The sequence below is a fragment of the Telmatherina bonti genome (assembly GCF_933228915.1).
Source record: "Telmatherina bonti genome assembly, chromosome: 8".
Taxonomy (NCBI): Eukaryota; Metazoa; Chordata; class Actinopteri; order Atheriniformes; family Telmatherinidae; genus Telmatherina; species Telmatherina bonti.
The window spans coordinates 23,273,260-23,345,348 of NC_136626.1; the positions used below are offsets into that span (position 1 = coordinate 23,273,260).

At 36.8% G+C, this 72,089-nt stretch overlaps 3 protein-coding genes across 5 annotated transcripts; all 3 read left to right on the top strand.

The window, feature by feature from the left end:
* Positions 1–206: 206 nt before the first annotated feature.
* On the top strand, positions 207–17,856 carry ttc39a (tetratricopeptide repeat domain 39A; the record flags this gene model as incomplete). The annotated part of the gene is made up of 17 exons (XM_079244846.1): positions 207–304; positions 9,870–10,001; positions 10,602–10,642; positions 10,849–10,916; positions 11,010–11,074; positions 11,172–11,271; positions 11,896–11,961; positions 12,590–12,698; positions 12,784–12,851; positions 12,942–13,001; positions 13,132–13,293; positions 13,453–13,544; positions 15,410–15,530; positions 16,298–16,409; positions 16,558–16,672; positions 17,341–17,457; positions 17,742–17,856. The coding sequence occupies exons 1-17, from the start codon at positions 240–242 to the stop codon at positions 17,854–17,856; spliced, it is 1,608 nt and encodes a 535-aa protein (XP_079100972.1). The 5' UTR covers positions 207–239.
* Positions 17,857–20,599: 2,743 nt separating this feature from the next.
* On the top strand, positions 20,600–33,316 carry rnf11b (ring finger protein 11b; the record flags this gene model as incomplete). The annotated part of the gene is made up of 3 exons (XM_079245399.1): positions 20,600–20,722; positions 32,151–32,320; positions 33,062–33,316. The coding sequence occupies 3 exons, from the start codon at positions 20,600–20,602 to the stop codon at positions 33,231–33,233; spliced, it is 465 nt and encodes a 154-aa protein (XP_079101525.1). The 3' UTR covers positions 33,234–33,316.
* A 14,194-nt stretch (positions 33,317–47,510) lies between these two features.
* On the top strand, positions 47,511–59,133 carry LOC306759112 (FAS-associated factor 1-like). Of its 3 annotated transcripts, XM_079244619.1 has the most exons (7): positions 47,511–47,793; positions 49,788–49,856; positions 52,399–52,445; positions 55,037–55,302; positions 56,363–56,452; positions 56,906–56,997; positions 59,083–59,133. In XM_079244619.1, exons 1-5 carry the CDS (start codon positions 47,734–47,736, stop codon positions 56,449–56,451), a joined length of 531 nt encoding a protein of 176 aa, XP_079100745.1. In that variant the 5' UTR covers positions 47,511–47,733; the 3' UTR covers position 56,452; positions 56,906–56,997; positions 59,083–59,133. The 3 variants fall into 3 exon arrangements, with proteins under 3 accessions (XP_079100745.1, XP_079100746.1, XP_079100747.1); XM_079244620.1 differs by lacking the exon at positions 59,083–59,133 and having other exon boundaries at positions 55,037–55,315; positions 56,906–56,984; XM_079244621.1 differs by lacking the exons at positions 47,511–47,793; positions 49,788–49,856 and adding an exon at positions 50,289–50,406.
* Positions 59,134–72,089: the final 12,956 nt, after the last annotated feature.

The window sequence follows — 72,089 nt, forward strand, 5'->3', positions numbered from 1 at the left end:
TAAGGGGGGGTTATATTAGTCAAAAATCTAATTCAGCCCTTTTCTACCCAGAAACAAACCATATATTTGTGAGATGGAGTCCAATTTCATGTATATAAAAATGCATAATTTGAATTAAACTGCTCTGTCAACCAACGGTATTTGTTTGGATATTTCATCTGCATTTTATGTAAATGTTGTGTTTATTTATTTTCTCCAGATGCTCTCGGTCAGACCTGTCTCTGGCTCTGGAGGACTGCATGGGCGCCCTGGATCTGTTCCTCAGGAATGACTTTGAAGAGGCGCTGGCCCGCCTCCAATCCAGGTAAGAGCACACAGCCTGCATTAATACACACCTTGTTCTTACCTGGCTTTGGATTTCTTCAGCATGCTAACTGAATCAAAGTTTTCTCCACCTCCCTACTTATAAGTTAATTTGCTTGGTTGAGTTTTTGGTCTTTGTAAAGCTATTCTGCACAATCCAGCACATGATCTGGCATGTTCGGTATTGTGAGCTGGTGGGAGTGTCTCAAAACCAGCACTGGAAAAAGTGTTTTATCCTCCTGCTTTCTTTTCTGATTATTATTAAACTATGTGAGTTGTTTAGACTAAACTTAATAAATCCAATATAAAAACAAAATGCAATTTTTTAAGAACGTCCGATTTAATACTAAAATGACTCTTGCCCCATTGCCCAACATTTAAAGGGAACTACCTTTAATAACCGAAGATCAGGCTCAGTGTAAAGGAACGTCCCATTCGTTTTAGCAGAACTGCTTTAATGCAGCCACAATGAACCAGAAAGAAGCATTGTCAAAAGGATAAATCCCCTATATGAGACAAATAAACATTGTAGGTTTGTAAGTTTCATGTTTCAATTTTAAAGTTTAGTTTTTGTTTGGATTTTTTTCATCAAATTTCCTGTTTTCATTTTCTAATTCAGCTGCTTTCATTTCTCTAATTTGTCCTGTCTCTTCCATCCTCTTTCCTGTGACATGAAAATCAATCTCAGGAAAAGATCTCTAAAGATGCCACATTTATGTCTGCTAAGCCAGAGCCCATGATGGTATTGGTTTGTCTGACTCTATCTGTTTGCAACATAACTCAAAAAGTTATGAAAAGATTTTGATTAAATCTTCAGGATTAGATTTTGGGGATTATCCGTATCGCCACCTGGATCCAGGAATTTTTTTTTAAAGAATTCCTTATTATGGGGAGATAAGGATAATTAATTGGACCTTCGCATTCAAAACTAAGGCCCACAATAATTGGCAAAAAAAAACAAAACAAAAACAAAACAAAACAACAATGGCTTAGTGGAGGCCTATGCTCTCCAAGTACTTCTAGTCTAAATGCATGTGCAGGATGCAGAAGAGGAGAGACATGCCACTGGAGCAGTGAATGAGAATGCAGATGTTTGTCCTTTGCAGGGGTATATTTGTCACTTGTTTTATTCAATCAGGGTGGGACATATTATTCTAGCTGTATATTAAATTTAAACAGATGAACACAGTTAATGGTCATCTGATTTTAATAAAACAATGAGCAGATGTAGCAAATGTAAAAACTGTGAATTAACCGTTTAAAGTGATGTTTCCGAAGCTATTATGTCTCATTTTGTCAATCTAAACAGTACAGACATAGAGAGGAGTCAAGAAGAGGAATTAAGAGGGTGAAAACTGATAAAAGAGAAGGGGGGGGGTTAGTTTTTATCCACCTGAGCATTGTCAGACCCTGTGTGTTTGTTTTTATAGTCCTATTCAACCTGTTGTCATTAGAAGACACAGCACAGTCATTGCACACCCGCATGGGTCCTGATTTGCGTAGTATTTGTGTAGAGTTATGGGATGTCATCTTCCCTGATGCCAGCCATTTGCCATGTTGTTTTAAGAAAAATGTTTTAAGAAAAACAAATAAAATGCATTTAAATTATAAGCATAAAGTTTCCTTAGTGGGGTGCTAATTATACATATTGCCATGAGATTATGTTGTTGTGTTCCCTTATTGCAGTCTGTCTGTTCGTTGACTCATTATACGTGGGCTGCATGTATACTTTTTTGTGTTCCTTTGCAGGAGTTTCTTATTCATTATCATTTTCAAATGAGCCCCCTTTTGGTTTGTTTACCAACCTTCCTCCCCTGTTTGTGTTCTTAATTTCTTCTGAAGTCCCGCCTAATGCTTTACTGACAGTAGTTCTATCACCAGGACAGAAAACGTGTCCAAGTCAGGGAAACAAATCTGAAAGGACCCAGAGAAGCTCTGCAGATGCTGGTACAAGAATTATGTGCACAACAGTAATGTTTACCTCAGTTCTGCATGAAAAGCACTTACCAACATGATAAAAATAACTTACATTGCAGCAGGAGTCCCTTTTATGAAAATAGCAACTTAGCAAGTAAACTCCAGGATTATAAACTAACTTCAAAGCTGTAAAGTGAGGCATCTAAAACATTTCCACCCCTATGTTTCTTCTTTGTGTGACTCATTGTACTCAGTTAGCTCAGCCTAGATGGTCTGGTTAAATGAGTATAAAGACAACTAAAGCAACAATACTGACAAGAAGATATTCTTTTCTTCCTATTGTCATTTCTCCTGGCTGGGCTTGTGCGTTGTTTATTGTGTCTTAAATTTATAATTTATTGTTGCTGAACACATGCATTCAAAATAATTTAAAGAGATTATAATCTCATATTTTTATGTGATAGAAAAACATTTTGTTTGTCTATTGCCATGTTTAAAAACTATTTTTATGAACAGTCCAACGTTACACTTTCTTCCAGCTCTTTTCATTGTTCTTCTTAATAAGCTCTCAGTTACTTTTTGTATCAATCAGCAGAGTCAGAGTGAACAGTGAGAGATTGAGTGTTTATTCAGATGACTCTTCTTATTTGTCTGAGCTAGCATCCTCATCACAGTCCTTCACTGTGTTGGAGTTTTACAATCAGTTCCAAGAAATTTTATCTGATCAAATAAAAGCAAACTTTATCTAACTGAAAATGGTACTTTACGTTATTTAGTCTTCCACTGAACGTGAAGATGAAAACAATTAAACAATCTTGGGATTTGTGTAACTGGCAGAATTAAAAACGTATTCAAATCCAATTTCCTTGGTATATTTGATCAGGCAAAAACAACATTTGACTATGTTCTGAAATTTCTGTCTTTAATTGGCAAATTAAATTGAATAAAAATGAATCTACTAGAAAAATGTTTTTTTTGTTCAGCATCCCTGTTTTCCTCCTTAAACCTGCACCAGCCACTTGGCCTTGAGGATCGCGCTTTGTCCTGTGATTTTTCAAATTTTATGCTATATTTGCAGTAATGAGCTCCAAGCAGGTGGTGAAAATGAAGCTGTGTTATGTGTAATGTATTGTTACTTAACTGCAGATAACTGATGCGTGTTGCATTTACAACATTTACACCTTGAACGCTCCAACTGATAATGGAGGTCTGTGTTGGTGGCCCAGTTTCTCTGTACATCCTGTTTTGCTTTCTCCTCCAGTAACCGAGTTGTAAAACAATCCTTGTAAATCTGAGCCCAATTCTGGAAAAAGAGTGGATTTAAAGCTTTCTTCTGTAATTGCATCTAATCATCTGTTTGTTCCCTCAATGACTAATGACGTCTTTCAGATTTGGAACAAATAAAACTTGAAATGCCCTATTTACTGGTAATCAATTTGCCAGTTTCTCATAATTAAATGAACACTGAAATACAGTCAGCAAACAGTTGTTTCCATTTGTACCACTTAGGCAGTTTTTGTTATTTGTATTGTATAATATACATTTTTTCCTCATAAAACTCAAGTTATAATGTACTCTTGCACAGTATATCTCTGCATAGCTGTTGTCCTGTGTTTGACTGATGTCAGTGCCAGCTCCAACAACTGCTCTTAACAGGACCTAGATGAGAGGTGACAAATGGGATTCAGTTGGTAATTACACACTCTGATTCAATGTATTTATAGCATTCAGTTTTGCTGTCAAAGGTCGACCATTGGCTTTCATATTCAGAGATTAACATACCAAATTAGCTTTCATGGCCCTAATATGAACCTAATGTGGTTCTGTGATAAAGCTTCACTCTTTCACCTGGTATAGACGTGTCCTTTGATTCAGTTTCTATCATCACTTTTTTCAAACTACTCAAGAAACTTCTCTATCATACAGAGAAAAATCCTTCTACTGACACCTTTGGCATAAAACTGAATATTTGAGTTGACAGTTTTCCAAAGAGTGGGTGACTTTGCAAGATGACCCCATGGTCTGACTGTGAAATGTTCATAGAAATTGTAAAGAAACCCAAAGCTACATCTCAGCCTCTGCAGGCCTCACATAAAACTTGTCAAGGTAATATAAACTAGTTTGGCACTAATGACATCCAAGGCACCTTGGAGCTGTAGAGTCAACTATGAAGTCCTCTGTACGCCAGAATTGTTTACATGGCCAGTTCTGGTGTACAACAACTGCAACCTGGCTAAAACAGAGTCCTGCTACTGGACAGGGCTTGCAAGCAGAGCAGAAAATCAGTGGCACCACCTAATTGTAAGACCCAGTACAGACTAGATGATTAATTGATTGATAGCTTTGTTGGTTGTTTGATTTTTCTTTTGTTTTTGTATTGTCTTTGGTCATGCGTGATAAGGACGCCAAAGACTTGAAAGAAGCTGTGCTTTATATTCTGTACATGACTCCATAGGAGGGTTGGGAAACATTTTTACCTCCTACTGCTTTGTGTTACGGTCACATATCAGTCTCACACCCTGTCTCAGGTTTTGTATTCCATCACTGTCATCAAGTTACTCTATTGTTCACTTCTTATTCTTTACCGTATTATCAGAACCTGTATCACACTGTTGCTATTATTTTTCCTCCACCTCACTTCTTGAAGGACGTGGGACACTCCTTAGACCCAATTTCTTTTCAGCACTAGTTTACAGTAATAATAGCTTCCTGTTAGCCTGTGTTTTGTGTAATTTTCTAGAGAGGTTGGTTTTACGGATTAAATCATTTGAGTTTTTGTGTTGCGCTTTTGTTAAAACGAATCAACATGTTGCACAATTGGTTTAATTTTTCAGCTCAGAAACAGTTTTACGTTTTTGTTGCATTGTATTATGTGGAGCCAACTTAGAAAGCTCTCTGTATAAATCAACTCTGACAACACCTGATTCTGCTCCTTGTGCACTGATTGTTTTTTCTTGATAATCCACCATCTTGTTGCTTCCTTTCTAGTAACATAAAGGATGTCTATGTACATGATTTGCTTGTTGCTGGTTTGTGGAAAACCAGTGTAGACTGAAATAAGACAGCGAGTTCATCTAAATGAACGTGCACATTCTGCCAAGTTAAATTCATTCTGTGTAAATAGTCAAACATTCAAGGTTTTCTTTCCTTTAGTGTATCCCTGCTTTAACAAAACAATAATACAAAACACGTATTGTGTGAGATTAAAATGTTATTTTGCATTTGAAATCAGCACTGAATTGTGGAAATCCTTTGTTTTTCATGGTTTGTGCACAACATAACACCACTCAACTGAACAGAGTTTTTTTTCTAGTTTGCACTTCACTCCAGGGTTTAATTAGGAAGCTGATGGTTTGTTGTCTTACACTTCTCAAATGTAGCTAATTATGTTTAGTGTTGCACATTGTATGAAAGAAGTGCTGAGGAACATATGTGCTGTGTCTTGAGGATGTAAAATATCAGCAAAGCTTTTGTTTTTCCAGTTAATTTTTCTCAATTATGTCCTCTTTGTCCTTTCCACATCTGTTTGTGCCATCTGATGCAGTCTAATTCTTTCTTTTGCTTTTTCTCTCTTCCACCATGGTACCGTGATAGGAGGCTACCTGTGCAACAGGCCCAGTAGTGAATTTTTGTTGCTACTATATACTTTACAGTCAACTGTCAACGGTGTTTTAACAAAGCTGAAGTAACTGAAAACAACAGCAGCTCTGCCATGAAGTAGTAGCTATGTGAAAGGAGAGAGTGGAGTCATCGGATGCTGAGGTGCATGTGCACAGAGGTCGCTAACTTTCAATTGCTAGACCTCCAAACTGTGGTCTTCAGATTAGCTCCACAATAGTGGATTGTGGTTGGGTTTCCATGGCTGAGCTGCTGCATCCAAGCCATACAATGCAAAGCATCAGATGCAATGGTGGTGTGAAACCTGCCGTCACTGGACTCTAGAGCAAAGGAAACATGTTCTCTGGAGTGACAAATAACCCTTCTCCATTTGGCAATCTGACAGACAAGTCTGGGTTTGGCAGTTGCCAGGGCAACAGTACCTGTTTGACTGCATTGTGCCAGGTGTAAAGTTTAGTGGAGGGGGGATTGTGGTTTGGGATTGTTCTTCAGGAGCTGGGCTTGGCCCTTTAGTTCCAGTGAAATGAACTCTGATAGCTTCAGTACACTAAGAGATTTTGGACAATTCTATATTTCTAACTTCATTGGAACAGTTTGGGGATGGTTTCTTTCTATTCCAACATGACTACACACCAGGACACAAAGCAAGGTCCATAAAGGCGTGGATGAGCGAGTTTGGTGTGGAAGAACTTGTCTGGCCTGCACAGGATCCTGACCTAAACAGGACAGAATACCTCTGGGGTGAATTAGTGGAGACTACGAGCCAGATCTTCTGGTTCAACATCAGTGTTTGACCTCAGAAATATGCTTCTCAAAGAATGGTAAAAATTCCCATAAACACACTTCTAAATCTTGTAGAAAGTTTTCCCAGAAAACTTGAAGCTGTTATAACTTCAAAAGGTGGGCCGACATCATATTAAACCCTATAGATCGAGAATGGGATGTCACTTAAGTTCATATGCATGTCAAAGTAGATGAGCGGATACATTTGGCAAAATGGTGTATTTGGTGGATTTCTGTGATAATCTTTTACAAACAGCCACCACCAGGGTCGAGCATTTCTGGAATCTTCCATGTGTGGTTATGTGAACATATATGTGAAGATGCCACTGGTCTGTTCCCAGCATACATAAACAAAATGGTAACTGAGTTATAACTCAAGGTATATACAATACTGTAATGTTAGTCAGACTAACATGTTTGCAGGCATTTTAAAACCCTGTTTTGGTCTCAAGATGCAAACACTTTAGTTTTTGTAGATTGTCATTTAACCCTGCTTGTTAGACTTACCAGAGGGAGCCAGGAAGGTATAAAGTTATGTTTAAGCTATGTTCAAATGTGAAAAACTATCTTTACTAAAAGAAAATACAATATGCAATATGGCTGAACAGACATGGGTTTTTAAAGTTTGATCGGTGTATGATAAAAAAAACTGAAATGAATATGTTCTCCTCCATTGCTGCTAGTTTATATTTAATTCTCAAAGCCAGTGAAAGCTTCTCCCAGCATGCATTGCAAGGAAGGCGTTTACACTTTCCTTGTTGTATGCATACCTAAGGGTGTTATTATTTCAAATACACACCTGTTTTGCAATGAGTTAATCACGCATGATAGTGTGTGAGAGATTATCCTGATTATGTGGATTCATTATATAAATCTGATTTACCAGTATGGTGAGCTGCAGAGTCATTTTTATTATTAACTGAGACATTATATTTTCAATTTTTAATCACTTCATTTATGAGAAAAGAATAAAAAAAAAACTTAAAAGCACTGACTATTCATGACTATAACATTAATTTTGAGTGCAATGAAAAAGATTTCAATGGAATGAACTAAAACAGGTTTCACTGAGCCTTGTTCTGGGAATCATGAGATAAAGCCAGCTGTACAAGGAGCAACCAGACAAAAATAATAATATAACATTACATTCTCATAGGGACTGCCACACATCAATTCATCCTAATGTTAATTGATTTATTAAATGTCAATGTAAATTCACAAATAAGTGAGGGGAAAAACATTTAAATAAAAAAATTTTTCCTTTCAGTAATTTAACAATAAAAAAAAAAGTGATTTAGCTTAATATCTGGGTAAATTATAGCTGGTTTGCTTAATAGTATACAGTATCACTGGCTTTTAATGTGCACCTTCCTGTAAAGCTCCAAATGTGATATGCAATATCACAATAATACAAAGCTATGATATTTAAAACTTAAATAAATGATTTATATAGTATAAGAAATATAATATATGGTGGTAATCACAGTTATATTAACAAGGGTTGTGTTCCACTTCTGTGCCTGTGTGAGCTGGATAACAACAACATACACAAGAACAGCATTTCTGTTTGCAAATTGATCGTATCCATAAGTTATATTTCATCTTTGTCTTTTTCTGATCTTTACCAAAGAGCTGCTGTATCTGCAACACTGTGAGATCATGTAGGATAAGTAACTGGTCAACAGTGTGTTTTTTTTATTTGCATGTTTTTACGGCTTCATCAGCCTTTGATTCCCAAATAGATCTGACAACAGGCTTAAATGTATTTGCTAGCTGTCTGTCCAGACATGCTATGAAGGCATTGTCTCGTCATGCTGTCATGTCCTGTTTCCTTTGATTTTAAATACAAGAAGAGTTTGTTCTTTGCAAAAACTTAAGATGTTTTCTACAACAAATATCGTTGTCCTTTTATGAGTTACAAAACCATGTTTTTTTTGAAAGGTGCCACTGTTTTAGTTAAGTTTTTTTTAATGCCCATTTGATCAAATATAACCATAAAAATACTAAAAGAAAACTAAAAATGGCTGCTGCAAATGTAAATGTTTTTCATGAGGGAAGCTCTCTCCATTGCTGCTCTTCCTGATATGTACTGACATGTGCAGAACTGAATGGGTGTGCCTCCACCCATGCATTATAAGCAAAGACATCACAGTGCCTTCCTTGCGTAATCAAACACTGTAGTGAAAATAAATGGAAGACCCAGGTTCAGAGCTGACAAAGATGATGCTGACTTAAATGCTGTGGTGAAATATTTGAAATTCTTAGCCACCTTTATTACAGCAAACAATTAAATCCACATTACCGATCAATCAGAAGAAGTTTTTTTGACTCAACTTTGGCTGTTTGTCATTGGAAATGTAAAGCAGGCAAATTTTCTGCTGCTCAGCTTGTGCCTTCACCTTCTTTGATTACTTGTATCTTTCTGCTTGTCTATGTTCTTGTAACGCATTTTATATTAATGTTAGAAACACGAATAAACCTATTTTGGTTTACATGAAGCCTTTCAAGTGCTTATTCGCCCCAATGACAGGCTAAAATACACATGGAAAATAACAAAGTTACACCTTTCATTCATGGATAAAATTGAGCAATAATTCTATAATATATAATAATAATTATAATGTTCTGTGTAAAATGAGTTTGTGGTCATTTTGATTATGTAACAGTGAAAAAAAGACTTCCTTAACCTGTAAAATCACAAAGGAGGAGCCACATGTGAATAGAAGTGAAATGTTCAGCAAGAAGACGGACAGCATTCCTGCCTGTATGTTAACAAAACATGCAAAATCGTGCCACATCTTTTTGCATGTAAACACAGGGTGCAGATAAACACTTAAAGCATTAATCATAGCTCTACAAAGGAGTTTTAAAAGAAACTGTTTCCAATAATAATTTAAAATGGAGAAGCAAACTTTTCTGACTAGTTCAACAAGAAAATCTGGTGGAAAAATGTAAATATGACTCACGTAAAAGAGCTAATAGAGCAACTTGTTAAAACAGAGGGTGTAATGCGACTTGTCAGAAGTCACAGATATAAATAGACGCAGCTTTTTCTCACACAGAGTTGTGGGTTTAGTCTGTCAAGTATTCAACAATTACTTTTGTTAGCAGTAACTTGTTATGCCTGGTATCCGTATGACCATTTCACCTCCTATTTTAGCTTAAATGTTTTTCTTCATCCCTGTCAGTCCTTGTAGTGTTTAATCTGTCTGAAACAATATTCAGCACATCTTTTCATTTATTTGCAGAACAAAAGACAGCATGTACCATGCTCTGACTTATGCCACCATCCTAGAAATGCAGGCCATGATGACCTTTGACCCTCAGCACATTCTGGCTGCAGGCAGCACCATGAAGGAGGCGCAGACTATCTGTCAGCGGTGAGACTTTCCCACACATTAATCTGTGACTTGGAAATAAGCTGTGACGGAGGTGGGTTTCTCTGTAGTTTCTCTCTAATTGAATCTCCAGGCAGGAGGGATGCAAGCCAGTGCAGAAACAAACACAAACGTTAGATTTTTGATGATTCAATTTATTTTAAGTTGAAAAAGAAAATGAGGGTGATGAGCGCATTAACAACTGATTTAAATCATCAAATACTGTATTTGGGGCTGTTTTTTATGGATACTGGATCCAATTAGTAACATCATCACACAAAACTAAAGAACAGTCTGAGATCATCCCAACACTCCTGCACAAAGAATCTTGCAATAACCCGTCACAGTTTGTCGTAAAGCCTCTGTGGGAACCCGCCATGCTTTGTACGGGATAACAAGACATCTCATCATCCCCACTCATATTTAAACTAACACTGATTGAATGTGAGAGCTGCAGTTCTCCTTCTGAAAGCTGGGAGTGCTGATAGGAAACTGCAGTAACTTGCCTCTCCTTAAATAAAACTGAGTCACTATTTCACAAGGAAACTTTTATTGATCAGTCAAAATTTTTATAGAATGATGGTTTTGTGATTTGTCTTTCAGGCATAGGAAGAAGTCAAGCTTTTCCAAAACCTTCACGGAAGGTCAGTAAAGTCCTCCTGCCAGCAGTTTAAAATTGAGGGTGTCTGTGATTTGCATGTGTGAAGTCGAGTGTTTCTGTGCAAGCCTGTGTGAAGGTTTGAAGCATGTGCATGTGTCAGTTTGATCATTATGCTACAGCTCATGGGTTCTGTTGAGCCATCGGGCCATCTCACTAAAAATAACTGTGGCGTAATCATTTCAACTCCAGAGGAACTCCATGCTGAAGTTTGCTATGCTGAGTGCCTCCTGCAGAGGGCAGCGCTTACCTTCCTGCAGGTCAGCAGAGACAAGTCTTTTGGCCACATAGACTGGGCTGAAGCTCCCACTGCTGATAATTCTTTCAACATACTTTTTACTTTTATTCCTCAGGATGAAAACATGATCAGTTTCATCAAAGGAGGAATTAAAGTGAGGAACAGCTACCAGACTTACAAGTAAAATTTTATTTTTATATTTATGATCAAGCTTGCATCATTTCCTGTTTCTTGGTAGACTTGATTTTCATCATGCTTCGTATTTCCCCCGTCACAGAGAGCTTCACACTGTCCTCCAGTCTGCTGGATACATTCATGGTGACAATCATGGCCATTTTGAAGGAGGTGTTAAACTGGGAGTTGGAGCCTTCAATCTAGTAAGTAGAAGTCTTTGGTTTAAAGTTTGTTGATCATTGAATATTTCCTTAGTGAAACCTAAAAAGAATAAAAGCTTGTGTGCATTCAGTTTGTGATGCTTATAATTAAACAAATGCAAATAAAAAATCTCAAAAAGAACAAAAATAACCTAATACGCAGACATCTGGTGTCATGTGGTACAGAGGAGGATGGACCCAAATCCAGACTCACAGGCAGTAGTCAGGCTGATGGGACTAAATATCTTTCATGGACAAAAGGATTCAATGGCAAAAAAAAAAACCTTAAATAAACATGATCACAAGAAAACTAGAGAGGGTAGATGAGGATCAATAAACAAAACATACCAAGGAATATTTACACTGACAGAGCAGATGACTTTGATCTGATTACCTAGAAAAAGAAACCAAAGCATATAGTTCAAAACCAAACCCAAAAAGCCACAGACCATGACAGCTTGCATGTTTTGATCTTAATTTGCTTCATATAAAAATGAATTGACAGTTTTGGACATCCAGGATCATGTCAGTGTAAATCATCCCATTTTAATGACAAAAACAAAACAAAAAAAGTGCTGGGATCCGGTGGCTTTCCTTGCAGTTATCCTGCTTGTCTACTTCTTGCAGATGATTTCCATGTTGCCCACCCGGACTCTCAAGCTACTGGAGTTTGTAGGTTTCTCTGGTAATAAGGTGAGTCCTACTTGGAGATGAGGGCTTCATATGTCTAAAAGAAGTATATTTAATTAAATCTTTCTGCTTTTGTTTGAGGTGCAACTTAATAATAGGTTAATAATACATAGAAAATGTATCTGTTACCTGTTACACCTTCCTTCCTTTAAAAGTAAACGTTTGTGTTAAAATTTGTGTACAATTGTAACACATTTAGACTAAGAATGAAAGTAAAGTTGTAAAATTCACACCTGTCTTTTTATGCTTAATTTTTATCACAATGAGTAATAATTAACTCCATTTATTCAGACTGTGACTCAAGGTTTTAGGGTGTTCACAGTTTTGGTCATGTAGTTTAGATATGATTTTTGTAGCTAATTTGCCTTTTCTTTAATTCCCTGAAGGCAAACATACCTTGTACTTTACATTATGTGCCTTCACATTATATACATTAGACTGGCACCCTAAAAGTACTCTGGCAGACAAGCTGACTCTGTCTGTCCCCCAGGACACACTGACTGAGCAGAGAAATGTTCGACAAACTACATTAGTGTGTTTACTGTGTCCTGGTTTTAGCACTTAATGAACAACTGATTGTCCATGAAAAGAGACTTGACTCAACTGTGTGTATTTGTTTGTGTTTTTGCAGGAGTTTGGTCTCCAGCAGCTTCAGGAAGGTTCTGCAGAAAGCACATTCAGATCCTTCCTGTGTAATATGTTGCTACTCTGTTATCACACTTTCATGAGCTTCATATTAGGTAAGCTAATGCACACATGCAGCTGCAAACATCCATAAAAATACACAAGGATCTCAGTTGGTTTAGTTGTGATTGTCCTTCACAGGGACTGGAGAAGGAGATGTTGAGGATGCAGAGAAACTTCTACAGCCTTATCTGCAAAAATATCCTAAGGTTTGCCAGAATTAAACTCTTTTTTATTTAAATACCGACTTTATTAGATGTGTCATGTTCCCGAACATGACTGTTTTTTTGTTTCTTCAGGGATCCATCTTTTTGTTCTTTGCTGGGCGAATAGAAGAGATCAAAGGTAATCTGGATGCTGTAAGTACTTCAAAACCTCACTTTCACTTCAGTGCTGCTGATTGAAAATCCATTACTGAATTGTTTTTAACATTAAATAAGGGTAGCATCAACCTATTAAGACAGGACTACTTTTCTGTGTTTCTTTTAGGCTATCAGGCGTTTTGAGGAGTGCTGCGAGGCTCAACAGCAGTGGAAGCAGTTCCACCACATGTGCTACTGGGAGCTGATGTGGTGCTTCACATACAAGAGGCACTGGAAGATGGCCTACTTCTACGCTGACCTGCTCAGCAAGGAAAACTCATGGTCTAAGGTTGGTCTCCATATTTTGTGATATAATATCTCTTAAAAAAGCTATTAACTGAGACTGTGCTTGAGACTGCTGAAACAAACCAGATGTGTCGTCTTTTTTTCATTTCTTTTAAAAAGGAAAATTGAGATTGCAGCAGTAAGCACCTTTTTCTCCCCTCAGGCAACTTATGCGTACATGAAAGCAGCCTACCTCAGCATGCTGACTGAGGATGATTGTCTAACCTTCGGGGAGACTGCATCAACTCTGTTCAGGTATACACTTTGATGCTACTTGAATTACTCACAAGACAGAAAACCAAGTAGACAATTCACTGTGACACTTATATACAGTGGTACAAAAAACTTTGGCATGTTTCATTTGAAACATGCAAATATATGGGATCACCAAGAAATCTGCGGTCTCAGACAACATTTACACTGCAAAATTTACTTAAATCTAAGTAAGATTAAAAATCTTAAATTGAGTACACATATGCTTATTTTTTTAAAGGTAAGATAATTCTTAGTTTTTATGGCAGAGAATTCCTCTTGTTTTAATAATATTTTTACTTGTTTTGAGAAGTCTTGACAAGCCAAAATTTTCTTGTTCTGATGGCAGATAATTTATCTTATTTTAAGCAACATTTGCCTAATTTTTGTATATTTCTTTTCTTGTTTTTTAAGGCTGAGTTTTTGCAGTGTATTAAGGTCCTTAAAATTTTATCTTCTGAACACTGAGGATGTTTTGTATCACTGTATAGTGTATAATGTCCTGAGCTTTCCAGAGCATATTCACCACAATGTCAAATGTATTTTACTCCATCCACAGGGTGGCTCATGTTTCTATGACAGAGTGCATTTTTTGCCTTTCTGTAACACTTTCTTAAAGCAGTCCTGCAAATGCAAAAATGCAATCAGTATTAGCATTTTTCCTCTTTTCCTGCTATAAGACATCAATACAAAGCAAAGAATAGTTTGCCAGATGTCAACTTTGACACCATGATGGGGAATATGCATACAATGAATTATTTTTCATGAATAGCAATGTGTCTGTTGCAGTTATGACATGAAAATGTGCCACCCAGGGTCTAGTGGTTCATTAAATTTTCAGGGCTTTGGCTTTTTATCCATCATTGTTAGGAAAGGTCTAGTTGATCCTAGATTAATGTCTTTACAAATATTCTCACTCATCAAACAATATCCCCACAAACAGCAGCTGGGCTTCTTCTTAGCAGATCCTGAGCAACCTAAATGTGCAAGACAAAACCAGTTATAAGGACAAAAGTTAAAAAGAAAAAAGGAGGTTCAAGTGCTTTTTTTTCAAGTGAGTTTAGCAGAACATGAAGGCATTTTTGTTTACAGTATTGATAAAAAAGGAAATAAAAACTTTGGTGTGACAGAAAAAGACTTTCACAAAAATTAAGTTGACTCTGGAGTGATGGTACACAACTCTACACTGAAATACTTACTCAGATATGAGCTTCATGGATGAGTCATCTAGTTTTCTGCAGCCTCGCCACAAAACTACTCTGTCGTTTTGCATATGTCTATCTAAATAATGCACTTTTAAATCAGAGTTTTGTGCTGATGCAGTTCAAATTTGGCATCTTTGCTGCACAAAGCAAAGGTGTGTTTGGCAATAAAGAGATGCATGACATCAGTCAAAGATTAACATCTTTAATTGTTAAGCATATTGGTAAATATGTCATGGTTTGGGTTTGTGTTTAAGGTGGTGCTGGAAACAATTTCTGAAAATAGACTAAATAACATCCCAGCAGACATCACAGTATTTATTAAAAAAAAGTGGAAGATGGACCAAGGATTTCTTCACAACAGAATAATGATTCTGAATACATTTTATGTCCTCTCGTAGTTGAAGTACCCCAGCCCATTACTGAAATTATGTGGTCAGTATTCAGAAGAGCAAATCCTAATGATAATATTTATAATAAAAACCTCAAACAACAAGACGCATTTAGTAAAAGAAAAAACAAAAAACAAAACAAGACTCCCAAACAAAAATTCAAGCATAAACTGTAATACTTGCAAAAGTATGTTGCTTTATTGCTTTAATGGATGCTATATGTCACTTGTTTTGTCCATGCCTCTTATTTTTATTTGTATGCTGTATATTTTAGGCAGGTCCCTGGGCTGAAACAGAAAATAGCAGGGAAATCTTTACCAACAGAGAAATTTGCTATCAGGAAAGCCCGCCGCTACTTTGCAGAAAAACCCGTTCCTCTTCCAGCTCCTCCTCTGGTCAGTATTTAATGATGATTGTTGTGCTGCTTTCACATTACTTGTAGCTGAAAGTGAAGCTCGAGGATTTTTTTCACGTTATTACAGTATATTGTATTGTTTCTTTGATGTAACTAGTTTAAATGATGTATTATTTCATGCAAAGCATATAGTATGTTCCCAATGCCCTACTATACCATTGTTATAGTTTCCACACAGTCATCAGGTGAATGCATCAAACGTCTGCACATGAAACCACAACTTTAATCAGAACACTGGCTCTAATTCACAGAAATTTGCAACCAAGAATAGATAGGCTTCTTAGAAAGCAAAGCCACTTTGAAACAGGAAACTTACCTAATGCAGTTCTAAAGTATGGAGCCCGCCATCCATCATGCTTTTATTTAGGTTGCTAACATCATGTCTGTCTATTCAACGTTCACAGGCATTTATGTGGATTCTTTGTTTATTTGAAGGATTTGGCTGTGATCATTTAGCTGAAACAGCTGAGCTCCATGACAATTTGAAAAGTGAAAAATTAACATTATTCCTTTATTTATTAATACATTATCTATACTGTTTAGTCTAGTTCTGAGTCACAGGGAAGCTGGAGTCTATTTACCAGGCGAGAGGCAGGGTACACTCTGGACAGATCACAGGAAAAATTAATATATTACGTCTTAATTATGTTAAAGTTAGGTTTTAGCTTGATCCAAAGTAAGTCAAATGAGAAATACTGACCACTGTTTGATATTCATATACAGTATTTGCATCTGTTTGTTGTCTAGGAGATGATGTACATCTGGAATGGCTATACAGTCATTGGCAAACACAAAGATCTAACTGAGGGCATGCTGAAAACCCTGGATGAGGCACAGGCTAAACTTGAAAGCATCCCAAGTATGTATCACCCAGACCTAATTTTGAAAAATCTTTTTGTTTTCTTTTATTGATAATAAGTTGGATGATAGTATGTTTGGTGCAAAAAAGATTCTTTGTTAAATTCAAGAATAACCTTTGCATCTGTTTGGTCCTCACCCTTACTCAGGGTCAGAGTTCTCCATTGATGATCAGTGTTTGCTGAGCCTTTTGAAGGGACTCTGTCTCAAACACCTCGGACATCAAGAGGAGGCTGAACACTACTTTACCCTCGTCCTCTGCAAGTACGCCTCTGTCACTCATGCACGTACAGTCGACCACATGCATAGCAAAACAAGAGAGGCTTATTTCCTCCTTATGTTTTTGCCACTCAACAACTGGGTTTAATTAGTCCTCCATCTTTTAGAGGAAACAGTTTGTCTCAAATGATTGAACCTTCTGAGCCCCGAGCCTATTTTTAGGCTTCTGGTTATAAAATTGCATACCTTTAATGAAATGAGTTTATCTCTGCAACCACAAAGTATATTTCAAAACTTTTGAAATAATAATGAAAGCAATACTTCTGTTAAGATGTGTAAGGTACTGTACATGTCACCGGTGAAGAATAAATACAAGGAGCATGCAGCATAAATAAATAAAGCTTGTGGCTCACCCAAAAAAGATCACTTTTAAGATGAATATGAATATATCTTTTAAATGATGCAGCTGTAGCTCTGAACTTCAAATCACAATACATTTTATGAGCATTGTCTCTGCAAAGGTTAACTCTGATAGAGTGAAGAAGAACATAATAACTGATATTTTGATATGCTCACTTCAGTCTTGTCACATTTTGGCACTGTCTGTTCTCAAAGTCCCCCAGTTTAAAGACATATTTTTTAAAAGGTTAAACAGAATGACTGCTTAGACTTGACTGACAGACCCTGACCATTATGTTTTATGTTGTCTACAGTGAGACTCAAATCAAGTATGATCACTACCTAATTCCTAATGCCCTACTGGAGCATGGTCTGCTGTGTCTGGAGCAAGGCAGAAGGGATGAAGCTATTAAACTCCTAGAAGCTGCAAGGTAAGTCTCTCATCCAACAAGCTAGAATCAAATAATTCAGTGAGTCTTTTACGTTATGATCGTCCACTTTCTCTATCCATTTTAATAAATCTTTTTTTTAATGCATTTTGTATCTTTAAAGCTTCTCTGAAGTATAGTTTTAACATGTTTTTTGTCAAAGTAGCCACTAATTCAATAATATTATTCACAGCTGAGCTGATTTAGTTGTTGACTAAAGGACTACTTAAGTGTTATGAAATTCACCTTGGATGTGACTGTGAATGTCTTCTCTTGCTCTGTTTCAGGCACAATTACAAAAACTATTCCATGGAATCTCGGACGCACTTCCGTATACAGGCTGCTTTGCATAAGGCCAAGGGAATTGGAGAGAACGGCATCCATGCGCCCTCTAGCCCCTAACAGACAGAGGAGAGCACACAAAGGCAGAAGGAACTCTCTGTTTCTCCAGTCCCACGATGCAACACTCAGCCAGGCCAGCCCCGCCTTTTAGTGAGGGCAATTTGTTTGATCCATTGAAAGTTTTGGGGCAGAAGGGGCTCGTTTTTGTCACATGTGCCACCCCTACGGACAGTTGCAGCTCTGTGCAGTCTTTACTAGACTTTGATGAACTTGCTTTGCCTTGATCCAGAGAAATATTACAGTTAGCTTTACTTCATTGTGTGATTTGAAATAGAAATGAGTTGAAAAACATGTTTTTCATATGTATGAAACATTACCTCCAGCAGGCTTCTGTGTCTTTAGCTGTGGTGACACATAATAGGTGCACTACAGACAAAAAACACACTCAGCTTTTTGTGAAATGTGCTGTAGATTGTTCCAACTACTAACCATGATATATTGACAGGCTGGACCTGATTAAATCTGCATACCAAACAACTTTCATGTAAATTAGAAGTTAACTCCACCCAGCCAGCAGCACCATCTCACAAACTGGCCGCGAAGCCCTTTCACATTTTTATTTCATGTAAATAAGAGATTATAAGGTGACATGTAATTATATGGAGATATAATTAGATGCAAGGGTATATAAGATCATGCAATTTACCATGTAGTTTATGAGGATTATGAGATCAATTATAGATTTAATGTGCCACCGATCAATGTCAGACTCGTGTATTTACACAACCCAATCACTTGATTATTGTGTTTGTCAGAGTGAGAGAACATTTTATGTTTCATGTATTTTACATTTTCTTTCATTCATTGACAAACATTGAAACAATGAAAACCACACATATAAGAAGTTATCATTTCTAAAATGCTGTGCATTCACAGTTAAATTTTGTGGCTTTTGCACAGAACATTTTAAATCACCCACACACTAACACTCTGGAGTAAAACGAATATATATCAGTCAGACTTGCCGCGAGAGTTGTTCTTTACATTTATATACTGTAAAATGCTCCTTTTACACAAATTGTCCTGTTTTGAGTGGACAGAAATATTTGTCTTTTAGAAAGGCAGACTCCTTTTCTGCTCTTGGGGTGTGGGATGAGCTCCAGCAGTACTTGAGCTTGAACAAACAGGCCATTCACAGGGAGCTGCAAAGGGCTGCCTGTAGCATCTCTAGTAGGTGAAGAAACCCTAAACAACTACAACAGCAACCTTCATAGTGTTTGTGCATTGTCTCTAAACATCCTCTGCTGCTCCTGTTTCAAGCTTGCTCTCCACAAACCACCTATAGAGGGATTCTAACCACAAATTTTGTTTAATAATATTTAGATAACATAATATGTCTCATCTCTTCCATGTTGGGAAAGGCTATGTACCTGCAACTGAGTGTTAAAATTTAAACGGATGGTGTTTTGAAATTGGACCACTGCTTATTTATAATCAAGTAAGTTTTGGGATTTAGTTTAATGAGTTTGAATCAGTTTCAAATAGACTTTAATGGTGGAAGAAATTGATTCTTACTCTCTAATTGTTATAACTAGCAGCCTCTAGAGAATATTCCAATTAAATATGACATTTTCCTTTTTATTAATTAAGTTTAATTTACGTTTTTGTTATCTGATTTTACATATACAGTCATAAAATATTCTAACCAAAATTCTGTGTGTTTACACAATATATTGTACTGGGCATGACTACCCACTGTGCAGAATGACATTCCTGTACATATTCCTTGTGTTATTTATGATGACATTAAGATGAACAACTAAAGACTCCATTTTGTGTTGTCTGTTTTTTTTGTTTTGTTTTTTTTTTTTCTCTGACATTTAAGACAAATGTAAATACAATATGCATGGTACTAAGTAGTATAATTTACTGTAGAGGTACAGCTGGCTTGCAGATTATGCAAGGCTTTTATTATTATCATGCAGTTCTGCTTAACAGGATAAAAGCATTCATTTTTGTTTCTACAAGGCAAGGGCTGCTACGAATAATAAAATAAGACATTGCAACTCATATCACATCTAAAATACACTTAGAGAAATTCAGGTTACCTTTGAAAAGTAAATGGCTAAAATTTTTGGTTATGCATTACAACTTAAATAACAGCTGTGGGGACAGAACAGAAAAACTGACATTGCTATTACAACCACTCATTTATCGATGAAAAGGCTATGTTTATGTTGTTATCACAGAGCCATGTGACCGCAAAATTTGATTGGCTGTCAAAAGATCATCGTGAACGTAAGCGGAAGGCCATTGGTTTATCATGCGTTAGGGCGGGGCTTCACCTCGCTACGTCCCCACCTTTTGTCGTTGTTCAGCAGCTGTCTCCAAATTGGAAAGTCCCTCACAGTTACCATAGGCTTTGGTCAGATAACTACGGTCAGCTTTGTCATTCTAGACGAGGGGCAGTATTGTTTCCGTCGTTTTATGCCGTCTGCAGATATAAAGTTGTAGCAGGCTGTTTAAGCCGTGGTTTTGCTGCTAATTAAGCAGATGCTTCCTTTCGAGTGCTAGCTGGTGTTAGCAGGCTAGCTTTTTGTGTGGCTAGCTGCTAGCTGAGGGATGTTTTGTTGTTGTTTAACTAGGCAGCCCTCCCGTCGTCTGGGAGAGGAGATTCATCAGCTGTGAATGGAAAAACGCCCTCTCGACGCATTACCACCCACTGGCAATTTCTGTTAAAGTGAAATTTACCCTCAGTAAAGCGACACAGACAGAGGAGAGAGTTTGGTTGAAGAGGGAGGAGATGGGAAACTGTCTGAAATCTCCGACCTCGGATGATATTTCTTTGCTACATGAATCCCAGTCGGACCGGGCCAGCTACGGAGACGGTGCTGACCCGGATCAGGAGCCACCGCCTCCATACCAGGTAACCTTTTCTAAGTGTTTTTGATAAACACACAACCAGTTAGCTGTGGGGTTTTGTCACAAGGTTAACCAGAGTGCATTAAATGCCTGAACTTTTGTCTGGTTTGTGACTTGTCTCGTTCATTTTACCCAACTGATTTTGGCTGCTCTAGCTTTTAAGCAGCTGATAGTTAAGAAGATATGAAGAAGGTGTTGATTGACTAACATTACGTGAATCTTGATCAGTTGTGTACATATCCAGCTGCATCATTGGGCAGCAACCCAACCCACTGACCCCGTCCCTTCACGGCATTGAAACTAATCCGCTTTGTTATATCCCAAGGTCCTGTCTCTGGGCACAATTTCCCTGAAGTCATATTACAATTCGCCCTTCACTGATAATGACAGCAGCGCAACTTGTGAAAGACTTCAAACAAACACACTGAACCATGTAGATTTTGCTGCTTTAATGTGAAAGTGAAGAAAACACGCACATCTGTGATGTGTTTATTAATTTTGATGCAAGGCGAAACAGACCCAACTTATCTTCTTGCAAGGCTTTTGTACTCTTGAAAAAAGTTTATTTCATTGCTTTCCCAGCTCCTCCTTTGACTGATCACCTCCAGGTACTAACTTGTAGTTTGCTTACTTCCTGAATTAAATCCCCAACAGATGGACCAGGTCATGCTGTAACTCCAAATGTTTACTGTTGTTAGCTATATTATATGTGTACCTCTACATCAAGGCGTGGTGGTTCTGTGTTATTTTAGGCACTGACAGAATTTGGCTGTTACTAGATCAATCCAAGCTTCATTTGTAGGTTCAAGATAAGTATTTTTATCCATTGAAGACTGAAAACCATGTCAATTAAGCACATCAAGTATGGTTATTACAGCATATTTATGCTGTTTGCACCGAATATAATCCATTTAAAACTTTTCTTGGAAACTCATTGCTGAAATGGCTAAAAAATAAAGTGAAATGCCCTATGTCTTCTGTCACTGCGTAATATATTTAAGTGAGAACGTCAAACCACAATAAAAATAAAAAAAAAATGTACAAAGTAGAAGTTATAGATATCAAAATGATCATAAACACAGATTATTCTGTTCACCTAAAACGTGATGAGGAAATGTTGAGCTGCATGCATTTAGCAATTATGAATTGATGACATACTATTTGAGGCAATAGCTTTCACTGCGTCGCCATTATTTGTTGTCACAATTGTTTCTTTACTGTGAAGCATCTACAACACTTTTTAGGGGTGTGATACATGTCACAGTAACATCAAGAGCAATGTCAGTGATCAATGGAACATGGCATTGTAATGTTCCTATTGGGGTGTTTAGTTTTGCAGATTACTATCTTGAGAGACTTCATCTGACCATGCTACGCATTTGTGGCAAAGTCATGGTTGTTATGGTTGTTATGACTCCATAGTATCCCCGCCCTCCTTACGAGACGCACCAACCCACTTACCAGGAAAAAGTTTGTTTATTTTGATCTGTTTTTTGTTTTTTTGTTTTTTTTTATACCAAAAAAGCCACAACAGAATCTTTTTAAAGTCTTAGTCAGGAAAGTTTTTAGTGAGTTCTTTTATTAACACAAAACAGACTGAAGTATGTGTTGCGCTTTCAGAGTTTGTCGATGATGCGATCACACACAGACAAATGCGCACACACACAGATGAGTGGACTTCCGCTGTGGAAGGCCAGTAGTGCCAAAAACGTGCAACAAAACGTCCTCGAAATGCGTGTTCTTAACATGTCCAAAATGCGCATTTTGAAGATGTTTTGACGCACGTTTTTGGTCTCAACCGCCAAAATAGTGAAAATCAGATATTATTACTAATCTATTTATCTATTTAAACTCTGCCAATAGATGCAACACTCAGTCTCCATCGAGGAGGAACCAGACTATTTTTCTCAGTGTTGTGTTACGTTGACGACAACATACACGCGCACAGCAGAACAGGCTGAATCTACCTTCATTGTGTTACAGCTTCAATGTTTTCACTACTTTTTTTTTTTTTTTAAAGTTTAGCTAACTTACGTATAATTGGTTGATGTTTGCGTGTGATAGATAATTTATCCAGTTACCATCCATGTTTTTTTTTTTTTTTTTTTTAGATCACGTTCTTTTTCCCGCCCTAACAATCCTGGATATTTGACTGCAATAAACAATCTGGTACATGACCAGATTATTTAGTTATTTTATACACCAGTAACATTAAAATGTTTTTAGAAAGGACCATTGTCTTAATTTCCAATCATTCCAGAGGCTTAAAGAGAATTTTTCTTCTTTATTTAGGCCATTCTTAACAGCTGAAAATAACATTAACATGATGTAAAAAGGAGGTAAGTAAAATGACATGGCCTTGAATATTTCCAGTAACTACGATTTAATAGAAGTTTTTATTTCTTCTTACACTTATTTGTCTCAGGAGACAGGTGAAACTTACGCTGTCAGCTGAACTACTTAAAAAAAATATAAAGCTATATGTAAGAGGCCTGTATCAAGTCACTTTTTTAATTTCAGTTAAACAAATTTTTATTATTTAGTGCCACTTATAGTAAAGCATTTCAGTGGTTCAGTAATACATTTTAACATGATTAGTATTCTTTGTTTTTATTATGTGTCAGTTTCATTACAAGTGTGCCATTTTCAGTGTGTAATTAGGTCGGCCAGCAGTGATTATTGAGAAGCTCTTAACAAACAGAAGAATTGTACAGCATTGTGTGGAAGAGCTTTTACTAAGCTTTATGTTGTGTTGACAAAGTTTGTGTGCAGTGTGTTTATGCGGGCAAAGTTTTATAAGAGGGTTAACTAACAAGTTAAAAACAACTAATAAAAGACTCTTTCAGATATGCCAGCTTCTCTGTGATGCACAGTAATCAGCACCTTTACAACCTCATCTACCTGAGAGCACATTTTTGTTTATCAGCCTAAAGATTATGATAAACACTGAAGAAATGGTGAGTGTTAATTCATGCATGTGGTAGAAATGCAACAAAATTCTGTACTAAAACTATGTCTGATTTGTATCTGAATTTGTTGTGTTCAATAAATGATGTTTTTAGTACAAGAATAGTGTGGGTACTGCACGGAGGTCTGTTCTCCAAATGCAGAATGAAATTTGCCAGTCATGGTGCAAAACATGATGCTGGCAATGCTATTAGTAAAATCCTAAATATATATACGTGGTGCTTATTACCCTTCTAGATTAATTTTTATCTGAGGTTTCTGGCATTGGGGTGGCAGGTGGGGGGTTGGGTGCAATTGCTGTGCAAGTTGTGAAAAATAGGATAAAATTAACTTTTGATTTTTATCTGAAGATGTTGAGAGGAATCAGCTGTATTAATAGATGCTTTTTCTGTAATATAAAGGTAATTTTTATGTGATATATATTACCTTTTTAAAAAAAAAAAAAAAAAAAGTATTCTATTCTCAATTGCAGTTCAAAATGAGGCTCATCATAAAGTTTTTATCCAGCTTCTGTGTGCAGAATTTCCAAGGACTCCACAGTCAATCATGAATAAGAGAAAAGGAACTTCATTGGGTTTGTCCACTACCTGACTACACTTACGAATGGAGCTGAATTATTTGATGGCTGCGACAAGACAGTACAATTCTGTACTCAAAGTTCAAGGCAGGCTTAATTTAAATAATGAGTCCACAAAGGTATAGTCTGATCTAAACACAATATGTCTAACCCTTAGGATTGACTATCATGGTAAAATGTTTGCATTCATTCACATAACTTTTGCAAGCTCACAGTCTTCCAGCAAACAAAGTGCTGATCAAAACAATCCAAAATCATAAAATTTGTCATAGATTCTTAAAGTTTTAACTAAATGATAAAGCTGTGTGATTGACTGGCAACCTGTCCAGGGTGTACACTGCCTCTTGCCCAACAATTACTGGGATAGGCTCCATCTTCCCTCTAACCCTTGTTTGGACAAGCGGTTAAGAAAATGACTGATTAAGCTTTGGAGTAATATTCATCATTTCAGTTACTCAACATCTGACACCATCTGGCACTGATAAAAGCATAGAAATGCTTGGAAACCTTTACCTCAGACTCTTCGGAACAAATTTACCATTGCTTCTGCTTGGCAAAATACAGTTTGCTTTTTTGTAAATGCATCTTCACTATACCTGTTTTGTGTAAAAAAAAAAAAAAAAAAAAAATCCTGACTGTCTGTTTCACCCTGTCATGGCCTAGATTCTTTGTAGGAGCCCAGTCTTGTCATCTTTATCATAAAGATTTGCTAGGAAATTCTTGTGAATGAAGCAAAAATGCCTTTTTTCTGTCAAAACTAAAACAAAAAAAGCAGCTATGGCTTGTTTATACTCATGTGTTTCGATTACTTACTAAACATCAGAAGCAAACAGAAGGACCCCAACCACTGAAGTAGTGGTTGGGGTGCAATTTTTGCATGCTTTATTCACCTCCTTTTGATCCTAAGAAATAGCTCACAATGCACTTTTTTCTGTCTTTTGTAACAAATTTGATATATTTCTTCTACAGTGTAGGTTTTAGTTTGCTTTTGCTGCAACAGTATTAGCTATCCATGTTATAACACTTAACACAAAGCTTTGATTTAAAAGATTGTCTATTCTCTCCTGATTGCTGCAAAGGACCTGAGGAGGCCCACTTCATTTCTGATACTCGGTCAATAGTCGGAAGATGCCACAGAATTAAACAGGTTCAAAATAAGTATTTACTGCAACAAAAAAAGTACTGTCTTCAAACTGTTTAGTGGAATATATTAGAAATCTACCTTTAAATACTTCTTTGTTGTGTTAGCCACCAGCAAACAATCTGGTACCGGGTATATTGCATTGTATTTTAAAGCAGCAAAAGAAACACAGAATATTTGTTGCAAATTAATATCTAGCATAGGAAATCCGCCTCCTTGCAGATGCAGTGTGCAGACTTTGCATTAGTATGGAGTGAATCAGTGGATGAATGTTGAAAGCTAAGTAGATGAGATCAGTCCTCTGAGCCAACCACTTTGGCCAGTGCGCCTTTTAATGTCTTTGCAAAATATGAGTGTGTGCTTCATATAAAATGAGGAGTCAACAAAATAGAGGGAAGTCATTTCCATATTGTGTTTTAATAGTAGCTGTAGTTATGCCCATGTGTTTGTGTGCAGACGTGTGTGCTACATAAACCATTTGTGTTGAATGAGGTGATTCGACAGCCGCTGGTGAGAATGGTGCTGGGTGCTGATGCATCGTTGTGGGACTGGGCAGTGGGAGATAAGGCACTTCTCTATGTTTGCATTAGCGTGAGTTTATATGTTTTCTTTTGGCTCCAGCAAATAGTTTCTGATACCTCAGTTTTTCATGCCGCATAGATGAGTTATTAAATATGTTAAGTTTGGCCTATACACCATTGTTAGCCAGCTTTTGCATACTGGCTGTAAAATTTAGGCATCGTTCAAAGGTGTATAGTGTTTATCTCAATTTGTCTTTCATGATGCATTTCTCTCTGTATTTTTCATACTTTACTTGGGTGAAATAAAATCATTGAGTTTAGCACCTTGACTGTAGTAGATACCCTGCAATAATGTGACCATGTGTTTGGTCAGGCAACCAACTGTATAGCTGTCAAGATGAGTGTCTGCTGTCAGCAGTGTTCTTTAAGCTTGGAGAGCTTGACCATTAGGACATTTGCCACACACTGGGAGGCGGGCAGCTTCTATGGCACCCATCAAAATTTCTTAAGAAATTTTCTAGTTTTTATCATTGTTTATCTGACAGCTTGCAGTTCTGGCTTGTAATCCTAAGAGTCAAGGTGGCTCAATATTACAATGACATAACTAAGCTGTTAACTAAGTCTGTGTGATTTGGTAGCAACATTAAATAATGAAAATATTTTCTGTATTTGTCTGACTTAAATTAGGCTATTTTGTGACATATAACGTGAGGGGTTATATACATTAGTGACCAAACTTTCTATTTTGACAAAATCGTGTGATACACACTTACAGCATTGTCAAACCATGTTATTTAATCAACAAATGTATCCTGAGACACTAATTTGCATCCATCCTTCTGTTGTTGTCATTGTTGCCTTTGTGCAGCTATTGTGCACATGTATTATGTGCAGGTGTTGGCAGGTCTTGCTCAAAGATTTTGTTACGCTGTAGTTCTTATAAGGAGCTTATATGTCAGAGCCTCCAAACGCTTCATGTTTCAGGTGTTAGTGGTGTTCTCTTAAAAGTATGCTGGTGTGGTCATTAATATAAAATTATATGTGAATCTGTTTTTTTTTTTTGTTTTGTTTTTTTTAAATTTCTTGCTGCTTTTTGGCACAAACACGTCAATCTTTCAGGTCGTAAAAGTGCTGAAAATGCAGATCATAGGAGTTTGGTGTTAAAACAAATTAAAAAATTTGTTCGATAAATCAATCAGTGATATTGCAAGGGATTTCTTTTTTGCCGTGGGTGCTCAGCTGTACATAAATGCACACTTCAGACAAAATTCTTGCCAGTCGGGTGTTGTTGTGTCTGATATGTGAGTCAGCTCCTGGAGGCTGAATTTCTTGCTTATTATTGAACTTGTGGGTTGGGAGTGCCTTTAGCTTTTGTTCACACACTCCTCTGAATTTCTTTCAATTAGTGATAAATGATGAAGGAAGAAGGCTAAATACCTCCTTTCTGTTTTTCTTTCAGGCTTAATGTGTTCGTGTGCTGTTCTTTATTGCCTATTATTTTAACTTATCTTTTTGCTCACCATTAGCTGCTTGGCAGGCTGACCGTTTTTTTACAGCTGCTGTTCTCAGCAGCCTACAGCGTGTTTGACACAGGAAATCAAGGTTTGACTGTCTGGTTCAGGTTGTCACCACACTCCATCCTCCACCACTTGCTCCTGGTTACCCTAAGGTCACTTAATTAGCTGTGGTCACAGCACTGCCAACATGCCCTCTGTTGAAAGAGACAGACACATGACAACAATTAAACTGCTGAGCAGTGCAGAGTTGAGCACCCTAACATAGTACAGCTGCTGCCCCTTTCTCAGGCCCTGTTTGAGTAGCTTTTATTCTTATTGTTAGACTGGTCCCTTTTTTCACATAGACTAGGGCACCAGTAGGCAGCCTCAGCTGTTTAGAAAAATGCTGAATCATTGGTGTACTTATTGTACTGAGAGGTCAGCTGCTTGATTATGTCTGTATTTTGTCGCTTGAAAATGATGAAACATCTAAAGACAGCTGCATCGTGTTTCAAAAAGGTTTCTGTTCCTATTGTACCTAATGAAGCACTAACCCATCTTATCATTTTTTATATTAGAAATAAGTAATGATTTTCCTTTTTTTTTTTTTAGATTGCATTTTGATTGTAAGAAATTGAATAGTTTATGCAACTATTGTCTCGAGATGCGACAGTCTTGCAACCAGCACCTAGTCGTAATCTGCTACTAGCAGCACAAAGTGGTGTCAGTTTACCAGGTTTTTTTGCCAACTGCCGGGAAACAAACAGGAACGTTTCATAGTTCCCGTACTCTGGTATGAACTGTGTGGTCCTGAGAAATGTGATTAAAAATGGTTTCAAAAGGGAATCCCAAAGACAACAACTGCCATAAGGTTTTGTGTGGAAGAAAATATATGAAAAAAGGTCTGGTGCAACTTCTCTACCGGGTAAAGCTAGTGATCTACTACAGTTATGTACAGTCATAATAGATTTGATTTTAAACATGAATATATGAATGTATATGGTATGTTTATGTTTACATTGGACATTTCAGATTTACCTTTTTTAATTACAAATATTGTTGGTTGCAAACATGTTTCTCTGCCATTTAATCTACCTGACCTGTAGATTGATCACTGTGTAAGAGAAGCAGACTGTGGGCTCATGTGGTAGCAGGAGGAAGCTGTAGACACATGGCAAGTGTCTTAAAACACAGAAGAATACATGCGAAAATAAGAAAGGAAGTTGAAGAAACCACAAAGTGACTCAGTTTTGGCAATAAGGAAAAATGATGGTGACGTTATTGGGTATACTCAGATGTACTATGCCATTTGGCTTCGTAAAGTATAAGAAGATTATGTGAATATACTTGTTTTACATTTTTTTAAAAATGCATTTTTATTAGTTTTTATACTATTAAATTGCAGATTTGTAAAGCACAATGAGCTCTTTGTTCTGTTGAAATGTGCTTTATAAATAAAGTTGACATTGACCTAGAACAGTATAATAATTTTTTCTCTTTAAAATGTAATTCCTTGTAAAGCTTCATTTTCCACAAGCGTGCATGACACACTTTATACTAAAAGGAAACAACTCTATTAAATTGCCCCAATTTTTTTGGTGTCTAAAGACAAGCTTTTCATTTGGTTTTGCAAGTAAGTCTTAAACGCATTGTCACTAAATCTATCAATGCTAATATTCAAATTTTTTTTAAATTTTATACTTTTTATCAATGACGACATGTTTTGGGACATACTGGTAGAACCCAAATAGGGTTCTACCAGTATTAGGTCGTAATAGGATTATCAGTAACACCTACACAGATATTTAGGATATTAAACAGCACATTGTGTAATTTGGGGGTAATTCCATCAAAATTTATTAATTCTTTTTTCTTTATTATTACTTGTCAGTCAGTAGTTCACTGCAACAGAAACTGTATAAAATTAGAATAATATGGACAAAAATAATCTCAGATATGGAGCCCACTTTCTGTGGTTAAGCAGTTTGACTGCTGTGGGGGAAAGCTGTTTATGGCTGAGTGGTCCCACTAAAGGATCAACTTGGTGCTAAAGCATTTTATAATCCTGAATGCAAGGGCTGAAATATAAATAAAGATTTTATGCAAACACTCCTTATGGACATGTGTGAGCTGCTCCTTGTTAATTAATTAAATTGGATTTTATTCCTGGTGTAAAATTTAGTGGGTTCAGTTCATGTGGACCCACAACATGCAGTGGAAGGAGTTCTTGGTGCTAGTAAGTTGATATCAACAAATAAACTTAATCAGAGATTGCAGGAATCAGGAGGGGGTATACGAAGAGTTTGGTACACCATGGTAAAAATAAAGAAAGTGCTTGTGAGCTGTCCACGTTGCCATCACCATACTTCACTCTACTGATGAGTCCTTCAGATGATGAAAGAGGCACCACATGCCCAGCTCGGTGGAGGGCTGGAATTTCAACTGGTTTTGTGAACTGACTCCAGTCTGTGTTGTAGAGTAATACAGAAACCTTCAGGGTTTCCTTTGGCCACTATTTCTGTCTAGACAGTAAATTTTGGTTGTCTGTCTAATTTTGGCAGGTTTTGGTGGTGCAATATTCTCTAAAGTTTTTCTTGGTTGTCACTGACCTGCTTGCTCTATTATTTTATTATAAACTGCAGGTTTATAATGTATATACTAAGTACATGTGAATATTTGATAACACAACAGTGGACTACATTAAAGTAATAAAATGAATATAAATATCAAACACTATATTTATTTTACAGCGTAGCACTTTGAGATTTGTTTTACAAATGTAAAGTTCTTTATAAATAAATTATTACCCTGTAAGTAACTGAACCTGTCTGAATGTACTGATGTAATACTGACTGATTTGAATCCAATATAATTAGTGACTTTCATGACACTTTAATCTTCTTTTCCTTGTGGTTTGTTTGCCTGCATGTAAAGGTCTGCAGACAGTCTAAATGAAAGACTTGTGTTGTCAGAGGTTGAGCTGCTTTTGAAGTTCTTCTCTTTGTAGAGTGGCGTTTTGGGCTTGTCTCTGCATTTTTAAAAAGTGCTTTGGTGAGGTAAACATTTCCCCAAAAGTTGAAACTTTTGCCAGATGTATTTATTTTGCAGCAAAGTCGTGACTTCACACTTGCTGCCGACAATGTAATGCTGATTCACTGAAGAAATCAATGCTGTCAATGCTATATAGTCATCTAGTAAATTATCTGTTGATCAGATGTGGAAAATGTGCACTGTTTAAACTACTCTGCCATCCCTCAGTTGGCATGGTTAAAGGTGGCCATTTTGTTAAAGAATCGACTATGATGGCTGTTTTATAAGACCAAGGGGAAACACTACCACCTACTGTCCAATTTCACTGTCCCCTGATGGCTTGATGAAACGCAGCATCAACAGAGACTAGATGTTTTGAAAGTTTTGGGAGGCTGTTTGCAAAATTAAAGAATGACTGAAATTGTGAAATGTTTAACTGTGAATTGAATACTCTCATTATGTTTTGTGAAAGTAAAGTCCCCTCAATAAAGCTGTGAGTTTATATAGCAATGCTGCTAACTGTTGTTAGTTAGTGGTGATCTTACTTCGCCTCCTTAGTGCAGAAACAAATATTTTTGTCCCAGTTGACACAATGCAGTGGTTACCAAACCTTTTTCTTGCTGGACCCCTTCCATACATTTATAAAAATCCCCCTCCCAGCACACTCACATCTACCCTCCAACTGGGAATTCCCATATTTTCAAACTCCATTGCAGTTTATTTCACATCTCAACATTTTTAAACAAAAGTGCAGTAAATTAGTTTGTAATAATAAACTTCAACCTCTTTAAAAATAAACCACCTTTCTTGTATAAATATTTTGAAACAGGTTTTGTTATCAGCTGTAACAGCATTTCTCGCTGTCAGTGTAATTTCAAGCACCTTATCAGTGTGGCTATGTTCAGTTTAACTGGTTTCTATTTTTACTCTGTAAAAATATTCAGTGTTGCTACATTTGTCCAAAATGCCTCTCTGTGGTAAATGGGTTTGAGAAGATGAATAAGTCCTTGAGAGGGAAAAAAAAAAGATTTGTTGTACAACTTTACTGTAATTTCTGCTTATAGCTCACCTTGAAATAAGCAGAACCTGAATGTAAGCACTTACAAGGAAGTACTGCAGCAGCTCCATTCATTGCACATCAAAATGTGATATTGTGAAAGGCCTTGCTGCCACGTCTCAAGTTTTCCGATGAATGGTGTGACTTCATCTGTGTGGGAGGTGTGTTAAAATAAAACTAATGGATCACTTCCCTCTTCTTTCAAAAAGACGAAGGTCTCATCTCCCCACTTTGGGAGCCATGGACATATTTGTGTGTGCATTAAAAGTTTTTGTTTTACTACTGTGGTTTATGTACTAGACCTGACTCAACTTTTATCAAGGGAGATGGAAAGACCAAAGTTAGCTTCCGATTTTAAAATAAATTTGGCAAAAATGCTGGAGTGAAATATTTCCAAAACACAAAGTTACACATTGTCATCTTAACAAGCCATTAGTTATTTGAAAATTCTGCATAAATTAAGGGGATGCCCCTGAGGTGTGTTTATGGACTTGTAATTAAATCTGACATGAAATTAAAATTTCCCATAAATCTTTCGTTCTACTTCCACCAGTTTGCTATTTCATGTTATGTAATTATTAGGTTTACTTTCGTTAGTCAGTTGTTTAGTCTTGCTCTCATGTGGCTTCCTCTCTGTCTGTAGGAGCAGATCCACGTACCTGTCTATCACCCAACACCCAGCCAGGCCCGACTTGCCACTCAGCTGACAGAAGAGGAGCAGGTCCGCATTGCCCAACGGATCGGACTCATCCAGCACCTGCCGAAGGGCGTGTACGACCCTGGGCGGGATGGCTCTGAGAAGAAGATCAGAGAGTGAGTAGGGACTTAATATCATGAGCACTTATATAATTAACAATGATGTAAGGATAAAAAAAACATCTTGAAGTACATTTAAGGTTCTGAAATGTTCAGAATGCCACTAAAACTACTTGTGTATCGAATACTTTCAGACCAGGACATATATTAAAAACCTCTTTTTAATCTCATGTGGAGTGAACACAAGAGTTTAGTAAATGTTAAAATGTTGTAAGGTAGAATTATACAAGTTCAAGGTGTTAAATCAGACTTTGTTTTTACTATGTAGTTTATCAAATTGTGGTATTTCAGTACTTCTCATACTTGTATGACCACAACACTATTTATTACTTTTGAACAGAATTTGTTATGAATACCTCTAATTCAGACTTTATACATGTCGTAATTAACTTTAGGCAGAGTCTGGTATATTTCCAGCAGAGGTGGAGCAAGGACTTACTAAAATGTTGAGCATGAAATGATACTAGGATGGCAAATATACTGTGAAACCTGCAAAGACATGTTGGTAGAAAAGCATTTTGGAGGTATAACTGAGTGCAATGAAACCCCATAAAGAACTTAAATTAGCCAGTCTGTCCTCATATCTCTTCAGTTAACTGTTAAGGTAGCATTAAAGTCCTACTCTAATGCTAGAACAATGTATTTTATAATGGCTGACCACTTTGTTGAACATCTTCTTTAGCTTTTCCTGCACATCTATGCTGTCTATTTCCAGTCTAACTGTGTTGACCTCTACAGGTGTGTCATCTGTATGATGGACTTTGTTTACGGAGATCCCATCCGGTTCCTGCCCTGCATGCACATCTACCACATGGACTGTATAGATGACTGGCTGATGAGATCTTTCACCTGCCCCTCCTGCATGGAGCCTGTGGATGCTGCACTGCTTTCTTCCTATGAGACCAACTGACACAAGCACTCATGGACCACAATGGATGCACACACATGTACACACCCACACAGAATACTTGCAAAACTTTCACCTTGATAACTTGTCCCCTGGAGTAGGACAATGCACAACAAAGCAGTGATGAAAAAGATTAAATCTGTGTGTGTGCGCTAACATATATGCTTGAATGTGAGGGTGTGTGTGTGTGTGTGTGTGTGTGTGTGTGTGTGTGTGTGTGTGTGTGTGTGTGTGTGTGTGTGTGTGTGTGTGTGTGAGTGTGTGAGTGTGTGTGTGTGTGTGTGTGTGTGAGTGAGTGAGTGAGTGAGTGTGAGAGAGAGAGAGAGAGAGAGAAGCTGACCTGCTGGACAGGACTGCATCTGGAAAAAGTGATTATGTTAAGAATGAGTAGAAGGAAGCTGGAGCAAGCGAAAAAGAGAAGCTGAAGTTGTGACAAGAAGTCAAGGGTTATGGGGACATTTTGCAATCTGCTTTTAACTGTTACACACACACACACACACACACACACGTGTGTACAGTTCCTTGAAGTATCTTGAGTCAGAAAGAAGAGGAGAATCATTGCATCTCCATCACGTTTTTTTTTTTTTTGTTTGTTTGTTTTTTGTTGTTGGACTGCTGATGATTCATAACCCAATGCAATGTAGAAAAAGTTTTCTTTCAGGAAATGTTCCTGTTGTAGAGTCATATGTACTGCAAAAAACACATACGGATATGCTTGTAGACCAGACCCCGGATGGACATCACCAGAGGCTAGTCATTTTTTTGCTGAATGAGCACAGGCCTCCTCAACTTCAGTGCACAGGCCTTGATTTGTCTCTGTGAAAAAATAAGATTGTTTGATGGAGTAATTAGTTTATTGTCCTGTGGCTTTGTGAAATCTGTTCCGTTTATTTTGCCAGTCAATATTAAGGGCTCTGTTGAACTAGTGTTTACCAACAACGCAGACATAACTAAAGGAATTATGTGTGTGCGCTTTATTCACTAAGATGATGGCTAGCCAGTTCCTGATCAGATTTTGCATCCCTGTGTCCTTTTCTGTTGGCGAGAGTTCTGATCATTGGCCAAAGCACATGGCGACCAATCAAATAAATGTAGTAGATATTTGCACTTCTCAGCCAGACTTACAAGAGGATCATGTTAATTTAGTTATTACATCATTATTAATAGCTTCACTTGAAAATTGCAAGGATTTGTATTGGAAGTAGGAATGGGGACCTGACAGGTGACAGTAATAAAAAATCTAAATTAATTTGAAATTTTATGCACTTGTGAATTTCTAATGGTTTTTTAAATAAATATTGGAATAATTTATTGTTTGCAAAGAAATTGTCAGCTGAAAAACAAGTAATGTCAGATAAATTTCTGACTGTGTTGTCACTTTAAATATGTTGCATTTTGTCTCATTTTGTTTTCCATCAAGCGACTGTTTCCTTGCTGCATTTTATAGTCTATTTCTAAGGCCAGGTCACCAAATTTACTACAAAAGCACAAAGACATTTGATTGTTCCGTTGTATTTTCATTAACTGCAAATCCCCGCAGGAAATAATTTGAGCTCCATGGGCATGACACAGATGAGTCAAAAGACATGCTTTTAATGACCTGTGTATCTGTGCGTACCTGCAAGCATGGGTGTTTTAAGGGTTTTACGGCAACCGTGTGTTTTTGAAGGGTTCCTGTTTGAACATAGGCCTCAGTCAGCACCTTAAATTTTGCACAGTACTTCAATGGACTTACAGTATCTCTATTTTATTCAATTCTCCATAATCAAAGTGGAGCTTCATGGCCTTAGGTTACACATGAGGGAGGGTTTAGAGGCAGCTGCTAAAACACAAAAGTTCAGTTAAGGTTAAGAAAAAGAGAAGCAGAGCACCACAAATGCTTCTGCAGAGATGTGGCTCATTATGCATGTCAGGAAGAATACTGAGGGCCTGTCAATATTGTTCTACTTTATTACCACCAGACTAATAAATGAATTGTCATTGTATCATGGTGTTTGGATTGTATCTGTATTTCATCACCAACAAACTCTTCCACTCTTCTGTTACAAGAACGATCTGTTGTACAATCTGTGACAGTTTAGCAATTGACTGTTTTTGCAACATAGGCAAAGTTTTAGTCTCAGTATAAACTTTTATTAAGCCTGAACAAGGCTGCTTGTGAACGAGGTTTTGTGGATACAAATTTAAATATGTTTGTGTGCTATCTGCTGTCTTTGTTGAAACAGAGTCAATGCACAAAGTTGGGAACATTTTAAGAGGGCAGAGAGTAAAATGAGAAAATGAGAACACTCATTTCCCCGGAAATTACACAAACCTCCCTTTTATTTTTAACAATGATAGAGCTGCAGGAAATACTCAGTCACAGGAGTGAGTGCTTTGTGGCTCTTTCTCAGCGTGAGGAGGAAAACTTATTTATTTAAAAAGACCAAACTCACAGGAATGGTAAGTGAGAGCTGTTGCTTTCATCTAAGAGACTGAACGACAATGTTTTTTCATATTCGAATGGAGTATGTGTGCTGTATGTTGGTTTATGGATGCTTGTATATCATTTCCCTGTTTATAAACATAAGTATGCATATGCTCTGTACTAAAGACGAATAATAAATAGATGTTGCAACAGAAATCAAGTGTCGTGGTGTGATTTTGTTTCTTGTGGGGACAGTAAAAATGAGAAACTGTTTAGTAGTTTTTCAGTTTCAAGTTTGGCAACGCACACAAGAATGTGTGACCTTACTTCCTATGTTTACAACTGAAAGGTTTCTTGATCAAGCAAGTTCCTAGACCAGTTATCACTCAACTTTTTACATGGTATTATGTCATATATCTAAGATTTATATTACTTTCAACACTTACAAAATGCCACTTGTAAAATAAACAGTAGTTTTTTAAAAATTATTTTGAATATGTAGAGGCTCCCTTGAATAGAATAACGCAGGTCATAAAATTGGCATTTAAAAAAGTAGAATGCTCAAACACATCTCTTGTCTTATTTTTTTGCATTTGTTGCCCTTTTTGTTTCTTCACTTCTATTTAAGTACTAATAAATAAGACAAACATAAGCTATGGATTTTTTTCAGCATAAGTAGCATTTATCAGTTTTATTAACATGTGAATGTGCTAAAGTATGACAAAAATGATGAAATTGTATTGAGATTTGTTGCTTTTATTTGATCATTTAATACATAGAAAAGGTAAGACAATTCAATTTCAGTAAATGCATAATTTCAATGAACAAGCAGTAGAAGAAACAGCATTAATATGATTCTCATATTTATTCTCTGCTTTTTTTCAACTGGGATTCTGTGAAATAACCTCGACCTTTCAATCTTCATGGTATGGTGTTGTGATTTATCTCAAAATACCATAGACTGTCTATGCAAAATACACAGGTACACTGAGAAAATTATTGGAAATTAGTTACATATTACAATGAGACAAATGTTATGATTTTCAAAGTGCAATTTTTTAAAAAAATCACCAACTAAACCCTCTGATTCATAAATTATTAAAAATAATGACACATCCTTTCAAATGCAGTTTTTACTTCTGTTGTACTTCTATAATATTATTTAGTTTATTATATTCTGAAGACATATCTAAATTAATATTCATTTAATCATTTTCTGAACTGCTTATTCCAATTCAGGGTCGCGGGGAAGCTGGAGCCTATCCACACCCTGGACAGCTTGCCAGTCCATCACAGGGCCACACACAGAGAGATGAACAACCACACTCATGCTCACACTCACTCCTAGGGGCAATTTAGAGTGACCAATTATTCTATCATGCATGTGTTTGGATGGTGGGAGGAAGCTGGAGTACCCAGAGAGAACCCACGCATACATGGGGAGAACATGCAAACTCCACACAGAAAGGCCACTGACCAAACCAGCCAAGGATTGAACCAGCGACCTTCTTGCTGTGAGGCCACAGTGCGAACCACTGTGCCACCGTGCAGCCCTCTAAATTAATATATTGTCATATTTATGTATTAGAAATATTCTATAAAAATTAACTAGTAGCATTTTCATGTACTGTTTTTCACTGAGGTAAAGATGGCAATTACATGTACATGTATATGTAAAATTTTTTACAATCTTGTTTATTTCTTCAGTGAGTGGCAGTGTATTGGGTGACTTTCCTAATGTCTACTGGGGTGGCAAGATTGCAAATATACCATCCTCAATTATGAATATATTACAAAAAAGCCTTGAGTGCACTGTAGTGGACATGATGCATCAAAGGGTTAAACACTGACAGATACATTTTAATGAGTTCATGGTAAGGATTATTTGCATCACTATTAATAATATCAGCATTTTTAGAAAAATTAATATACTATTACTAACTATTCACCATATTTTAATGCGATACAGTCCTGTATCTGTATAAATATCTACTTTAATGTATCATGACTTTAAGTTTTGTAAAAGGAGAAGCACAAAAGGATTTGAAGGTTCCAGATGAACTATGAACTCCAAGTCTGCATCTTCATCCTTTTTTCTAGTCTGTAAATAAGAAGGAAAAATAAATTAATGCATTATGGATTTAATTAGTAGCAGCTACCACAAAATTATGTTGCAATATGGCATGCTATAGCCTACTTCATATAAACATAGGGCCTCCTGGCACTACATCTGTGAATGGACATCATAATACTTCATTATTGACCTATAATGAAAAATAGTGTGATAATAACGTAATAAATTTTATTACAAGGTAGCGCCCCACTAAAACTGCAAGTAGCCTATGGTTAACCAAGAGTAAACTGAAACTGAAATCGTCAGATGAAGAGTCATACAACTCAGCCTCGATCAGAGATCAGGCTTTGCAGGCAATCCACACTCCACGGAGCTGGGTGGCTGCTGGCAAATGACTCCCAGAGTGAAGACCATTCAGGTTGGACCCCTTGTTTTTAGAAAATAAGCCTATCCTGGTCATTTGCAGCACCCACAGACCCACAGACACAACAGAAACGAGAGAAAAGAAACATGTCAACGTGTGAAACGTTTATGTCGCGTCTTTGTCAGTTAAGTTTCATTCTTAAATTACCTGTCAGGCTGAAATGGGTAAAACCACTATGACTGAAAACTGGAAGAAAACACTTGGTGATGTTCAAAGGGTTTACTACTCGCATTTTAAAGTGCAGGCCGCGACAGGTGTGCTAAGGAACGGATCCCCGACAGAAACATGAGCTGGATTTCACCATGTAAACTTAAACTATACAGCGAGCTTGTTGCTCAGGTCATTGTTTGATGGTTGTTGTAGCGACATTCTACTTAGTTTTCTTAGCTCTTGGCGTGATATATTTACTAGATTTTAAGTTTCGCGGGACAATATTCATTTTAAAAACTTGAACACCAAAACCATAGTCTTGTAACATAAAGCTTTCCCACCACTACATCGTGGTCTACTATGTTAGGCAACATTTAAAAGCCATGTTATTCATTATATTGTCGAGAAAGTTCTAGGAAGTGGCCTGCATCTCAATGAATGGACAGTCTGCCATTTGCTCCCTACTTAAAGCTTTTATTTTGCATGCAAGGTAAACAATAAAATCGAAACTTTTTTCTAATCCCCGAACCTGAAATAAATGTGTAGTTTCACATTTTTAGTTGGCATATATTTTGATAGGTTCATTTGTTATTAAAGTAACTTGCATGTGATTCCTTCCTTTTGTTTTCACACAACATAAAAAGGGCAATGTGCTGTTATGTGTTGTTTGAAAAAGTTCAATCCAGGATCTATTCACATCAGTTTGTATGTGGAAAACATTTTGGTTGCATTTCATTTATTATTCACAGCAACAAGGTTGCTGGTTCAATCCTCGGGCGAAGTTTGGAGAACTCTAAATTCCCACTATAGTGAATGTGAGCTGTGAGTGGTTGTTTGGACTGTGATGGACCGGCCTTTCGCCTGGGATAGACTCCAGCTTCCCCGAAACCCTTAATCGGATAGGGTAATGAATATATATATATATATATATATATATATATATATATATATATATATATATATATATATATATATATATATATATATATACACTTCATGTATAGGAAGTGCATACTGGCATACTGCACCTCGGTAAACACGGATTAATCTTCAACAGATATTACCATGTTGACAAATCATGTGACATGTAAATAAATTAAATGCAAACAAATTGTTTTTCCAAATAAAAAGTGGAGTGAATAGATATTGGATTGTACTCTTTTTTTTTATAACAACACATTGCTCTTTTTATGTTGTGTGAAAAGAAAAGGAAGGAATCACATGCAAGTTACTTTAATAACAAAATAACCTATCAAAATACTGTATATGCCGACTAAAAATGTGAAACTACACATTTATTAAGGTTAGGGGATTAGAAAAAAGTTCCGATTTTATTGTTTACCCTGCATGCAAAATAAAAACTTTGTAAATGGAAGACTGAGATTGAGATGCAGGCCACTTCCTGGAACTTTATAGACTACGCATAATGAATAAAATGGCCTTTAAATCTTAGCCACGATGTGGTGCTGGGAAAGCTTTATGTTACAAGACTATGGTTTTAGTCTTTAAAGTGGGTGTTGTCAAGTTTTTAAAATGAATATTGCCCCGCGAAACTTAAAACAATCTAATTAATATATCGGGCTAAGAAAAACTTAACAGAACCTAGCAGGCAGAACAACAACCATCAAACAATGGCCTGAACAACAAGCACGCTGTATAGTTTAAGTTTACATGGTGAAATCCAGCACAAGGAAGAAACTAGCGCTCGCCGCAACGAGTGCGCGCTCCCGCGTCAGGAGAAACCATTTTGTCGGGGATAAGTGTCTTAGCACGACACCGGTCCTATTTGGAGTGTATTAAAACAGGCTTATTGGCCTTCTGATTTTAAATTCACTTTAAAGGCAAGTCAACCCGAACAGGACACACTAACCGAGAAAGTCATTGTGTAGAGATTCACGACGTGTGTGGTTTCTAAATGATTAATAGTTTTCTAGAAACATTTAGCCTACGTTTGTAATGATAAAAACACCAAACAGACTGACTGTCGGTTACATAAACATAACTAGATATTAGGCTACACTCAGATGTAGTTGACAAAAATATGAAGCAGGATCAACTATCACAGATTTTCACTTTAGCTTTTTGGTTGATCTGGATAAACGAGTCACAGGCAGCTGCTTCTGCTTTTAGCCAAAGCAAATTTGGAAGAGAAAGCTGCTGCAGTTTTGTCTTGTCTTCAGGGACTTCAGGGCCTGTAGACATGTCTTCTGGATTTTGAAAGATACAAAGGACCGATTATGGACTACAGACCACATAGTGAATAGATAAATTATAAAGCCATCTGGTTAGCCCATCAGTAACATTTCCACACATTAGTTTATAGTGGTTTTTTTTTTTTTAAAAATATATATAATTATAGTAAACAAGTCTGAGCAGACAGAAGACAGAGAATAGCCAACAAATATTTGTCATGTAGCCTGTAGCTTACTGCATTGGCTATAGAAGCCGGTGTAGTGTGTGCGTGTGTGTGTTGCTTGATATTTAACTGCATGTTCGTGGACTTCGTTCCTTGTGAACACATTAATATGTTTTGGAAGCTGTTTTGTTAATTTTTTTGTGTCTGCAAATAGGTCTACGCGAAATTTTATTTGACTGTAGGTTAATAAAGTTGTATTGTGCGCGTACACGTAGCCTATGTTGTGGTGGGCAGTCTAGTTAGTTTTACCTGGTAAAGCCTCGCGGGAACATTAGGCTATTTGCATAACAGGTCTATTAATAAATTCCCAAGGAATATTAAGTTTTTTAAAAAGGCTGTTCAATTTTTTCACATTCATGATAAACGATCCTGCGCAGCACTCACTGCAGCTCAGAAACTCCTGGATGCATGTTGCAGTCTTCATTCTCTTAAAGTCCAACGCCAGCTGCAAGGCGGTATGTCCCTCGCCATTGCTCGCGTGTGGGTTGTCAGTGTGTGGCATCAGCAGTCTGACCACTTCCAAGTGCCCTTCCCTAGCGGCCAGGTGCAGCGGAAGATTGCCACCATCATCCACGAGGTTCACGTTCGCCTTGTGGTTGATCAGCACGCGCACGGACTCCACAAAGCCCTCGCGCGCAGCGTCATGAAGCACTGTGAGATTCAAGACCCGGTCAGGCAGATTGGGGTCTGCCCCGGCGTTGAGAAGAACCTCAATGAGAGGGCTGTCTCCAAGCTTAACCACCTGCACAAAACAAATAAGTAAAACTCATGGGAATTGACATTAGTCGAATAACTGTTTTGATGTGATTCTGGCAACTCTGTTCCTGAAGGGCCGAAGTCCTACAGGTTCAATTTTTCCTGCACCAACACATGTAGTTAAAATTTGATAGCTCTCTAGCTTGTTTCAAAGCTCTGCTAAAACATGTTGACCCATTAATCTGGTTCGTGTGTGCTGCAGAAGAAATCATCCAGAACCTGCAGAACTCCGGCCTCCGAAGACCGACTTCGTCTTTCTCTGTTGTAGGCAACAAAAATCAATTATAAAAGCAATTCCATGTGGTATTTTACATTGTGAAATATAATAAAGAAGAATGGTTATCTGTAGAACCAAGTGTAAAAACTTATGCAATCGGTAACACAGTTAGCGCACATGATAAAATGAAATACAAGCGCCTTGTTGCATGAATTTGTTAACGCAGTAACACATAACAGTGAATGTCCTTTTTAAAGCTTACACTTACAGCAACAGGTCAAATAAATTATAGCTGGGTTAGGAGCAGCTTCTTGGCGATGATTTATGCTCATGTGGCTCTATGTTCTCCATTGAGGTGACAAAGACATAACCTTTGGTTTCAGCTTTTTTTTTTTTTTTTTTTTAAAGCACTGCGCACTTTGTGCTGTAGCCAAACAGACTCAACCATTGACTCATTACTGTAACAAATTTGTCACAAAGTTGTGACCTGCGAACCAAATCATAATTTAAATATTTCTTCTCTAGTCTTCTCTTATGAATGAGTTTGTGTGTGCGTGTGTGTGTGTGTGTGTGTGTGTGTAAACATGGAAACGTATGTTTAAATTGTAGCTCAGTCACGTTCATTATTAAAATTGGTTCTGATAGCTCGAGTATCACTCTGACAAACCGTGGGGAAGATTTGAGTCATTAAAAGTAATTTCAGAACTGTTCTGAATGTGATAGTCTTAACTGTGGGACTTAAATATTCTGCCATAAAACTCCCTCAGGTCCGTGGACATGGCACGCCCTGCATGTCCCCACGAGACTTTTTTAAACTTTCCATAAGACCCGCGTGTGCGTGTGTTTGGTTTTGTTCACCATCATCACACTATTAAATTAGCACCTGCTAAAGTAAACATTTTATATTGAAATGATCAATATTTCAAACATGCATCACAAAGAGAGATTTTTTGCGCATATAAGAGACACAGCCTATACAGGCTATAGATATATAATGTGGGGAAAAATATAATTTTCCCACAAATTTTATATCAGTGCCTAATTTTATTGACAGTTTGTGCCACATAGTCTTAATATACTGTATAATTAACAAAGTAAAAAGGTGAACAGGCTTAGATTGCACATTATACATTCAAGCTGCAGCATGCTGGTGTCTAAATGTGACTTCCTCATTCCCCCCACGTTGTCCCTTTTACTTGATCTAAAAAAAAGGATTATAGTGTAAATTAGGCTTATAGTTTGTGTTGTGTGTTTGTCCTTTATTCATGCTTATTCTTTGATGCATCTCTCTAACACTATGCTTAAAATAAAAATGATTTAGGAGACCAAGAAAAACGCATTAATCTTTATAATTACTGATTATCAACATGAAAAATTAACAACATAACCATCTAATTTAGGCATTTTAAAGCAAATCAACGTTTTTCTGCCTTATGTAAATTACTATTTGAAATGTGGAGAGCAAAGTAAGATCTGCCAGTAACAAATTCATTCATTATTATAAAGAAATTATAATTTCAAAACGACCAAAATATTTATCAATACTCATAATCTAAGCCTGTTTATATTTGTAGATTAAAAAGAAGGCCATGGTTTTATATCTGTGTGTCTATAGCCTCTTCCTGCTTCTTAAAAGCAGGAAGTCATGGGTAGCATTAAAGTAAAAAACAAAACAATGCAAAAAAGCCAGAATAAAGAATATATTCAATGTTACTTTTACTCAAATGTGAAAGGTTTCATACAGACCTGCAGAGGAGTTCTTCCAAACTCATTCACTCCATTTATATCAGCTCTCTGGTTCAACAAAGACAACACCTTTTCTTTGTCTCCATTAGCTGAGGCAGAACATAGCTCATCCAAAAGGGATCTCTCAGACATTCTTGTATAAAAATTCAAATACAGATAGTCCAGTCTTGCAAGAGGATTTGAAAAGACGTGAAGTATAATTCAGGATGGTTATATTTATATAACTCGGCACGTCCCTCCCTGCTTGCATCATGTAGAATATTGCCTCCAGTTTCGCAGGACTGAAAAAAGAAAGAAAAAAAAGGGAAAAGGGAAAACAAAAAAACTCAGATTTTTTAAATGCACCAAACTAATAAAGACGAACTAGAAATTAAGTTTGAACTAAATGTATTAAATAGGATTAGCCAAAACTTACTTTCTTTCTTTTTCTCTTTCTTGCTTGCTTTCACAGACCATTCCTTTCAATATTGCTTCCATTTAATTTCATTTGACAACAGAATTTATCAAAAATTCACCGTCCAAAAATGCACAGACGTGGATTTCACGCAATATGGGACCCTATGACAAATATTAACTTTAATAGCTTCACTTTCAACTATAAGCTTAAACAACTGAAGGCCTTTTCTTATCATATTAAAACTTGTAATAAAGCTGTAGCTCCAGTACTGCAAGCTCAACTTCTAATAGTTCCACAGATAAATGATTTTATATAAATAGGCATATATGAATCTGTATTAGTTGTGGAGCAGAGCTTCGAAATAAGATATGTTATTTTCTGTCTGTTACTAACATAGCCTATTTACTTTGCGAGTGTGTGTGTGTGTGTGTGTGTGTGTGTGTGTGTTTGGCCTAGCCAACTGATTGTGTAGGCCTGCGTAAGTGTGGCACTGTAGATCATATTAACCTGATATAAAACTAGAAATCTATTTTCGTGTATTGTAGAAATCTGCTGTTGACAGAACATGATTTCTTTTTTCATTTTGTGCTGGAGTTGAATTTGTAAGGACTTCTGGAAGTGATCACTTCCAGCAGCGTTTATTTGTCAGGCAACGTGCAGCCTACTTATTATTGGCCCAATCTTTTCTATACATTGAACATAATCTACCTGCTGCTCATCGGAATTAAACCGATAACTTTCTAAATACGCAAAAACGCAGGTAGGCTTGAACGAAAAGCAGCCGTATTAAACTTACTTTCAATTTGTTCTGAACCGTAACAAAAGATATCCTCCGTGTTTCTTGTCGATAGGCTTCGTGCTTTTCCTCTGCAAACACAAAAATAACAACAACAACAACGTAACCCTTTTCACCCGATAAAATATTACATCTACGCTTGCTTTCAACCGATGTGATGTCATTACCAGTCACTTCCCGCTCATTTTCAAAACAATAAACCACGAAGCGTTTTTGTACTCGGTTTTGTCCTGAGATAATGTCAGCGTTGAAAAGAAACGAAACATAACAGCAGCCACAGCTCTCAGTCACAACCATCCTTTCACGTCCTACAAAAAAAGCTACTTTTTCAGGGACCAGGTGATCCTTGTTCCGCGATGCTCATTGTGTGAATTTGTTTTTAAATAATCATTTAGAAAATGTCCAACTGAAATTCCCTCATGAATATGCAATCAATGCGCGAGCTGATCTGTCAGACGCGTATGGCCACCCCCCATCATTTTTCTTTTCTTTTTGCCGAGTAGCAGAGAAGACAAATAAAACGTTTTACAGTATTTTTCAAATTGTTTCCCCAAAACAGATGAGATGGCGTGATTGGATAGTGAAAAAAATGATAGGCGGGACGTATCTTAACGGAACCATCTGGAAAACCTATTGCTCCAACAATGCGACCAGTATAAAGGCTATCCCTTCTATTTCTGTAATGTAGAGACTTTACTTGGATATTATATGATCCAGGCATTATCCAGTACCTTTCTATACGCTACAGACTACCCTCTCTTTCAGCTACTGTGCATCCACAACCTAAAAATTAAATTTAGTTGTTTTTTTTCCCTGTGCCGCCCTCTAGTGTCGACTAGTGGGCTATTATTATTTGAGTCCGATTTGATTTATTTAGGCCTGGTGCCTGTTCCACAAGACCAAGATAGTTTAAACCGGGATATGTAAGCTACTTACCCATGATCTGGTTGCACAAAAGTAGAATAGGGAATATCATATTGTATAGCCAACAAAAGAGAGAGAGAGAGAGACAGGGAAGATCAAACAAGGGGATGGGGTGGATGGGGGAGCCCAAGAGCCAGAGGGGTCCCAATAAAATGAGGGCCTGAACGTTTAGATCTATCGTTGGAAAGTCAACCAAATGACCGCGGACTGGCCAACCAGGGTGTACCCTTCTGCTAGTTTCTTAGATAGGCTCCAGTTTCCCTGCAACTCTGAATTGGACTAAGCGGTACCCTACAAAAAAAATGGAGGAACGCCAAACAAATAATCATATGGGTAAATTTACCATTTCAGTATGTAACACTACCATTAAGGGGCGTCAAACTGCCACATATTTAGTTCTCAAAGTGGACTAAAAAGGACAGGGCAAATTATTAAATGATCAAAACAAAAGTTACAAAGAAGGCACCTCTGTGTCAATATGATGACAGAAAAAGGTCTTTTTAAAGGTGAGGGGGGCTGCAGGTACCTAGCTACTAATTACACACAATCAGTATGATGTATAGCGTATGTATGTGTGCATGTGTGTGTGTGTGTGTGTGTGTGTGTGTGTGTGTGTGTGTGTGTGAGATAGAGAGAGAGAGAGAGAAGGGAGAGAGAGAGAGAGAGAAAGAAAGAAAGAAATAAGAAGCACGCTGACACCCCTGTCTGGAACCAGCCAATGAACACTCAATGACACTAAATTACTGATGTCAGTTACAAACAATAAAAACCGTGTATTTGGTAGTTGTCTGTGTCCAATTAATGTTCATGATCAACATAATTATCAGTTGATCAACTTTGCATAATCAATTAAACCCACCAACATTATGTACATCAGGCACATCTTCAGGGATACATTCAAATCAAAGCTTTAAACAAAAACATACACCCCAATTCACACCATTCCTGAAGCAATCCAGACTTTCAGATCCTGTATTTTTGCCTCCCAAATCAAGAAAATATTTGTGGAAAACACATTTAGAAGTATTAAATTGTTTGTTCTGTTTTTTTGTTGTTTTTTTTTGTTTGTTTTTTTTTATATGAAAAGAACAGATACAAGTTACTCAGTCTGCCATAAATGTCATTGATAAGTTTTTTTTAAAACTCCTGCTATGATACTCTGAAGACTGCCAAAAGGCTCAACAGAAAATGTGAGGTGAAAATGAAAATGTAAAACTGTGAATGTGAACACAATGCCTTCACACTGTAGGCAATGCAACTGGCTCTGCATAACCTAACTCTGTGAATGCTTCTCTTTCTCTGACATCACACTCCTACAGCTGCAGTTATTTTCATTTCAAAGTGAAAACCCCCTACCCCATATTTATTTGAAGACTAAAGTTACTTTGAAGGTAAAACATTGGATACAATGGATTCCCGTTAGAGAAAAAATATTTGTACTGCAATACACCATGAAAGAAAGTGCCAGTTGTTTGTTAGCTTCTTTGCCTGGTGACTTATGAAAAACAGTGTAGTAATCTGGCTAACTGGTATTAATAAGATGGTGCTTGAGGATTTGGTGTCAGGGGACTACTTGCTTTACTTCACAGACAATATTTTTATAGGCCAACTTTCAGGATAAATCTGGTAGTAAGAGGAAAAGGATATGGTCTGAAATCAATAAAGCCCATTTCTCCAAAGGAAATCACACTACATTTAACATTTAACATTAATACATTTAACATTCATAGATGTTCAGTGAGAGGCTTCTTCAGGTCCGATGTAAGACTGAAAGATACAAAAGATCATTCCTGCCAGCAACCATCCGCCTCCGAAACAGGACCTCCTCAAGTTAATTACATACTACAATATTGAATTTCCCTTTGGGGATTAATAAAGTATTTTTCATTTAATTTAAATTTCATTTCATTCTCGCTTTGATGTTTTACAGCATCTGAAGCCACTTTACGACAGCCGTAAAGCAATGGGCTAGCTGAGAATAATGATAGGAGATAACAGAACACTTTAGCGTTACTTTACTGAACTTTGTTTTTCTCAAGCCGTCAATCCTCGTTCGATTTATTATATTAAATCTGCCAGCATTTCACCCGCAGCTGCCACTAAGGAAAACAGTTTTATTTCGACCCGTGTCTTTTTTGTGCGGTGAAAAAGCGAGAAGAGCCAGAGAAGAGGACTCGCTTTTAGCCAGTCATTGCCATGGCCTCCGATAGCGGCGATAGCAACATGGATAGAGAAATGATTTTGGCCGATTTTCAGGTATGTCTTCCTTGAATGTTTGCTGTGTTTAGTTTAATTAATAGTAATCTGCCTGCCGGTGTTGAGACGACTCGGGCTGCTGTCAACAACAAAACACACCACGTCGTAAACAGCAAACGGAGATCAGCTCTCTGTAGTTAGCACACTGAGCTAATCCACTGACAGTTCGCTAACTGACCCGCAACACAGTTTAACCCAGAGTCTGTTGTTTGTTGTCTTACATATGTACACAACGACCACGTAAAGATGTCTATCTAAACAGTTGAATAGTGCGTGTTTTTTGTCGATTGGTTTGGTTAATGAACAAACTGCTCAACCGAATAGAGAGCTCATGGCGATTGTCAACTTGTTTACAGTTTTCCTGTGTTTAAAATATTCGCCGGACTTCTACATCTTTTACGACAGCAAAGCAATATTAATATAACAGCACCCTCGGTCTTTTAATTTTTCAACCATACATAAGCTTTGGACCGTAAGAATAATTCCCCATAAATGGATAGTAAGTTAACCCGTCGGAAGGTATTGTAATTTATTTATTTTTAAATCTGACTAAAGCAACATATAACGTAAACAATGATTTACCTTCAGTTACTCAGCTTCTCTTCCTATCCTTAGCTCGTTTGTGGCCTTTTGTTTGACATATAAATCAGCAAGTTTATTATAATAAAATTTATCTAAAGCTCTGACCAATAGTATACTCTACAAGGGTATACAAAGATATATTTTCTCTGTTTATATTGATCTATATAGGGAAAACAGGAATGACTATAGCAGGAGTGATTTTAAAGAATTAATAACTCTAGGAAGGTCTTGGTAGTTTTCTATGGCTTGCAGCTGCATAGTAATAATTTAAATAAATTAAATCTTAAAAAAGGTGTTTAACAGCAAGCCATTATTTTAAGATTATATTACTATACAGCAATTTTAAACGTAGTCATATAAACAAGTAAACACTAATTGTTTTGTTAAAATGATTTTAGAAGAGGAAAATCTTGAATGATGATGAAATTCATTACCATTTCAGACTGAAGCTAACAACCCATGTGCTGTCATAGTGTCCTTAAAAAGCATTCAGATGCTGGTGTACTTGATGTATCCATTTATTTAAAAAAAAAAAAATTCAGTCATGTGCTGAAGCAAAACTTGGCAGGGCATTGAAGACTATGGAGCTTTTTTTTTTTTTTTTTTATTAACATCATGCTTTCTGAAGCTCATATACTCTATTGTATTTACATACAACTGATTTAGACTATGTCTTTATTTTTGGTTACAGCTTTTTCTGTTTGTGCTATATATGGACCTCATTGCTACTTTGTAGTGTACATGTTGAGTGACATGTTTGACATATGTGCCTAACCTGAGCTTACTGGTCCTGAACTGTGACTGGAGTACAGCCAAGAAATTAAAATGATATATATATATATATATATATAAACAAAAAAAGATAAAGTAAAGACATGTAATATATCATTTTATTGACAATGCTCCTGAGTTATAGTGCAGTGAAGTGGATTAGCAAATGATGATTAAAATATTGATGCTACACTTGTATGCATTTCATTCAAAGTAGAATCCTGTAGATTCAACGTTTTATGATCATTCAACCATAACTGGCTTTTTAACTTTTGTATTAGGGACAAAACATTTTCATTTCTCTTCAGAGACTTAGTTTGTTGTTTTACCGGCTGTTATATTTTACTCTGATTCTGATGTTTTGGATGTGATTTTATTATGCATGCTACAAGTGTTTTAAAGTAAATTGCAGCAGCTGAAAACTACCGTATACTACTTTTAGCATCCACAATGAGTTTTCATGAACTGGAGAAATGGCATAATTCCCTCTCTAAAGGTAGAGTACAGGGATTTAGTCTGACTTAGGCAGTTTTAGTGATGAATTGCAATTTTTTTTTCTAGAACAGTGTGGAGCTAAATGTTCCACGTAGCTTGTGAAATGTTTTTCTTTCTAATATTAAATTGTGTCTCTTCTTTCACAGGCTTGCACTGGAATTGACAACATTGCAGAGGCTATCACTTTGTTAGAGCTTAATAACTGGGACTTAGTGGTAAGTTCATTATCTACAGACTTTCAGCTTTACTCTTAAAAATACGAAATACCAGTTTGAGTGAGCAGTTAGCACCCAGTTACAAACATCATGTTTTTGTGAGGCCCAAATCCTGTCTTTACTGGAGCCAGAAAGGTCAACATGAGAAAATATGTATCCTGAGAGGTGTGATTGAGTGAACAATACATTCAGAAACACTGAGATAGAATATGGTCTGTCACATTTGCATGAATTCGTGATGAGCCCTTAGAGCAAAGTGCATATTGAAAGGGGTCAGTCTATAATTAGATTCATGCTGGCAGGAACTCAAAGCAGGGAGCAGTAGGACAGACATACAGGACTGGACTTCCTGCAGCTATAAACTTGATGACTTGCAGTTTCTTTGCAGTCAGCTTTAGTTAATAAAAAATAATAATAAAAAAAAAATTGTAGTCTTAATTTCAGACAAAATAGCCTGATGTGTAAAAAGCACAGGCTATAGTGAAAAGTCCTGAGAACTTCAGAAGCCATGCAGTTAGTGTAAACTATGTCTGCACCACCTATCTTTACAGTAAGTACTTTCCATAGAGGTCATATTGTTGCTGTAGACATTCACTGTTATACTCGCAATGCCAAAAATGATGACTTTCAGATTGTTCAGATTTCACTATTCTAACCCTCATTAGCCATGTCCTCAAGCCTATTTTAAGTAACCCTCTGTGGTGTAATGTTTTGTGAAATGTGCTAAAGAATTCGTTTGTAAACTGACACCAGACTTATTTTGTTTTTATGTGTCACTTTAAAGTAGTATTTTCTGAAGTGATGCCCTTGGCTTTTCTCTTTTAATTTTTACTGCCAAGTTTCCAGCTCTGCAGTAAATGCATGCCAGACTTTGGGTAGTTTAAATTTATTTTTAAACAGTAGCACTTTGAAAGATTACATTGATGCAAACTGTCCTAAACCTCAGGTACTACCTGTAGCCTGTACCTGTATCTTTATAGACATAAAAACATATTGTTTCTTTACAAGTTAGATGCCATCTTCACACCTCACATTTACTTGACAAATAAGAGAATGTAAATGCTGCTGAAGGCCTTAACAATAGCCCTGCTTCATTCAAGTGTCCGAGTAAACTAAGGAAATCGAGTCAGTACAACATGACCTGACAATGAACCAACAATCACCAGTTATGTTGTTTAAATATGTGCTTTGCAAAGTGTGAGTTTGTCTCTCATTGAGGAGGACCTATACCCTACTTTCTTTATTTTCCAATTGACCAGTTATACATTTAATATGGTCAATTATGAAAAGAGGCAAAAGACAGACACTGTGAAGAGACACTGGTTAATAAAAGTAAAACACAAGGAAATTTGTACCTCTAAATAAATGGACAAATTACACTACACTGTCATTAATATAAGGGAAGACTTAAACCCAAAAGAGCACCTAGTTACCTAGTTCTGCTAAGTAAAACTAAAGTTAGACTTTTCCAGAAATTAAACTAAGTACATAGACTCAAAGATGATTCTGAGATTACTTGACTTTACCACAGAAATCACTTTATATTGCTTTTGATTTGAAAAGTACCAAATCAGTTTAGATGATGCATTTTATATCAGTCAAAAATAATTTACAGCCTTGGGAAAAATGTGGTGGCTGTTTGTCATCAATGTGACTACATATTTAGTGTTACTTCAAGTGCATAGGATGTAAAGACATCTTGAAGTTAAACTTTTCTCCTCTGCAGGTTTGTTGAAAAATCGAAGCTGACTAAATGATTTTTTAAGGTCTGTTCAGAATCACTGTTTGGTTTGTGCCAACTAGGCTACAGAAGTAACAATATGTTGACTTCATTTGCAGTTAGTAAATCTTTAATTTTTACAAATTGACTTGGTTTTAAATATTTAATTGTATTTCCCCCTCAAAAGACTCATTTTGATGTATTACTCAAAACACAGCATAAAGTGGTGTTATTTTCTTTAAAGTACAAATTTTTGAACTACAATTTTGTTCACTTTTAATTTAATACCTTTTTTTTCCTTTTGTCCATTAATGTTTTCTCTGTTCAACACCAAAAGAATTGTAAATGTGTTTGTAGCAGAACATACCAACTCACATTAGTTTGTTTGTTGCACAGTGTAGAATAGTGTGTTCAGGAGAAGTCTGATCAATTGTCCATTGAAACAAAAGCTCTCTGCAAAGCTGACTGTGGTTATATTTGCCCTCCCAGTTCTCTTTGTTCTGATTGGAGTCTTTAAGTCAGCAATATCACACACTCTTGTGTATTTTGCTAGCGCAGCATAATGATAAATAAATTCTATTAAGTATAACAAAACAAATTGAATATCAAGTTTTATAACTGTCAGGTTCCTTAAAGCTTTCTGCTGTACAATCATTTGTCATGTTTACTTTGAATCTGTTAATGGTTTAAGATAAGACAGGTTTTACCTGATCTTTACAGAGAGTCACATATTTTAGTAGCAGAGATGTGGCAATTGATGCCACACATAAACAACAATGACATTATTTTGTACTCTGGAGCTGACTTTTGCTTTCATTACAGGCAGCCATCAATGGTGTGATACCACAGGAGAATGGGATCTTACAAAGGTAATGACCACTGTGCCACATATTTACTTTATTATCAAAGAAAATCAAAATATCATGTATATCTCTTTTATGCACTGCTGTCTTTTTACCACACTAGGAAGACCACATTAAAAAATGTTAATGAAAATGCTGTGGAGATATAAAATAGCTGGCTGTGGGGAGGTCATGTTCATCACTGAGCGCTATGTGACAGAAGTACATTTATGTCTATCAGCTGTCAAAATATTAAATAAATATCAAAGCAAGGGTTGACCGTCTTTGTTTGATACGTAAACTTCTAGTTTACATATATGTTCTACAGAGCAGAAAGAAAATCTTATTCTGTATAACCTGCTTCTTTGATGAAATATCATCTGAATGGATTCTAAGCATTTCCACACATCAGTTTGAACTTTGATACAGATTCAGCAAATCAGTGTCAAAATAGAGGCTACTGACCTGGAAGGCATTTCTCCTGCTGTGATCTCTGTTCAGCTTATAATAGAGAAATTATATGAAAGCTTGCAACGGGAGGGAAATTTTCTGTCAAGAACTGAATTATACAGTTCTGAATTAATATATCTGAATAGAAGGAATGTTTCTTTCAGGCTTTGTGCTCATCACTTTGCTCCAACGGTTAGTTGACACACACTGCACTAATGAAAATCCTCCAAACCCTGCAGATTTTCTGTTAAACCATTTGCGTATCATGTAAAGTGGCCTGAGAATATTGCTGGTGTCTCTAGAGGGCACAGTTGCTTTCAATAGAATCTGGCCGTATGACCAGCAGCCAACACATTTATTAAGTAGTTGGCATTGATAGGAGTAAGTTGGCGTTTCCCAGTAAACAGACTGATGTCTTGACCTGAGCTGGAGCCAGTTTGAAGGTACATAAATATTCCTGCCTAAAACACATTTCTCTTCTCCCTTGTGTCCTTTTCATTCATTTTCTTGTTAGTAAGAGTTGAAAATTAGTCCTTTTCAGTATTTGAAACAAAACTCGCAGGTTTCCTGTCTAGTTTAGACATTTCTCTCAAAGTCTATTAGCTTTTTGGGGAGTAAAATATCCAGCTGTTGCATATCATTTACATATAATCTCCACTTTATGATCCCGCCACAGTACATTTTTGAGAAAAAAAAAGGTCTGCTTCAATTTAAGTTTCTGACATCTTAAACACTTACCTGTAACTCAAGTTCAAGGTAGGGTTTCACATGTTGCAGCTGCTATATAAATTCTTTGTTGCATGAACAAGGCGATCATCCTAGGTCATTGCAGAGCAGTTTTTGTAATGAACATGTTCTTAATCACTAGAAAAATGTTGCACTGTTTTTGATTTTCTAAACAATTAGATTTTGAAAATTACTCTATTACCATAGTTTTCCTCCTGAAAAAATGGCAAGCAGGCCAAGGATTTTACAGAAAGACATCGGGCACAAAAGTCTCTTGAAAACAAATGATTGAGCTGAAAAGAAGCTGAGTCAAAGTATGCTTGAGTTTGTAGAGGACTTGTTAAAGGTTTTTAAATCACCATATCTGTTGGTTAAGTCTCTTCTCTGTATAGGCTTCTGCTGTATTGTTTGTAAATTAAGGCTCATAGGGCGATCAGAAAGACTTCTTTTTCACACCAAACACACATAGCAAATATGCTATAAAAAAAACTCTGACTAATATATTTCTTATACATTTATTGGTTCTGTATATTCATAGGACCAGAACCAATGTGAAATTTATCCTGAAGCATCCTAATTCCAACTGTTTTCACCCATCCACACAAGTTTGTCTGAACTTTCACTTGCATGACTATGTAGAAGCTCATCTGAAGATGCAGATAATTTGAGAAAGTGGGGAACTAAATTGAGGGCTATATTTCCAATTACAAGCATTCATTTTTTCTGTTGACGATTAAGGATCCATGCCATCACATAGCTCAACTTTTTTAAGGTGTTTAGTGCGTGAACTGGCATTTAAACTTGCATTTAAATATTTGGAAGGGATCTTGCATCTTCCTTGCACAGCATTAGCGTTTGGTTTGTTTGGAATTATGTGAATGAGACTTAGGCATTCATTTTGATTGTATGGTTGGTATTTTATTTGTGTTAATTTTACATTATAATGTGCCCCTACACAGTTGAATTACTTATTGTTCCTGCAGCCTGCTTGTGGAAAATTTGTGGTGGTATATAAATTCTTCTGGACAGTGAATCGCCAACTGTATAGCCTAAAAAGGAAAAAAAAAAAAAAAAAAAAAAAGACGGCTTTGTTTAAAAGCCAGGACTCCCACTCTGTAAGACGGTTGCAGCCTACACTTCAGGGCACAAGGAGCATTCTTTGTTGGGGTCTAAATGGAAGCATAAGTTAGTGTGTTGTGTGAAACCCAAGTCATATGACGAGAAAGCAACAGAGAAAGAATAACTTAAGAAAACATGCAGATTTTCTTGGGGAGAGAATAGGATGAAAAGCCCTTTGCCAATTCTGTTTATTTTTTTTAAAGCATCTCTTGTGTTTTGTAGTTTTCTTTACTTTATATTCTTAATAATCTTTGACAACACATGCTATTTTGAGCTCCTCTATCAATTCTCTGTAATCAGTCTTTTGCAACATCTTTTTGTAGTGAGTTTTCCAGTGAAGCAAGTCAAGCAACAATGTATGGACCCCCTAGCCACTCGGAAGCAACTAGTGCAGCAGCTGGAGGTGCAGTTCCTCCTCCCTCTTCATCATCTTCATCCTCTTCTCCACAATCATCCTCGGCTTCATTGGTCTGCCCCATCAACCCCTCCTCTCGGCACATTGTAGAACGTCAGCCACGGATGCTCAACTTCCGGGTGGAGTACCGGCAGTGCTCCGTGGACCTGGTGCTCGAGGAGGGCAGCACAGTTGGTGAGTACACAGTGTGAGTACACACTCACTCACATACTTAAATAACTTGTTGACCTTTTCATACAGAACAAAAACATTGTCTGTCACCCTGATTGTCTTTAAGGCACACTATAAAAAATAGTAGATGATTAACGATTACATATTTATTAATTGTCTCATTGGTTTAATTGTGTTGGTATAGATTATTGGTATAGATTTGCAGCTACATCTCAAAAGCAAATCTGCGTTTTTTTTTTAGGTTTTTATGGTGACTCTTTTTTTTTTATTTTTGGCTTAAAATGAAATTTGCAACTAATGCATATCTAAAACATTAATGTAGGAAAAACAGTTAATTAAGTATTGGAAAAGTTTGGTAACATTAAGGCATCCTAGAGTAAGGGGCAGGAATATGGAAAATTATGTCATGGGAAATTATGGCATTTATGGTGACCTCATTAAGATGTTTTAATAAAGAAGAACACAGCAATTGGAGAATAATTATGAAATATACTGTAACAAAAAAGTCACACACACATTCTTTTGAACCACCTTTAACTTTTGGACTTTGACAAATATCTGCATCGCCACTATTGATATCTGCCACCAGAGTTTGATGTTTTACTCCAATTTATGGTATTGATGATTTTTCTCCAGTCATTTGCCATCCATCTTGCACTATATATGTAATGTTAGCTTTCTCCAGACAGTATAAAACTGTCTTATGTTGACTCTTATTATCTCTTACTGGTTTGTTGATGTCCACTTGCGAGTGTGTGATGCAGTGTGTCAAGTAAAATTAGGCTCCAACATCATGTAGCATCTCAGAAGAAAACATTGTGAAGTGCCATTCTCAGACTGAGGATACTGCTGGGAAACAACAGCTCCAGAAATGCACATAACAAATGTCACTGTCATGAAATAAGTCAGGAATCCCACGTTTTACAATAAAAAAGTTACACAGTACGTCTATTAAAAAATTTGGGCTATAAACAAGTTGCACCAATTTTTGGCCTGACAGTGTAATTGCTGTTACCTTACATAATTGCAATGTTTGACTGATTTTCTTTATTTCAACTCATAGGAGAAATCAAACAAATCCTTGAGACAGAGCTTGGTGTTCCAGTGTCTAAAATGCAGCTGAAGGGATGGAAGAGCGGAGATGTCGGATAGTGTAAGTACTTTTTTTTTTTTTTTTTAAACCGAAAACAACACAATTAAGCAATAAAAAATAACAAATGAATTTCATCTGTTCTTCCTGTTCATAATTTTTCGATGATCCATTTCGCTTTGTCTTTCTTCCAATTTTATGTTCATGTTTCAACTAACGCTGTTAGCCAATGTGTATTTTAGAATAAACCATAATATGGCTAACATTACTTCTATAAAAAGTTCTCCTCCTTATGCATTTCATAGGGATGTTTAATTTGTTTAGAAACTATATTTTCTGATCTGGCTATGTAGCTTTGAGTTGATGCTTCCTAAAATATTCAAAGATGTGTTGCTTGTTTTCGATGTGATCAAATATTCCTTCCATTATAAGCTTATTTCCTCCGTAACTATATTTCATTTTCAGTAAACAGAACAAATTGTAAATATGTGCATTTGTGCCTGTGCTTGTAATCAGACTGTGCTGAGAAGTTTACACCTGCCCAAGAACAACAGCCTGTACGTCCTGACCCCAGAGATCGCCCCGACTGCCAGCACCAGCAAAAACAGGTACCCGCTCTACTGTACTCTTTTCTTCTTCTTTTCTTCAGGTGCATTTTTAATTTTAATGTGGATTTTCAGCTTGACACACATATACAATGAAGTACTTCAGTGGTAATGTGAGTGCAGTACTTATTAACCAACACTAGGTGGCGGTCTTTGCTCACTTGTATAATGGAAGCGTCCAGAATTCAAACACAGAACTCCTTTTGATTGATTTACTGAGATGCGTTTGACCTGTTGGTTATTCAGTCTTTTTACATCTATTGTGACATTTTCAAAAGAGAGTCTGCTGCTTCAATCTTTGTTAAGTCAATAACAATTTCCTCCCCATATTGTATTTTTAACATAACATTGTTGCCTGCTTGATGTGGCGTTACAACTTGCTCCATAAGAGTCACATACAGTACCACTCAAAAGTTTGGACACATCTACCTATTTCACTTGAATGTGTAGATGTGTCCAAACTTTTCACTGGTACTGTATATCTACACATAGCTCTTGTTGATATCACGTTCCAAATCACAAAAGTCTGCCGCTGTAGTAATGTTTATGGAAATTTTAGGAAAACATACTTGCTTATTTCAGCTTTTGCTTATATGAATGTATTCCCTCTGAAAGGTCAGTGGACTAATTGATAAGATTCTCCAGTATTTCTGTCATGCTTAGCAGGCGGGCATGTGTGTGTACTGGGATCAATATCAAGTTAAAATCATCAAAGAAATAATATCGCCTCCATAGACTTCTAACAGTGGGGTGATTAAGATATGTTTTGTTTGGATTGACATAGGCAGTTTGCATACTAAATTTTTGGTTTTTGAGGTTGTTTTGGTTTGTCATTATTTACGGTATATTGTGACAGGGCTTGAGTTTTTCTCTGTCTCTTGAGTTTTTTAAATTTTTGAGTAAAATGAGGACAATAAAGCTTCAAAGGTGCACTGCATAACTTACCAACCTTAAAATTTAGCAATTTTGGGTCATTTGACCGCACAATGAAAGCTGATGCGAGCATTACTGAAGTTACACTTTACAAATTTATCACATGCTATTAAACGGATAATAAACACACCAACCGCTTTGATGATTCAGCAAGGAAATGCACTGAAATAGAGGGAGAATGAAAAAGAAATTATACAGGAGTCAACATAAGTGTTTTTTACTAGCGGACGAAAGCTCACAGTATAGGTAGGATGCAAGATAGGTTCTGAAGTAGCTGTCGATAGGCGGCGCATCACTGAGAAAATGGCATAAAATTTTGTAGCGTCTTAAAGGTGCCACTTTCATGATTTAGGAAAACAAAGAGATTCTTCTGTATGCGGACACCTGCATCATTAATTCTATGAAATAACTAAATCAGAGACAGTAATGTTTCACAGTGGAATAATTTGCTCCAAAAATGAGTATTTTCTTACTTTATCTTTTAATTGTTGCACTAAAAATCTTGTTACTGTCTGTATATAGTTGGTCTGAAAACTTGAATTAAATGAACTGCAATTTAATTATTTGACAATCCCCTTATGGAGGTGCTGTAAGGGTGTTTTAAAATTCTATTTCAGAAAATGTCAAACTTCATGAAATGATAAATCTCTTAAGTGTTGCATACAGTTTCCTTAGTTAACAGTGGATTAAAATATTAATTGAACTTTAGCTCTAAACCAGACAAACATCCACATGTCACAGTACACAACAAATTGCCAATAAGTCATTTGGCAGTTTGCCGCTTTGCCTGCTAGTTAGGCTAAGTGGTAGTTATATTGTGTTGGCAGCTAATGGCTGAGGTGGAGCAAGGACTTACTAAAATGTTGAGCATGAAATGATACTAGGATGGCAAATATACTGTGAAACCTGCAAAGACATGTTGGTAGAAAAGCATTTTGGAGGTATAACTGAATGCAATGAAACCCCATAAAGAACTTAAATTAGCCAGTCTGTCCTCATATCTCTTCAGTTAACTGTTAAGGTAGCATTAAAGTCCTACTCTAATGCTAGAACAATGTATTTTATAATGGCTGACCACTTTGTTGAACATCTTCTTTAGCTTTTCCTGCACATCTATGCTGTCTATTTCCAGTCTAACTGTGTTGACCTCTACAGGTGTGTCATCTGTATGATGGACTTTGTTTACGGAGATCCCATCCGGTTCCTGCCCTGCATGCACATCTACCACATGGACTGTATAGATGACTGGCTGATGAGATCTTTCACCTGCCCCTCCTGCATGGAGCCTGTGGATGCTGCACTGCTTTCTTCCTATGAGACCAACTGACACAAGCACTCATGGACCACAATGGATGCACACACATGTACACACCCACACAGAATACTTGCAAAACTTTCACCTTGATAACTTGTCCCCTGGAGTAGGACAATGCACAACAAAGCAGTGATGAAAAAGATTAAATCTGTGTGTGTGCGCTAACATATATGCTTGAATGTGTGTGTGTGTGAGTGTGTGAGTGTGTGTGTGTGTGTGTGTGTGTGTGTGTGTGTGAGTGAGAGAGAGAGAGAGAAGCTGACCTGCTGGACAGGACTGCATCTGGAAAAAGTGATTATGTTAAGAATGAGTAGAAGGAAGCTGGAGCAAGCGAAAAAGAGAAGCTGAAAGTTGTGACAAGAAGTCAAGGGTTATGGGGACATTTTGCAATCTGCTTTTAACTGTTACACACACACACACACACACACACACACGTGTGTACAGTTCCTTGAAGTATCTTGAGTCAGAAAGAAGAGGAGAATCATTGCATCTCCATCACGTTTTTTTTTTTTTGTTTGTTTTTTGTTGTTGGACTGCTGATGATTCATAACCCAATGCAATGTAGAAAAAGTTTTCTTTCAGGAAATGTTCCTGTTGTAGAGTCATATGTACTGCAAAAAACACATACGGATATGCTTGTAGACCAGACCCCGGATGGACATCACCAGAGGCTAGTCATTTTTTTGCTGAATGAGCACAGGCCTCCTCAACTTCAGTGCACAGGCCTTGATTTGTCTCTGTGAAAAAATAAGATTGTTTGATGGAGTAATTAGTTTATTGTCCTGTGGCTTTGTGAAATCTGTTCCGTTTATTTTGCCAGTCAATATTAAGGGCTCTGTTGAACTAGTGTTTACCAACAACGCAGACATAACTAAAGGAATTATGTGTGTGCGCTTTATTCACTAAGATGATGGCTAGCCAGTTCCTGATCAGATTTTGCATCCCTGTGTCCTTTTCTGTTGGCGAGAGTTCTGATCATTGGCCAAAGCACATGGCGACCAATCAAATAAATGTAGTAGATATTTGCACTTCTCAGCCAGACTTACAAGAGGATCATGTTAATTTAGTTATTACATCATTATTAATAGCTTCACTTGAAAATTGCAAGGATTTGTATTGGAAGTAGGAATGGGGACCTGACAGGTGACAGTAATAAAAAATCTAAATTAATTTGAAATTTTATGCACTTGTGAATTTCTAATGGTTTTTTAAATAAATATTGGAATAATTTATTGTTTGCAAAGAAATTGTCAGCTGAAAAACAAGTAATGTCAGATAAATTTCTGACTGTGTTGTCACTTTAAATATGTTGCATTTTGTCTCATTTTGTTTTCCATCAAGCGACTGTTTCCTTGCTGCATTTTATAGTCTGTTTCTAAGGCCAGGTCACCAAATTTACTACAAAAGCACAAAGACATTTGATTGTTCCGTTGTATTTTCATTAACTGCAAATCCCCGCAGGAAATAATTTGAGCTCCATGGGCATGACACAGATGAGTCAAAAGACATGCTTTTAATGACCTGTGTATCTGTGCGTACCTGCAAGCATGGGTGTTTTAAGGGTTTTACGGCAACCGTGTGTTTTTGAAGGGTTCCTGTTTGAACATAGGCCTCAGTCAGCACCTTAAATTTTGCACAGTACTTCAATGGACTTACAGTATCTCTATTTTATTCAATTCTCCATAATCAAAGTGGAGCTTCATGGCCTTAGGTTACACATGAGGGAGGGTTTAGAGGCAGCTGCTAAAACACAAAAGTTCAGTTAAGGTTAAGAAAAAGAGAAGCAGAGCACCACAAATGCTTCTGCAGAGATGTGGCTCATTATGCATGTCAGGAAGAATACTGAGGGCCTGTCAATATTGTTCTACTTTATTACCACCAGACTAATAAATGAATTGTCATTGTATCATGGTGTTTGGATTGTATCTGTATTTCATCACCAACAAACTCTTCCACTCTTCTGTTACAAGAACGATCTGTTGTACAATCTGTGACAGTTTAGCAATTGACTGTTTTTGCAACATAGGCAAAGTTTTAGTCTCAGTATAAACTTTTATTAAGCCTGAACAAGGCTGCTTGTGAACGAGGTTTTGTGGATACAAATTTAAATATGTTTGTGTGCTATCTGCTGTCTTTGTTGAAACAGAGTCAATGCACAAAGTTGGGAACATTTTAAGAGGGCAGAGAGTAAAATGAGAAAATGAGAACACTCATTTCCCCGGAAATTACACAAACCTCCCTTTTATTTTTAACAATGATAGAGCTGCAGGAAATACTCAGTCACAGGAGTGAGTGCTTTGTGGCTCTTTCTCAGCGTGAGGAGGAAAACTTATTTATTTAAAAAGACCAAACTCACAGGAATGGTAAGTGAGAGCTGTTGCTTTCATCTAAGAGACTGAACGACAATGTTTTTTCATATTCGAATGGAGTATGTGTGCTGTATGTTGGTTTATGGATGCTTGTATATCATTTCCCTGTTTATAAACATAAGTATGCATATGCTCTGTACTAAAGACGAATAATAAATAGATGTTGCAACAGAAATCAAGTGTCGTGGTGTGATTTTGTTTCTTGTGGGGACAGTAAAAATGAGAAACTGTTTAGTAGTTTTTCAGTTTCAAGTTTGGCAACGCACACAAGAATGTGTGACCTTACTTCCTATGTTTACAACTGAAAGGTTTCTTGATCAAGCAAGTTCCTAGACCAGTTATCACTCAACTTTTTACATGGTATTATGTCATATATCTAAGATTTATATTACTTTCAACACTTACAAAATGCCACTTGTAAAATAAACAGTAGTTTTTTAAAAATTATTTTGAATATGTAGAGGCTCCCTTGAATAGAATAACGCAGGTCATAAAATTGGCATTTAAAAAAGAATGCTCAAACACATCTCTTGTCTTATTTTTTTGCATTTGTTGCCCTTTTTGTTTCTTCACTTCTATTTAAGTACTAATAAATAAGACAAACATAAGCTATGGATTTTTTTCAGCATAAGTAGCATTTATCAGTTTTATTAACATGTGAATGTGCTAAAGTATGACAAAAATGATGAAATTGTATTGAGATTTGTTGCTTTTATTTGATCATTTAATACATAGAAAAGGTAAGACAATTCAATTTCAGTAAATGCATAATTTCAATGAACAAGCAGTAGAAGAAACAGCATTAATATGATTCTCATATTTATTCTCTGCTTTTTTTCAACTGGGATTCTGTGAAATAACCTCGACCTTTCAATCTTCATGGTATGGTGTTGTGATTTATCTCAAAATACCATAGACTGTCTATGCAAAATACACAGGTACACTGAGAAAATTATTGGAAATTAGTTACATATTACAATGAGACAAATGTTATGATTTTCAAAGTGCAATTTTTTAAAAAAATCACCAACTAAACCCTCTGATTCATAAATTATTAAAAATAATGACACATCCTTTCAAATGCAGTTTTTACTTCTGTTGTACTTCTATAATATTATTTAGTTTATTATATTCTGAAGACATATCTAAATTAATATTCATTTATTCATTTTCCGAACCGCTTATTCCAATTCAGGGTCGCGGGGAAGCTGGAGCCTATCCACACCCTGGACAGCTCGCCAGTCCATCGCAGGGCCACACACAGAGAGATGAACAACCACACTCATGCTCACACTCACTCCTAGGGGCAATTTAGAGTGACCAATTATTCTATCATGCATGTGTTTGGATGGTGGGAGGAAGCTGGAGTACCCAGAGAGAACCCACGCATACATGGGGAGAACATGCAAACTCCACACAGAAAGGCCACTGACCAAACCAGCCAAGGATTGAACCAGCGACCTTCTTGCTGTGAGGCCACAGTGCGAACCACTGTGCCATCGTGCAGCCCTCTAAATTAATATATTGTCATATTTATGTATTAGAAATATTCTATAAAAATTAACTAGTAGCATTTTCATGTACTGTTTTTCACTGAGGTAAAGATGGCAATTACATGTACATGTATATGTAAAATTTTTTACAATCTTGTTTATTTCTTCAGTGAGTGGCAGTGTATTGGGTGACTTTCCTAATGTCTACTGGGGTGGCAAGATTGCAAATATACCATCCTCAATTATGAATATATTACAAAAAAGCCTTGAGTGCACTGTAGTGGACATGATGCATCAAAGGGTTAAACACTGACAGATACATTTTAATGAGTTCATGGTAAGGATTATTTGCATCACTATTAATAATATCAGCATTTTTAGAAAAATTAATATACTATTACTAACTATTCACCATATTTTAATGCGATACAGTCCTGTATCTGTATAAATATCTACTTTAATGTATCATGACTTTAAGTTTTGTAAAAGGAGAAGCACAAAAGGATTTGAAGGTTCCAGATGAACTATGAACTCCAAGTCTGCATCTTCATCCTTTTTTCTAGTCTGTAAATAAGAAGGAAAAATAAATTAATGCATTATGGATTTAATTAGTAGCAGCTACCACAAAATTATGTTGCAATAAGGCATGCTATAGCCTACTTCATATAAACATAGGGCCTCCTGGCACTACATCTGTGAATGGACATCATAATACTTCATTATTGACCTATAATGAAAAATAGTGTGATAATAACGTAATAAATTTTATTACAAGGTAGCGCCCCACTAAAACTGCAAGTAGCCTATGGTTAACCAAGAGTAAACTGAAACTGAAATCGTCAGATGAAGAGTCATACAACTCAGCCTCGATCAGAGATCAGGCTTTGCAGGCAATCCACACTCCACGGAGCTGGGTGGCTGCTGGCAAATGACTCCCAGAGTGAAGACCATTCAGGTTGGACCCCTTGTTTTTAGAAAATAAGCCTATCCTGGTCATTTGCAGCACCCACAGACCCACAGACACAACAGAAACGAGAGAAAAGAAACATGTCAACGTGTGAAACGTTTATGTCGCGTCTTTGTCAGTTAAGTTTCATTCTTAAATTACCTGTCAGGCTGAAATGGGTAAAACCACTATGACTGAAAACTGGAAGAAAACACTTGGTGATGTTCAAAGGGTTTACTACTCGCATTTTAAAGTGCAGGCCGCGACAGGTGTGCTAAGGAACGGATCCCCGACAGAAACATGAGCTGGATTTCACCATGTAAACTTAAACTATACAGCGAGCTTGTTGCTCAGGTCATTGTTTGATGGTTGTTGTAGCGACATTCTACTTAGTTTTCTTAGCTCTTGGCGTGATATATTTACTAGATTTTAAGTTTCGCGGGACAATATTCATTTTAAAAACTTGAACACCAAAACCATAGTCTTGTAACATAAAGCTTTCCCACCACTACATCGTGGTCTACTATGTTAGGCAACATTTAAAAGCCATGTTATTCATTATATTGTCGAGAAAGTTCTAGGAAGTGGCCTGCATCTCAATGAATGGACAGTCTGCCATTTGCTCCCTACTTAAAGCTTTTATTTTGCATGCAAGGTAAACAATAAAATCGAAACTTTTTTCTAATCCCCGAACCTGAAATAAATGTGTAGTTTCACATTTTTAGTTGGCATATATTTTGATAGGTTCATTTGTTATTAAAGTAACTTGCATGTGATTCCTTCCTTTTGTTTTCACACAACATAAAAAGGGCAATGTGCTGTTATGTGTTGTTTGAAAAAGTTCAATCCAGGATCTATTCACATCAGTTTGTATGTGGAAAACATTTTGGTTGCATTTCATTTATTATTCACAGCAACAAGGTTGCTGGTTCAATCCTCGGGCGAAGTTTGGAGAACTCTAAATTCCCACTATAGTGAATGTGAGCTGTGAGTGGTTGTTTGGACTGTGATGGACCGGCCTTTCGCCTGGGATAGACTCCAGCTTCCCCGAAACCCTTAATCGGATAGGGTAATGAATATATATATATATATATATATATATATATATATATATATATATATATATATATATATAGGAAGTGCATACTGGCATACTGCACCTCGGTAAACACGGATTAATCTTCAACAGATATTACCATGTTGACAAATCATGTGACATGTAAATAAATTAAATGCAAACAAATTGTTTTTCCAAATAAAAAGTGAAGTGAATAGATATTGGATTGTACTCTTTTTTTTTTTATAACAACACATTGCTCTTTTTATGTTGTGTGAAAAGAAAAGGAAGGAATCACATGCAAGTCACTTTAATAACAAAATAACCTATCAAAATACTGTATATGCCGACTAAAAATGTGAAACTACACATTTATTAAGGTTAGGGGATTAGAAAAAAGTTCCGATTTTATTGTTTACCCTGCATGCAAAATAAAAACTTTGTAAATGGAAGACTGAGATTGAGATGCAGGCCACTTCCTGGAACTTTATAGACTACGCATAATGAATAAAATGGCCTTTAAATCTTAGCCACGATGTGGTGCTTGGAAAGCTTTATGTTACAAGACTATGGTTTTAGTCTTTAAAGTGGGTGTTGTCAAGTTTTTAAAATGAATATTGCCCCGCGAAACTTAAAACAATCTAATTAATATATCGGGCTAAGAAAAACTTAACAGAACCTAGCAGGCAGAACAACAACCATCAAACAATGGCCTGAACAACAAGCACGCTGTATAGTTTAAGTTTACATGGTGAAATCCAGCACAAGGAAGAAACTAGCGCTCGCCGCAACGAGTGCGCGCTCCCGCGTCAGGAGAAACCATTTTGTCGGGGATAAGTGTCTTAGCACGACACCGGTCCTATTTGGAGTGTATTAAAACAGGCTTATTGGCCTTCTGATTTTAAATTCACTTTAAAGGCAAGTCAACCCGAACAGGACACACTAACCGAGAAAGTCATTGTGTAGAGATTCACGACGTGTGTGGTTTCTAAATGATTAATAGTTTTCTAGAAACATTTAGCCTACGTTTGTAATGATAAAAACACCAAACAGACTGACTGTCGGTTACATAAACATAACTAGATATTAGGCTACACTCAGATGTAGTTGACAAAAATATGAAGCAGGATCAACTATCACAGATTTTCACTTTAGCTTTTTGGTTGATCTGGATAAACGAGTCACAGGCAGCTGCTTCTGCTTTTAGCCAAAGCAAATTTGGAAGAAAAAGCTGCTGCAGTTTTGTCTTGTCTTCAGGGACTTCAGGGCCTGTAGACATGTCTTCTGGATTTTGAAAGATACAAAGGACCGATTATGGACTACAGACCACATAGTGAATAGATAAATTATAAAGCCATCTGGTTAGCCCATCAGTAACATTTCCACACATTAGTTTATAGTGTTGTTTTTTTTTTTTTTTTAATATATATAATTATAGTAAACAAGTCTGAGCAGACAGAAGACAGAGAATAGCCAACAAATATTTGTCATGTAGCCTGTAGCTTACTGCATTGGCTATAGAAGCCGGTGTAGTGTGTGCGTGTGTGTGTTGCTTGATATTTAACTGCATGTTCGTGGACTTCGTTCCTTGTGAACACATTAATATGTTTTGGAAGCTGTTTTGTTAATTTTTTTGTGTCTGCAAATAGGTCTACGCGAAATTTTATTTGACTGTAGGTTAATAAAGTTGTATTGTGCGCGTACACGTAGCCTATGTTGTGGTGGGCAGTCTAGTTAGTTTTACCTGGTAAAGCCTCGCGGGAACATTAGGCTATTTGCATAACAGGTCTATTAATAAATTCCCAAGGAATATTAAGTTTTTTAAAAAGGCTGTTCAATTTTTTCACATTCATGATAAACGATCCTGCGCAGCACTCACTGCAGCTCAGAAACTCCTGGATGCATGTTGCAGTCTTCATTCTCTTAAAGTCCAACGCCAGCTGCAAGGCGGTATGTCCCTCGCCATTGCTCGCGTGTGGGTTGTCAGTGTGTGGCATCAGCAGTCTGACCACTTCCAAGTGCCCTTCCCTAGCGGCCAGGTGCAGCGGAAGATTGCCACCATCATCCACGAGGTTCACGTTCGCCTTGTGGTTGATCAGCACGCGCACGGACTCCACAAAGCCCTCGCGCGCAGCGTCATGAAGCACTGTGAGATTCAAGACCCGGTCAGGCAGATTGGGGTCTGCCCCGGCGTTGAGAAGAACCTCAATGAGAGGGCTGTCTCCAAGCTTAACCACCTGCACAAAACAAATAAATAAAACTCATGGGAATTGACATTAGTCGAATAACTGTTTTGATGTGATTCTGGCAACTCTGTTCCTGAAGGGCCGAAGTCCTACAGGTTCAATTTTTCCTGCACCAACACATGTAGTTAAAATTTGATAGCTCTCTAGCTTGTTTCAAAGCTCTGCTAAAACATGTTGACCCATTAATCTGGTTCGTGTGTGCTGCAGAAGAAATCATCCAGAACCTGCAGAACTCCGGCCTCCGAAGACCGACTTCGTCTTTCTCTGTTGTAGGCAACAAAAATCAATTATAAAAGCAATTCCATGTGGTATTTTACATTGTGAAATATAATAAAGAAGAATGGTTATCTGTAGAACCAAGTGTAAAAACTTATGCAATCGGTAACACAGTTAGCGCACATGATAAAATGAAATACAAGCGCCTTGTTGCATGAATTTGTTAACGCAGTAACACATAACAGTGAATGTCCTTTTTAAAGCTTACACTTACAGCAACAGGTCAAATAAATTATAGCTGGGTTAGGAGCAGCTTCTTGGCGATGATTTATGCTCATGTGGCTCTATGTTCTCCATTGAGGTGACAAAGACATAACCTTTGGTTTCAGCTTTTTTTTTTTTTTTTTTTTAAAGCACTGCGCACTTTGTGCTGTAGCCAAACAGACTCAACCATTGACTCATTACTGTAACAAATTTGTCACAAAGTTGTGACCTGCGAACCAAATCATAATTTAAATATTTCTTCTCTAGTCTTCTCTTATGAATGAGTTTGTGTGCGTGTGTGTGTGTGTGTGTGTGTGTGTAAACATGGAAACGTATGTTTAAATTGTAGCTCAGTCACGTTCATTATTAAAATTGGTTCTGATAGCTCGAGTATCACTCTGACAAACCGTGGGGAAGATTTGAGTCATTAAAAGTAATTTCAGAACTGTTCTGAATGTGATAGTCTTAACTGTGGGACTTAAATATTCTGCCATAAAACTCCCTCAGGTCCGTGGACATGGCACGCCCTGCATGTCCCCACGAGACTTTTTTAAACTTTCCATAAGACCCGCGTGTGCGTGTGTTTGGTTTTGTTCACCATCATCACACTATTAAATTAGCACCTGCTAAAGTAAACATTTTATATTGAAATGATCAATATTTCAAACATGCATCACAAAGAGAGATTTTTTGCGCATATAAGAGACACAGCCTATACAGGCTATAGATATATAATGTGGGGAAAAATATAATTTTCCCACAAATTTTATATCAGTGCCTAATTTTATTGACAGTTTGTGCCACATAGTCTTAATATACTGTATAATTAACAAAGTAAAAAGGTGAACAGGCTTAGATTGCACATTATACATTCAAGCTGCAGCATGCTGGTGTCTAAATGTGACTTCCTCATTCCCCCCACGTTGTCCCTTTTACTTGATCTAAAAAAAAAGGATTATAGTGTAAATTAGGCTTATAGTTTGTGTTGTGTGTTTGTCCTTTATTCATGCTTATTCTTTGATGCATCTCTCTAACACTATGCTTAAAATAAAAATGATTTAGGAGACCAAGAAAAACGCATTAATCTTTATAATTACTGATTATCAACATGAAAAATTAACAACATAACCATCTAATTTAGGCATTTTAAAGCAAATCAACGTTTTTCTGCCTTATGTAAATTACTATTTGAAATGTGGAGAGCAAAGTAAGATCTGCCAGTAACAAATTCATTCATTATTATAAAGAAATTATAATTTCAAAACGACCAAAATATTTATCAATACTCATAATCTAAGCCTGTTTATATTTGTAGATTAAAAAGAAGGCCATGGTTTTATATCTGTGTGTCTATAGCCTCTTCCTGCTTCTTAAAAGCAGGAAGTCATGGGTAGCATTAAAGTAAAAAACAAAACAATGCAAAAAAGCCAGAATAAAGAATATATTCAATGTTACTTTTACTCAAATGTGAAAGGTTTCATACAGACCTGCAGAGGAGTTCTTCCAAACTCATTCACTCCATTTATATCAGCTCTCTGGTTCAACAAAGACAACACCTTTTCTTTGTCTCCATTAGCTGAGGCAGAACATAGCTCATCCAAAAGGGATCTCTCAGACATTCTTGTATAAAAATTCAAATACAGATAGTCCAGTCTTGCAAGAGGATTTGAAAAGACGTGAAGTATAATTCAGGATGGTTATATTTATATAACTCGGCACGTCCCTCCCTGCTTGCATCATGTAGAATATTGCCTCCAGTTTCGCAGGACTGAAAAAAGAAAGAAAAAAAAGGGAAAAGGGAAAACAAAAAAACTCAGATTTTTTTAATGCACCAAACTAATAAAGACGAACTAGAAATTAAGTTTGAACTAAATGTATTAAATAGGATTAGCCAAAACTTACTTTCTTTCTTTTTCTCTTTCTTGCTTGCTTTCACAGACCATTCCTTTCAATATTGCTTCCATTTAATTTCATTTGACAACAGAATTTATCAAAAATTCACCGTCCAAAAATGCACAGACGTGGATTTCACGCAATATGGGACCCTATGACAAATATTAACTTTAATAGCTTCACTTTCAACTATAAGCTTAAACAACTGAAGGCCTTTTCTTATCATATTAAAACTTGTAATAAAGCTGTAGCTCCAGTACTGCAAGCTCAACTTCTAATAGTTCCACAGATAAATGATTTTATATAAATAGGCATATATGAATCTGTATTAGTTGTGGAGCAGAGCTTCGAAATAAGATATGTTATTTTCTGTCTGTTACTAACATAGCCTATTTACTTTGCGAGTGTGTGTGTGTGTGTGTGTGTGTGTGTGTTTGGCCTAGCCAACTGATTGTGTAGGCCTGCGTAAGTGTGGCACTGTAGATCATATTAACCTGATATAAAACTAGAAATCTATTTTCGTGTATTGTAGAAATCTGCTGTTGACAGAACATGATTTCTTTTTTCATTTTGTGCTGGAGTTGAATTTGTAAGGACTTCTGGAAGTGATCACTTCCAGCAGCGTTTATTTGTCAGGCAACGTGCAGCCTACTTATTATTGGCCCAATCTTTTCTATACATTGAACATAATCTACCTGCTGCTCATCGGAATTAAACCGATAACTTTCTAAATACGCAAAAACGCAGGTAGGCTTGAACGAAAAGCAGCCGTATTAAACTTACTTTCAATTTGTTCTGAACCGTAACAAAAGATATCCTCCGTGTTTCTTGTCGATAGGCTTCGTGCTTTTCCTCTGCAAACACAAAAATAACAACAACAACAACGTAACCCTTTTCACCCGATAAAATATTACATCTACGCTTGCTTTCAACCGATGTGATGTCATTACCAGTCACTTCCCGCTCATTTTCAAAACAATAAACCACGAAGCGTTTTTGTACTCGGTTTTGTCCTGAGATAATGTCAGCGTTGAAAAGAAACGAAACATAACAGCAGCCACAGCTCTCAGTCACAACCATCCTTTCACGTCCTACAAAAAAAGCTACTTTTTCAGGGACCAGGTGATCCTTGTTCCGCGATGCTCATTGTGTGAATTTGTTTTTAAATAATCATTTAGAAAATGTCCAACTGAAATTCCCTCATGAATATGCAATCAATGCGCGAGCTGATCTGTCAGACGCGTATGGCCACCCCCCATCATTTTTCTTTTCTTTTTGCCGAGTAGCAGAGAAGACAAATAAAACGTTTTACAGTATTTTTCAAATTGTTTCCCCAAAACAGATGAGATGGCGTGATTGGATAGTGAAAAAAATGATAGGCGGGACGTATCTTAACGGAACCATCTGGAAAACCTATTGCTCCAACAATGCGACCAGTATAAAGGCTATCCCTTCTATTTCTGTAATGTAGAGACTTTACTTGGATATTATATGATCCAGGCATTATCTAGTACCTTTCTATACGCTACAGACTACCCTCTCTTTCAGCTACTGTGCATCCACAACCTAAAAATTAAATTTAGTTGTTTTTTTTCCCTGTGCCGCCCTCTAGTGTCGACTAGTGGGCTATTATTATTTGAGTCCGATTTGATTTATTTAGGCCTGGTGCCTGTTCCACAAGACCAAGATAGTTTAAACCGGGATATGTAAGCTACTTACCCATGATCTGGTTGCACAAAAGTAGAATAGGGAATATCATATTGTATAGCCAACAAAAGAGAGAGAGAGAGAGACAGGGAAGATCAAACAAGGGGATGGGGTGGATGGGGGAGCCCAAGAGCCAGAGGGGTCCCAATAAAATGAGGGCCTGAACGTTTAGATCTATCGTTGGAAAGTCAACCAAATGACCGCGGACTGGCCAACCAGGGTGTACCCTTCTGCTAGTTTCTTAGATAGGCTCCAGTTTCCCTGCAACTCTGAATTGGACTAAGCGGTACCCTACAAAAAAAATGGAGGAACGCCAAACAAATAATCATATGGGTAAATTTACCATTTCAGTATGTAACACTACCATTAAGGGGCGTCAAACTGCCACATATTTAGTTCTCAAAGTGGACTAAAAAGGACAGGGCAAATTATTAAATGATCAAAACAAAAGTTACAAAGAAGGCACCTCTGTGTCAATATGATGACAGAAAAAGGTCTTTTTAAAGGTGAGGGGGGCTGCAGGTACCTAGCTACTAATTACACACAATCAGTATGATGTATAGCGTATGTATGTGTGCATGTGTGTGTGTGTGTGTGTGTGTGTGTGTGAGATAGAGAGAGAGAGAGAGAAGGGAGAGAGAGAGAGAGAGAAAGAA

Bases quoted from the DNA above. Each gene is read 5' to 3' on its own strand.
- LOC306759112 (XM_079244619.1), top strand. From the start codon at position 47,734: ATGGCCTCCGATAGCGGCGATAGCAACATGGATAGAGAAATGATTTTG. The intron at 49,857-52,398 runs GTAAGTTCATTA...CTTTCATTACAG, and splicing joins TTAATAACTGGGACTTAGTG to GCAGCCATCAATGGTGTGAT. The intron at 52,446-55,036 runs GTAATGACCACT...ATCTTTTTGTAG, and splicing joins GAGAATGGGATCTTACAAAG to TGAGTTTTCCAGTGAAGCAA.